The 72,089-nt window shown below is 36.7% G+C and overlaps 2 protein-coding genes and 1 pseudogene across 3 annotated transcripts; all 3 read right to left on the bottom strand.

The window, feature by feature from the left end:
* Positions 1 to 18,017: 18,017 nt before the first annotated feature.
* Positions 18,018 to 18,956, bottom strand: LOC140512858 (olfactory receptor 5p57-like; annotated as a pseudogene).
* A 10,387-nt stretch (positions 18,957 to 29,343) lies between these two features.
* On the bottom strand, positions 29,344 to 30,653 carry LOC140512857 (olfactory receptor 5p57-like). 2 transcript variants are annotated; one of them, XM_072622227.1, is made up of 2 exons: positions 29,657 to 30,653; positions 29,344 to 29,576 (listed from the first exon to the last, which is right to left on the bottom strand). In XM_072622227.1, exons 1-2 carry the CDS (start codon positions 30,578 to 30,580, stop codon positions 29,544 to 29,546), a joined length of 957 nt encoding a protein of 318 aa, XP_072478328.1. In that variant the 5' UTR covers positions 30,581 to 30,653; the 3' UTR covers positions 29,344 to 29,543. The 2 variants fall into 2 exon arrangements, with proteins under 2 accessions (XP_072478328.1, XP_072478329.1); XM_072622228.1 differs by lacking the exon at positions 29,344 to 29,576 and having other exon boundaries at positions 29,626 to 30,653.
* Positions 30,654 to 47,980: 17,327 nt separating this feature from the next.
* Positions 47,981 to 48,919, bottom strand: LOC140512036 (olfactory receptor 5p57-like). Its single transcript, XM_072621408.1, has one exon. The coding sequence runs from the start codon at positions 48,917 to 48,919 to the stop codon at positions 47,981 to 47,983; it is 939 nt and encodes a 312-aa protein (XP_072477509.1).
* Between the last annotated feature and the right edge of the window lie 23,170 nt (positions 48,920 to 72,089).

Genomic DNA, 72,089 nt, shown 5'->3' with positions numbered 1-72,089 from the left:
TATCTCACATAATGAACGAAGAAGGACCTATTACAGTGGAGGAGAAGATGGGAAGTTAGACAAAGGGCATCACTTGCATCTTACTCTGATCAGTGCTGGCTCAAAGAGGGAATGATATACACAATCAGCTGACTAGAGTCATCTATCTTACCTGACAGAGAATTAGGAGGGGAAGGGAGGGCAGATGTGGGAAAGTTATAGACAGAAGCAAAACAATGGTAAGGTGGGAAAGGGTGAAAGGAGAGAGAGGATAAACAGGGGGAAGAAGAGGATGGAGGAAAATACACAGGTAGTAATCATGACTGGGAATGTGAATGGGATGAATTCTCTCAGAAAACCAAAGTGGATAGCAAAGTAGATCAAAAACCAGAATCCTACAATATGTTGTTTAGAAGAAAAACACTTGAAGCACAGAGACACCCCCAAAGATAAGGGGTTGGAGCATAATATATTATGCTTCAGCTGAAGTTTTTTGAAAAAAAGCTAGGGTAGTAATCCTAATCTCCATCTTCCTATAAGGTACCACAGACAATGAGGCAATCAAATTGGAAGAGCAAGAAATAGTCTGCCTGCTAGATCTATGAGGAGGGGAAGAATTCATGACCAAACAAGAAATAGAGAGCATTACAAAATGGAGAATAAATAATTTTGACCACATTAAATTGAAAAGCTTTTGTACAAACAAAACCAATGCAGCCAAGGTTAGAAGGAAGGCAGAAAGCTGGGAAACAATCTTTATAGCAAGTGTCTCTGATAACGGCTTCATTTCTCAAATATATAGAGAACTGAGTCAAATCTATGAGAATACAAGCCATTCCTCAATTGATAAATCATCCAAGGGTATGAAAAGGCAGCTTTCAGAGGAAGAAATCAAATCTATCTATAGGCATATGAAGAAGTGCTCTAAATCACTTTTGATTGGAGTAATGAAAATTAAAACAACTTTTAAATGCCACCTCACAACAATCATGTTAGTTAATATGACAAAAAAAGGAAAATGATAAATGTTGGAGATGACATGGGAAAACTGGGACACTAATGCATTGTTGATAGAGTTGGGAACTGATCCAATCACTCTGGAGAGCATTTTGAAACTATATCCAAAAGGCAACCAATCTGTGCATACCCTATGATCCATCAACACCACTACTAGGTCTGTGCCTCAAAAAGATCATAAAAAAGGAAAAGGACCTACATGTGCAAAATGCTTATAGCAGACATTTTCATGGTGCCAAAATATTGGAAACTGATGGGATGCCCATCAATTGAGAAAGGTTGAACAAGCTGTGGAAGATGAATGCAATGGAATACTATTGTGTAATAAGATATGAGGAACAGGCAGATTTCAGAAAAATATGGAAATACTGGTACAAACTGATGCAAAGTGAAATGAGAAGAATCAAGAAAACATTGTACAGAGTTTCAGCAATATCATGTGATGGTCAACAACGAATGACTCAGCTCTTCTCAGAAACACAGTGATCCAAGACAAGAACAAATGATTCATGAAAGAAGATGCTATCCTTATCCAGATAAAGACGTGATGGTCTCAGAATGAAGATTAAAGCATATTTTTTCACTGACTTTGTTCCTTCTCATGGTTTTATTTCCTTTGGATCTGTTTCTTCTTCCACAACTGTGACTAATACAGAAATAAGTTTCACTTGATAACCCATGTATAAAGCATATCAAACTGCCTAACATTTTCAGAAGAGGAGAAGGGAAGCAAGGAAATAGAAAAATTTGGAACTCAAAATCTTGTAAAAATGAATGCTAAAAAATTTTCTTAATGCATAATTGGGAAAAATAAAATACTATTTAAATTTAACCATAAAATAAAATGCACCCCATTTCTAATTCCATAGCCAATCAAAGAGGATCCTCTTTATCAGGACCATTTATAGAATATCTCTCCTTGTTCTAAATTTCTTCAGGGTATTTTCATTACGTGTCAGCATGCCATTCAGGAAGCAGTCTCTTCCATGTAGGGGACTTGCCCCACTACATATATTGCGATCTATAAACTCTACAAGTGTCTTGTAACCCTTCACTCCCTTTCATGTTCTCCTGCCATCATCACTGCAGAATCAGAAAACACCAAATAGAATTCAGACATATTTTTCATTTGCAGCAGCCACCTTACCAAAGGCTCCACTGATTAAAGAGGGAGTGGGCTTTAAAGAGACTAGGACTTCTTCTCTTTTTCCTTTCTTCTTCTCCTAGGAAAATTTTGTATGAAGAAAGATGTGCACAGGAGAGAGGATGAGCTTGGCCGCAGTGCACAAGAATTACTTTTTTTTTTTTTTATGGATTTGAATCATAGTATTTCTTTTTTATTTTATTTATTTTCAATGTTCTGCAATTACTTTCATATAACTTAGATTTTTCCCCTCCCCCTACCCTTCCTCCCTGAGACAGCATACAATTGTATATAGCTTCTATATATACATCCTATTAAATACATTTTGACCATAGTCGTGTTGCATAGACGAATTAAAATGAATGGGAGAAATCATAGTGCACAAGAATTTCAAGAGAGACTGAAATAGGTCTGGTAGTGGATGGGGCAGCAAATGATCCACAGGGATGAATTTATACCTACTTGTGATATAATTTTTCAGTAAATATCCCTTTGTAATGCTAACTGATGATATGTTAAATTACATTGAGTAACTAAAAACTATTTCAATTGATGATATTAGATAGATATTAATTGGCATAGGAGAATGACACTGGGAATAACATACTAAAATGGGGAGAGAGGTTCAAGCCAATACTGTTAAAGCATTAAAATCTCTTGAGGTTATCCCTTGAGGGCAGATATAACCAGCCTCATTCTATGGGTCCTGACTCAACAGTGCATGTGTGTGTGTGTGTGTGTGTGTGTTGGGAAAATAATACCCCAAGAGCCTGTATGAACTTCACAATAAAAAGGGAAATTATAAGGGAAAAAGAGAAAGAGGAACTAATACTTTCAGATTTCTAATTATTAAATGAATTGATTATGATCAGATTATACTATACAGTGCTTATTTCACAAATGATTTTGAGGAAAAGGTAGAACAATAGCACAGACGGGGAAATAACATAATTATAATCCAATATTAAAGTAGTGTTTGGGGGAAAGTGTTAAAGTAGTGCTTGGGGGGGAAATTACAAAACAATACAAAAGACAGGGGGCGGAGCCAAGATGGCGGAGTAGAAAGACGCACATACACATAGCTCTGAACCCACAACCCACAGAAAGGCTAGAGGGGAGTAACTCACGGCGAATTCTGCACCCAGAGGCCACAGAATATTGGAGGAAGGGAGATTTCTGTTCCGGAGAGACCTGCAAACCTCTCGTGGGGGGTCCTTCGTGCTGTGGACTGGGCGCCGGGACTGGGAGCTGAGTGCAGCCCTGCAGCGGCCGCGACACCGTGAGGAAAAGATCTGAACGGGCTACGGGGACTAGATATCCTGCAGCCACGAGGGTCCCTCCACCCATACAGGGACCTGCAAACCTCTGGCGGAGGGTCCTTCGTGCTGTGGACTGGGCGCCGGGACTGGGAGCTGAGTGTAGCCCTGCGGTGGCCGCGGCTCTGAGAGGTACAGATCTGAGCAGGCTTTAGGGATGGGATTTCCAGCGGCGGCACAAACCCCTCCACCCACAGGTGAGGGTCAGTGAGAGAGTCCCTTTGGCAGGTCGAGAGGGGAGTGGGGTGCCCCCATGGCTCAGCCCCCCCCCCCCGCCCCGGGAGATAGAAGCTGAGAGGCAGCTGCAGACAGGGGCTCCCCAAGCGGGGGGGAGCCTGGATCCATTGTGGAAGGTCTGTGCATAAACCCCCAGAGGGAACGGTGCCTGAGAGGCGGCCCTGCCCTGCCCTGACCTGACCATCTGAACTTAATTCTCACACTGAATAGCAGCCCTGCCCCCGCCAAAAGCCCTAAGGCAGGAAGCAGCATTTGAATCCCAGTCCCCAAACGCTGGCTGGGAGGATCAGGAGGTGAGGTGGGTGTGAGGAGAATATTCAGAGGTCAAGCCACTGGCTGGGGAGAATGCCCAGAAAAGGGAAAAGAAATAAAACTATTAAAGGGTACTTTCTCGGAGAAAACACACTTCCTCCCTTCCTTTCTGATGAGGAAGAACAATGCTTACCATCAGGCAAAGACACAGAAATCAAGGATTCTGTGTCCCAACCCACCCAATGGGCTCAGGCCATGGAAGAGCTCAAAAAGAATTTTGAAAATCAAGTTAGAGAGGTGGAGGAAAAACTGGGAAGAGAAATGAGAGGGATGAAAGAGAAGCATGAAAAGCAGATCAGCTCCCTGCTAAAGGAGAACCAAAAAAGTGGTGAAGAAATTAACACCTTGAAAACTAGCCTAACTCAATTGGCAAAAGAGGTTCAAAAAGCCAATGAGAAGAATGCTTTCAAAAGCAGAATTAGCCAAATGGAAAAGGGGATTCAAAAGCTCACTGAAGAAAACAGATCTTTCAAAACTGGAATGGTACAGATGGACGCTAAGGACTTTATGAGAAAGACAGATATCACAGAACATAGCGAGAAGATTCGAAAAATGGAAGATAGTGTGAAATATCTTATTGGAAAAACAACTGACCTGGAAAATAGAATCAGGAGAGACAATGTAAAAATTCTGGGACTACCTGAAAACCATGATCAAAAGAAGAGCCTAGACATCATCTTCCATGAAATTATCAAGGAAAACTGCCCTGAGATTCTAGAACCAGAGGGCAAAATAAATATTCAAGGAATCCGCAGAACACCGCATGAAAGAGATCCAAAAAGAGAAACTCCTAGGAACATTGTGGCCAAATTCCAGAATTCCCAGGTGAAAGAGAAAATATTGCAAGCAGCTAGAAAGAAACAATTCAAGCATTGTGGAAATACAATCAGGATAACACAAGATCTAGCACCCTCTACATTAAGGGACCGAAGGGAATGGAATAGGATATTCCAGAAGTCAAAGGAACTAGGACTAAAACCAAGAATCACCTACCCAGAAAAACTGAGTATAATACTTCAGGAGAAAAAATGGTCTTTCAATGAAATAGAGGATTTTCAAATTTTCTTGATGAAAAGACCAGAGCTGGAAAGAAAATTTGACTTTCTAACACAAGAATGAAGAGAACCATGAAAAGGTGAACAGCAAAGAGAAGTCATAAGGGACTTACTAAAGATGAACTGTTTACATTCCTACATGGAAAGACAATATTTGTAACTCTTGAAACATTTCAGTATCTGGGTACTGGGTGGGAGTACACACACACACATGCACACACGCACACATACATAGAGACAGAGTGCACAGAGTGATTTGAAGAGGATGGGATCATATCTTAAAAAAAAAAATGAAATCAAGCAGTGAAAGAGAAATATTGGGAGGAGAAAGGGAGAAGTTGAATGGGGCAAATTATCTCTCATGAAAGAGGCAAGCAAAAGACTTATTAGTGGAGGGATAAAGAGGGGAGGCAAGAGAAAAACATGAGGTCTACTCTCATCACATTCCACTAAAGGAAAGAATAAAATGCACACTCATTTTGATAGGAAAACCTATCTCATAATACAGGAGAGTGGGGGACAGGGGCACAAGCAGGGTGGGGGGGAGGATGGAGGGGAGGGCATGGGGAGGAGAATGCAATCCGAGGCTGACACTCATGGGGAGGGAAAGGATCTTAAGAGAATAGAAGTAATGGGGGACAGGATAGGATGGAGGGAAATATAGTTAGTCCCATACAACACAACTAGTATGGAAATCATTTGCAAAACTACACAGATTTGGCCTATATTGAATTGCTTGTCTTCCAAGGGGATGGGGTGGAGAGGGAGGGAGCTAAAGAAGTTGGAACTCAAAGTGTTAGGATCAAATGTAATGTTCTTACCACTGGGAAATAAGAAATACAGGTTAAGGGGTTAAGAAAGCTATCTGGCCCTACAGGACAAAAGAGAAGATGGAGACAAGGGCAGGGAGGGAGGATAGAGGAGAGAGCAGATTGGTCACAGGGGCAACTAGAATGCTTGGGTATGGGGGGGGAGGGGATAAAAGGGGAGAAAATTTGTAACCCAAAATTTTGTGAAAATAAAATGTTAAAAGTTAAATAAAAAAATTTTTAAAAAATTTAAAAATAAAAAAAATAAAAAATAAAAACAATACAAAAGACAGTCATTTTTGAATGATGGATGATGTCAGCCATAAAGACTAAGAGAAGCATAGGAACAAAAATTGGGAAGTTGATAGCTTAACTGGATAACTGCCTTGATAATACTGGTCTCCTCAGTTTAAGAAAATATTAAAAATGTAGTAACATCTAAAAAAGAATAACCAAGATGATGCCGAGTCAAGAAGGACTAATTACATCTACTATATGCCAGGTTCTATGTTATTACTTGCAATATGAAGGGGAAAAAAACCAGTCCCTGCCTTCCAGAAGTTCATGTTATTGGTAGAGACACCATGTAAATAGCCAGTTGCATACAAGTTATAGGCAGAGTAGATGAAAACTCATCATTGAAGAATCTACAATTAGCTTGAGAGGCCAGAAAAGGTTTGTTTCTTTCTTTCTTTATGTCCTTTCTTTTTTCAGGTGATCGGGTTTACATGACTTGCCCAGGGTTACACAACTAATAAGAACCTGAGACAGGATTTGAACTCAGATTCTCCTTATTCCAGGCCTGGCACTTTAACCACTGCATAGAAAAGGCTCCTTTAAGGACAGCTAGGTGGTGCAGTGGATAGAGCACCAGTGTAGGAATCAGGAGGACCTGAGTTCAAATCTCACTTCAGACACTTGACACTCACTAGCTTTGTGAGAATGTGGGATTTGAATTGCCTCAACGAAAACATAGGAAAATAAGCAGGAAAAATGTGGGAGCAAAGTACTTCAAACCTCAGACAGTCAGTGTAAAGATGAAGAAAAAGGAGCCACATGTGTGGAGAACAGCAAATAATTCAATGTAGTTCGATGGTAAGGATGGGAATAAAATATAAAACTGAAAACGTTGGAAGTCAGCAGGTTGTAAAGATTTTTATTTTTAAATGATTCTTTATTGATATCTTTCATTGTTACGTAATGTAAGTTTCTTCTAGTATATCTTCTTCACTCTCACAAAGAGCTGTCATGTACAAAACAGGATATTGTTACAAATATATTATGCCACATAGGCAGTTCTTAATAAAAGGGGAATAAATTCCCCACATGTACCTATTTCTATACCATTTTTTGGTAGCAAAGAAAAACTGGAAACCAAGCAGGGAGATGAATGATTACTTTTATCTTATATTAATAACCAAGGTATTAATAATCTATTAAGATGAAGATTTTCCCTTTTTACTTCTTCATTCAGAAACCAACCCCTGTAGTCTCTTAAGGATATTTCTGATAGATGAGATTGCCCAGATCCATGGGGTACATGTTTTTCCATCGAGTGGAACCTCACTCAACTAAGAGAGAGTTTGCAAACAGAAGCCAGTGTAGGTGAGAATTTGCCCTTGTGAAATTAACCCATTTCCAACTTTCCATTGTCATTTAGAGTGAGCCAACTCATGAAGGGTAAAACCAGTCCAAGTAGTCTGGGTAGAGATGAATTATTTTATCCCGATTCCTGGAGATAGTTGAGTCTCACTATGAAGTCACATTCTCAGTCGAATGAACTGAAGACTTTTTGCCCAGCTCATTAATATGTCCACCCTCTCACTGAATGTTAACCAATGAGAGTTGATGTCCACCCTCAGGTACATCCCCCTTTCCAAATGTTTTTTAAGCACTCAATGTTTTCCAAAGGGCACCTTTGGTTTCTAAGAGTGTCACTGACCTCATTTTGCTAATTATTTGTTATTCATAATTAAAATATTGACTATTAAATATCCAGGAACTGTGTCTGTAATACTTTTCATTTATCACAGGAGATATCCAGTGACTGAGAAATGGCAAAACAAATAGTGACACCTGAACATAATAGAATATGATTGTGCTGTAAGAAACAACTGTGATAAATACAGAAATAGGAAAGGTTTACTTCATTTGTTAGAGTCATGATAGTAAGGCAATAAAGCATAATACACACCAAACGAACATAATAATGTAAATGGAAAGAACAGTCCCTCTCCCAAATCAATAGAAAATGAGTGTTACAAGATTCCAAAAAACAAAAAATCATGTACCTAAAGAAGAACAATAAGACACTTCTCCATAGACTTTTGCAGAGTTGTTGTGGAATGTATTTTCAGACCTTGGCAACCAACCTTTAAATTCACAAATTTAACCTATCAAAATGAAAATATATCTTTTCTAAAGCTGAGTTGTTAATATCACTTAATCCTAACCATTATATAAGTAGAATATTAGGCCCTTAAGGAAAGGGAATATTTCACTCTAACCTTGCAACCCTGAAACATATCACAGTGACTGGGACATAGTATATGCTGAATAAATACTTGTTGTATTGAGTTAAATTCATGAAAAAGGCTGTTTCCTGCTCAAAAGTTTTCTCAGTGCCCCTTTTACTTCATTATTCCTTAGACTGTAGATCAAGGGGTTCAACATGGGGATCATTACAATGTAGAAAACAGATGCTACTTTATTCTCTTCTGTCGAGTAGATGAACATAGGCATCACATGAATGAATGTAATGGTGCCATAGAAGAGAATGACTGCTATGAGGTGGGAGATGCAAGTTGAGAAAGCTTTGGATCTCCCTTCAGTGGAGCTTATCTTCAGGACACAGAAGAGGATGTATACATAAGAGATCGCAATAATCTACATAATTATTAATTATTTATCATAATTATTGATCCAGCAGAGGCAGAAGCAAGAATTTCAGCAAGATCACCTCTCGAGTAGAATAGCTTTAAAACTGGAGAATAATCACAGAAAAAATGATTGATCTCATTGGGTCCACAGAAGGACCTATTCAATAAGCAACCAGTGAAAATCCAAGCATTTACACAACTACCCAGGTAGGATGTGATGAGAAACACAGAGTGCAGACCCTAGGGGACATGTTGGTTGAATAGAGTAGGGCATTACAGATGGCCACATACCTATCATAAGCCATCACAGCCAGAAGGAAACCCTCAGTTGTCCCAAAAATGACTCCAAAGAACACCTGAGCCACACATCCTCCAAGAGGGATAATTGTTTTGTCCACAAGGAAGTTCTGGAGCATAACAGGTGTGACAGAGGAGGAATATCCAATATCCACAAATGCCAACTGGCTGAGGAAAAGATACATTGGAGTGTGAAGTTGGGAGCTATTTCTGATCAATGCCATTATGATAAGGTTACCAAGTAAGGTGATTCCATAGACACCCAGATATATCACAAAGAAGATGACATGAAGGGTTGGATCATCTGTTAACCCCCAGAATAATGAATTCTGTCACAGCTGTACAGTTACTGCCAGACATCTGTCTTGGAAAGAGTGCTTACTAGACAGAAGAAAAAGAGATTAAAATAGAACCCCAACTAGGATTTGGATATGTCTACTGGTGTATTCAGGAAACATTCACTAACCACCTTCTTTATGCCCATCCTACTATCATACTCTCATACTTTGTTAATATGCATCATGGCAGTGTCATAATAAGCAAAGCAGAGGTGAATATACTTTTTTGTTGCCTCTAATTTTTTTTTCCTAGACCAACTACATTGTATTATTTGCTAATACTGCCATTGTGAGAAGACTGCAACAATGAAGAGTGTTATTTAATAATATCATTGTAACTTTTCTTAACTGCGTGGAAGGACAATATCCAAATGTGTAAATGTTGTTCTGCCAACAGCCATTATCTGCCAACAACTAACCATTACTAGTTCCTTTCAAAGAAACGGAGTCTTCTCTGTGTTCCTTTACCTCTCACAGGACCACTTTCCACATCTGAAGATGTTATCGACATCAGGCTACTTGACTATGAGGAAAATCCTGGTTGCCAATATGAGCTTTGTGTTCTAAAATCACAAGAGAAGAAGAATTTCAATTCTAAGTCTTCTCATATATATACTTTTTACAAAACTCAATTGTGGGTTAATTACTTGCCCAGCATCACACAGTTGGTAAGTGTCAAGTGTCCAAGGATGGCTTTGAACTCAGGTCTTCCTGACTCCAGGACCCATGCTCTATCCACAGTGCCACCTTGCTGCCTCTCTTCTGTATTTTTCTCCTAGAACTTCGCATTGTTGCAAAGAGGAATCATTAAGCTAGATACTGTTAGTCTGAAAGACAATGGGAAATGTCACATGGAAATGCTGCTTTTTCTAGGTAAAACAATGGAAAGAAACTTGCTCAACTGACTGTCACCATATCTTGTTTACCTGTCAAGTCCTTCAATTGCAGAATAGCTGAGAAAGTTCTGATATAGAAAAGTGGTGGCAACTTTATGTGCCGTACAAAATGATAAATAGCACTGCTTTGAAGTAATAGGGAAACTCTTTCACTAACTGATGCATAGTGAACTTCGCTATAACTAGAACAGCAATGTATACGAAGACCGCAATAATCACTACAAGGAAAACACTTTGAAAGGTCTTAGAACTTGGAACAAAATAGTGACAAATCATGTCATCATCAGAACAATGAGGAAACATCATCTATCACTTCTTGGCAGGAAAGTGATGCACTAGAATGAAGCTGAATTCTCAGACACGATGAATTGGTTCATTTGGTTTCCTTGACTGCACAGATCTCTTACAAGGGAGTGCTTTCACTGTAAGTGGCAAGAGAACTAGCAAACTAGGTAGTGATAGACAGAAGTGGATGAAAGGAACAAGAACAAAACATTTTCAAAATGCACTAAAAAAAGGAAGTACAACATTACATCTATCTGTATATGTATATATGTGTGTATATATTTATAGTTACATTTCTTTTAAAGATTCAGATATCTTGAAAAGTTTGTATTTGTGAATGCTTGCTAAATTCCAAATGCAAGAAATTGTCATATATATTATTTTTCCTGAAATGGTTCTTATTACTCCCAACTCTAAACATATATTCTTTTCTTCTCAGTTCAGTAAAATGACATAAAATATTGAAATACTGTTTGTCTCAGAGAAGACTCTGACTATAACACTCTTTTGCAGCTTTATGGTTCCATTCTTTCTTTGTGACCACAAGAAAAAAGAATTTCTTAGCTAAGTAAAATTTTGTAGGGTGATGAGACAATTTTTCAACACCTTCTACTTCCCACTTTCTTCTCAAAAGAGATCTTTGCAATTTATTTTTATGTCAAAAGAAAGACTGTCCCTGGGGGATCCCTTCTACAATTCAATATTCCTCAATACCATTCCCTAGTGTCTTTGTAACAATCTATGAGAGTCCGTCTTTTCTCTAGTGCCTTTTTCTCTAGTCTAGTCCTCTACATGTTCCCTTGACACCATCCCTCTTATTTCAACTTTTAGCTTCTCCTTTTGAAAAACTACCCAATAATCTTTCATTTTTTTATGTATAGGATTGTGTATTTCTTCCAACAATTGTGCTCAGATATGTTCGGTCCTTTACAATCTTTCATTTGACCATGACATTTTTCAATTTATCATATTGCTTCTCTTCTCTTTCTCTATCAGCTCTCAGGGAGAAAAATCTAATTTTCTTGAGTCCACTTCCCCTTCTATTCACTTGGTAAAGCATTCTAACCTGGTTTCTAAACCCACCACACCACTTCAACTGTTTTCTGTAAAATTACCAATAATTTCAGGTTTGCATCTCCTCTCACTTGGATTGTTGCAAAAACCAGTTAATTATAAGTCCACTCTCTCCTTCCTCCAAACTATCTTCTAAAAACCTACAAAAACAGTCTTCCTAAAGCATATGGCTAATCATGTTACTGGCTTACTCAAGCCTTGAACAGATCCCTAATTGCCTTGAAGACAAAATAACAATTCTTAACCTACATATTTAGTCATTCACAGTCAGAATATAGCCTAATTGTTCAGATTTATTTTATTTTGTTCTCAGACATGTATTCTATATACGAACCCAAATGGCCTAATGTTTGTTCCTTAGACTCAGAATTCTATCCACATCTCTTCCTCTCTGCGTAGGACATTTCCATGCTTCTGTCTCATTGCTTCTTCTTAGAACCTCAAACTTCCTTTGTGGTGCAGCTTGTGCATCACCACTTACGAGAAGTCTAGTTTCTAAAACTATCCCTCCTCAACTTATCTTGTATTTAGTTGTTTGTTAAATACTTTATCCCTTTGTCTCCAATATAATGTAAGTTTCCTAAGTTGAAGGTTTTGTTTTGCTTTTCTATTCCCAGTGCCTTGGACAAAGCTCTGTACATAGGTGACAGAGAAAAATATTCATTGAATGTAAGACACCAACTCACTTTTGAAAGCCTTAAGTATCATTTATATTGGTAGCATAATCATGATAAGAAAATAACAGGAATTCTAATAACTCAATGCCACTATTTAAATTTTATAAATTACTTTCCTCCCATAAATTTTAGGGGAAAATATTGTTGTTCTCATTTTACATATGAGGTAATTGAGGATAAGAGAGGTGCAATCACTTACACACAATCAGGGGCGATCAGTAAGACTCAGATGTGGAATTCAAACCCAACTCTCCTAACTTCAAGTTCAATTCTCTCTCCACTACCTCAACGAACAAATACATCAGTGAAATTTCTACAGCTAACTCTAAAGACTGAAAATCAGGAGGAAAGAAGTATATGTAATAAATGTACCTATATATAAAGAGATCTTTACCTGAGGTATTTTTATCTAACCATGTTCAATCATGTACTTACTGTTTGTAGTGATGTTTCAGGATGTATGGTATGACCTACAATAGATGAGATTTTACTTACCAACTTGCTGTAATAGTGTTCCACGCATGCATCTCACTTGTAAATCTTTGACTTTATACGGCCCTACAAGGGATCAGATACATGAAAACTCAAATCAGGAATGAATCCTACTCATTAAAACAAGGTTAGAGAGGGGAGATGAAAGCCCTATGCAAAACTGAAATGAATATAAAGTTGGGCATATCAAGAAGAATAGATAGGGTCCCTTAAATGAGCTACAAATAAAAAATCAGATTGAAGTATTTTTATAACAATGCCAAGAACAGCAGAAGTATGTATTTATACAAGAAGATGACAACTTTATAGACTCCAAGGAAATATATTCATACAGTAAGGAAATATTTAAGTTTGGTTCTGTAGCATTTGGGATTTAGACCCTTGAGCATCTTGCCACCAAATATAGCCAGCATTATCAAAATGCCATTTGAAGTCCACTGGGATTGAGAAAATTACCAAAATGGAGATGGGTTGTTCAAAAAGTTCTCCAAATTCTCAGGGAGATTCTTTTATTTTCCTTTGTCCATATTTATCTAGTATTGCTATCAAATGGAAAAACAAGATTGTATAACAATACAGCCAAATCAGTAAGTGTGACCTGCTATGGAAACTCTCAAAAATTATTCGGGAATCAATATGTGGCAATTGTTATTGTGACATTGTTTACTAGATCAAAATTGGTGCTCATCACATAGCCTGACTCATTTTGGCTCTATTATCATTTAACTTGCTACACTGAAGTTAGCAATTATGTTGTTGACATACTCAAGAAGTTCCAAGAACAACTGAGAAATTCAAAACTAAAATTTTTGAAGTATTACAGAAGGCAGAACTCTGAAAACCTTTTCAGTTACATACTTATCTAATCTTGGAACTTTTTCACATTTGTGTACTCCAATTAATTTTCCACATTCATTTTAATAATCTTTCCAGTTCAATTATTTCTAGCTGATTAATGCCCTTTGAAAATGCACCCCATGTACTCAAGAAACAGTAGGCAATAAATGTAGGAATCTACTGTTTGATAAACCCAAGGACCCCAGCTTCTGGCATAAGAACTCACTGTCCAATAAAAATTGCTGGGAAAACTAGGTAGCAGTATGGCGGAAACTAGACATAGATCAATGTCTGACACCATACATAAGAATAAAGTCCAAATGGGTACATGATCCAGGTGTAAAGAATTATACTATGGACAAATTGGTGGAGAAAGGACTAGTATATTTATCAGATTCATGGAGAAGAAAAGAATTTTTGACTAAAGAAGAGATAGAAATCACTATGAAGTGCAAGACAGATAATTTTGATTACATTAAACTTAACAGTTTTTGCACAACAAAATCCAATGAAGCTAAGATTTGGAGGAATGCAGAAAGCTGGGAAAGAATTTTTGCAGCTAGTGTCTGTGTTAAAGGTCTCATTTGTAAAATATATAGAGAACTGAGTCAAATGTACAAGAGTACAAGTCATTCCCCAATTGATAAGTGGTCAAAGGATATGAACAGGCAGTTTTCAGAGGAAGAAATTAAAAATATCCATAGTCATATGAAAAAATGTTCTAAATCACTATTGATTAGAGAGATGCAAATTGAAACAACTCTCAGGTACCACATCACATCTATCAGATTGGCTAACATGACAGAACATGAAGATCTTAAATGCTGGAGAGGATATTGGAAAGTTGGAACACTAATTCATTATTGGTAGAGATGTGAGCTGATCCAGTCATTCTGGAGATCAATTTGGAACTCTGCCCAAAGAGCTACAAAAATATGCATACCCTTTGACCCAGTAATATTACTTCTAGGACTGTATCCCCAAGAGATCAGAAAAATGGTAAAGGGTCCCACCTGTACAAGAATATTTATAGCAGCACTCTTTGTAGTGGCCAAAAACTGGAAATCAAGGGGATGTATGTCAAGCGAGGAATGGCTTCATAAATTATGGTATATGAATGTAAGGGAATACTGTTGTGCTACCAGAAGACTTCAGAGAGGCCTGGAAAAACATAGGATCTGATGCTGAGTGAAAGGAGCAGAACCAGGAGAACACTGTGCACAGCAACAACCATAGTGTGTGAGAGTTTTTTCTGGTAGACTTGGAATTTCATTGCAAAGCAAGGACTTAAAAAAATTCCCAATGGTCTTTTAAGGCAAAATGCCTTCCACACCCAGAGAAAGAACTATGGAATTCAATCACAGAATGTAGCAAATCATTTTCTTTTGTATTATGCTTTGGTTTGTTATATGATTTCTTCCATTTCATTTTAATTTATCTACACAGCATGACTATAGTGCAAATGTATTTAATAGGAATGTATGTGTAGAATCTATATAAAATTGTATGTGGTCTTGGGGAGGGAAGGGAAAAAATCTGAATTATATGGTAGTGATTGTAGAACACTGAAATTAAATAAAATTAGTAATATTAAAAAAAGAAAGTGCACCCCAGTTCTAATTTCAGAGAAAATTAAAGAGGATTCTATGTATCAGGTGGATATCAGAATGATTTATAGAATATTTCTTCTTGCTCTAAATTTCTTCAAAGTATTTTCATTACATGTCACCACACTATTCAGGAAGCAGTCTCTTCAGTACGGGGGATTGTATCCTCACTCCACTAAATATATTACAATCCAGAAACTCCATGCATCTTTTAACTCTTACTCCCTTTCATGGTCCCCTGCCATTATCACTCCCAAATCTGAAAGGAGCAAATAGAAGTCAGACATACTTTGCATTTGCAGCAGCCACTCTACCTAAGGTTAATCACTTCGGCTTTATCCACCTACTAAAGAGGGACTGTGATTTAAGGACTGGATACTCTTCTCTTTTCCCTTTCTTCTTCCCCTAGGAGAATTTTGTGAGAAGCAGGATGTGCATAGGTGAGAGGAGGAACTTGGACACAGTGGATAAGAGCTTCAAGAGAGACTGGAGCAGGTCTTGTAGTTATTGGGGCAGCATTTGAAGAGCATTTAGTGTTCCATCCATTTTGGTCAAGGGAGCACGTGAGAATCCTGGCTGCAAACACCACTTCCCTTCCACACAGCACAATTGATGTCAGGGATTAATTAGTCAGTTCTTCATTTGTCCTTCCCAGTTTAAGAAAGACTACGAAGAAGTTTCTTTGTGCTATCTAGTTTATTTATATTTCTGTTGAATTAGCATTGCAACATGGCATCAGCTAAAAGTATGGTGATCACAGCAATTTCTGATTCATTGATATCTCATTATTGAGAATGGGATGCAATAGAGAGGAGCAGTTAATGTTAAAGAAAATATAAACTGTTGGAAAATGGCAGAATCTTCCTGCCTGGGAACTCTGAGCTTAATTAAAAGGCTCATGTTGATTCTTATTCTGTAAGTTGCCAAAGTGGGGTAAAAGTTTTATCCCTAGACAAACATTTACTCAACAATAATTTCTGTCTGGTGAAGGATTTGAGAAGCCTACACAGTCCGGCACATGGCCTTCTCCATTCTGCTCGTGCTTAAAAAGAGCCTTCTAAACTCATGGAGTCAAGAATGGGATCTAAAGAGAAAATCCCTTTTGGTTGTAGGAGGAAGAAAGTAGCTGAAAAAGACTGGCAGTGTCCACATTAGAAAAGTGAGGGCCAAATAGTGACAGATTAAGAATCAGAACATGGAGTGTCATGTGAGGATAAAGGCAAAAAGTCCAGTGCAACTTAATTGTACACTGCATGAATGGAAGGAAAGTGTAAGACTGAAAGAGAGGAAATAGCCAGGTTGTGGAGATTTCTATATGTTTAATGATTCTTTATTGATATCTTCTATTTTCACATGATCTAAGTTTCTTCTGGCATCTCTCCTCCATCCCTCACCAAGATTTAATCATGTATTAAAAAAAGAATATATTTTTACAGGTATATTATGCCACATAGGCAGTACTTGATAAAAGGAAATTTTCCAAATATACCTAAATATTTCTAGCACCATTTTTGTGGTAGTAAAGAACTGGAAACAAAGTAGGGAAAGGCATCATTATTTTTCTCTTATACTAATAATCAATTATTAAGTTAAGATGACGGTTTTCTCTTTTCATTTCCTCTTTCAGAAACCAACACCCTCAGGTCATTCAGCCGTATCTGAAGAACTTTGCTGAAAGGTGAGATTGCCAGAATGCTCAGGGTACATGCTTTTTGATCTTGTGTGGACTCCCACCCAAATAGAAAACCTCAAAAACACAAGCCAGTTTTGGTGAGAACTTGCCCTTAGGAAATATGCCTCTGTCCTGGAAATCTTTCATTAGAATTTAGAGTGAGAGAGCTTAAGGAGGGGAAAACCAGTCAGAGTTGTCTGGGTAGAGATGGATACTTTTATCCAGATTCCTGGAGGTGGCTGAGTCTATCAGGTCACATTCTCAACAGGAGGAGGTGAAGACTTTTTCCCTAACTTTTCATTAATATGTCTACTTTCTAATTGAATGTTAGCCAATCAGAGTTAATGTCCACCCTCAGGTACATACCCCTTTTTGAAGGTTTTTTTTAAGCATTCAGGGTTTTCCAGGGTCCACTTTTAGTTTCCAAGAGTGTCACTGACCTCATTTTCTTAATTATTTACTAGCCACAATAAATTAAGTTATTATCAAATTCCAAAAAACTATGTCTCTTGGACTTTTTCTTTATCACAGCAGATGATCAGTGACTGAGGAATGGAAAATAAATTGTTGCACATGAACATAATGGAATATGACTATGCTGTAAAAAACAACAAATATAATGAATACAGTAACAGAGAAATTATTTACCTGATCTGTTAGAGAGTCATGATGGCAGAACTAAGAACACAACACACACAATGAAAAAAAAAAACAATGTAAGTGGAAAGACCAAACCCCATCAATCATAGAAAATGAGTGCTGGAAGATTCAAAAAAAAATCATCATGGACCCAAAGAAGAACAATAATACACATAACCTTGGCAGAGGTGGAAGTTCCATGTTTATGGAACATTGCGTGTATTTTCAGATCTTTGTAATCAACATTTAAATGCACAAATTTAACCCATCAAAATAAAAATATATTTTTTCTAAAGCTGAGTTCTTGGTGTCACTTAATCCTAACCATTATATTAGTAGAATATTAAGTCCTTAAAGGAAGGGAATGTTTCACTCTAGCCTTGCAACCCTGAAACATATCACAGTGGCTGGGGCATAGTATATGTTGAATAAATACTTGTTGTATTGAGTTAAATTCATGAAAAAGGCTGTTTCCTGCTCAAAAGTTTTCTCAGTGCCCCTTTTACTTCATTATTCCTTAGACTGTAGATCAAGGGGTTCAACATGGGGACCACTACAATGTAGAAAACAGACACCACTTTATTCTGTTATGTTGAGTAGCTGGACTTAGGCATTACATAAATGAATGTAATGGTGCCATAGAAGAGAGTGACTGCTGTGAGGTGGGAGGTACAAGTTGAGAAAGCTTTGGATCTTCCCTCAGGGGACCTTATCTTCAGGACAGAGAAGAGGATATAGACATAAGAGATTGTAATTATTAACACTGTGATTATAATTATTGATCCAGAAGAGGCAGCAGGAAGAATTTCAGCAAGATCATCTTGGTAATTAGAAAGTTTCAAAAGTGGTGAATAATCACAGAAAAAGTGATTGATCTTATTGGGTCCACAGAAGGATCTATTCAATAAGCAACCAGTAACAATCCAAGCATTTAAACAACCACCCAGGTAGGATGTAAAGAGTAATGGAGTGCAGACCCTAGGAGACATGTTGGTGGAGTAGAGTAGGGGGTTACAGATGGCCACATACCGATCATAGGCCATCACAGCCAGTAGGAAGCACTCAGTGGTCCCAAAGATAGCTCCAAAAAGCAACTGGGACACACAGCCTCCAAGAGGGATTATGGTTTTGTCCACAAGGAAGTTCTGGAGCATAACAGGTGTGACAGAGGAGGAATAGCCAATATCCACAAATGCCAAGTGGCTGAGGAAAAGATACATTGGGGTGTGAAGTTGGGAGCTACTTCTGATCAATGTGATTATGCTAAGGTTACCAACTACAGTGACAGCATAGACACCTAGAAATATCACAAAAAGGATGACACGAAGGTTTGGATCATCTGTTAACCCCAAAATTATGAATTCTTTCACAACAGTACAGTTCTTGTCAGACATCTGTGTTGGAAGGGGAATCTATTAGACAGAAGAAAAGGAAATTAAAATAGGATACAAGATAAAGTTTTGGATATGCCTGTTGATGTACTCAAGAAATATTCACTGGCCACTTCTCACATGCTCATCCTTTGATCATACTCATATAGTTTGCTCATATGTATCATGGCAGTTTGCCCATAAGCAAACAGAGATAAATATATATGGTGCCTCCAATATTTTCCCGAGACTATCCATACCGTATGATTGGGCAATTATGCCATTCTTGAATGTGGAAAAGACTGTAAGAATCAAGAGGACTGTTTAATCCCATCATTAGATCCGTTCTTAACTATATGCAGAGACTATATCCAAATGTCTAAATGCTGTTATGCCATCTAAACACCTGCTGCTAATCTCTTCCAAAGAAAAAGAGTCTGCTCTATGTTACTTTACTTCTCACAGAACCATTTTCTACATCTGAAGATGTTATCTACCTCTTTCTAATTGACTATGAGGAGATTCCTCATTTCCAAGATCACTCTAGTTTTCCCAAATCACAAGAGAAGGGTAGTGGAGAATCTCATTTCTGAGTCTTCTCATTGTATTTTGCTCCTAAAACTTGGTGTTTCTGCACAGAGGAATCATTAAGATAGATATTGCTAGTCTGAAAAACTGTGAGAAATTTCCGATGGAAATGCTGCTGCTTCTAGGTAAAAACAATGGAAAACACTTGCTAAACCAGCTATTTATCTATTACATCATTCAATTGCAAAATAGTTGAGCAAATTGTGATATAGGATAGTACTGGCAATTTCATGTGCTATAAGAAGTGATGAATAACACTACTTTAGAGTAATGTGGAAACACCATCATTAACTGATGCAGAATAAACTCAACAGATATAGAATAACAATTTTTTTGATGACCATAATATTCATCAAAGGAAAACTACTTTGAAAGATCTTAGAGCTTGAGTAACAAATCATGCCATCATAAGACAGATGAGGAAATTATCTACCACTTTTTGGCAGAAAAGTGGTAGGCTAGGTGCACAGAATGAGGCATGATTTCTTAGACATGATGAATTTGTCGATTTGGTTTCTTTGACCATATATAACTCTTACAAGGAGCACTTCCACTGTGAGTGGCAAGACAAGTAACTGACTAGGTAAAGAGAGACATGACTGGATAAAAGGAACAAGAAAACCATTTTCAAAATGCACAAGAGAAAAAAGGAATTACAACTTAACATCTACACACAGCCAAGTATGTATGTTACATTTCTTTTAAAGACCAAACTATCTTCAAAAGTTTGCATTTGCGAATGCTTGTTAAATTCCAAATGCAAGAAATTGTCTTAAATATTACTTTGCCCTGAAATGTTCTTATTATTCCCAATTCTAAACTCATTTTTCTTCTCTTCTCAGTCCAGCAAAAATGAAATAAAATATTGAAATAATATTTCTCTCAGAGGAGACTCTGACTATAATATTCAATTATGGCTCTATGCTTCCACTTTCTTTGTGACCACAGGAAAAAAGAATGCCTTAAGCAAGTAAAAATTTGTCGAGTGATGAGGCAATTTTTCAACACCTTCTGCTTCAAACTTCCCTCTCAAGAGAAGAATTTGCAATCTACTTTCATGACAAAAGAAAGGCTGTCCCTGTGGGATCCTTTCCTATCCTCTTCTGTAATTCAATATTCCTCAATATCATCCCGTAGTGTCTTTGCAACAATCTCTGAAAGAGAAGTATTTTCTCCAGCATCAATTCCTCTACTTGTTTTATTGATCCCATCCTTCCTACTTCTACCTTAAACTTTCCCCATTGAAAACTCCCCAGTAATCTTTAGTTTTTTCTCTATAGGCTTCTTCCTTTCTTCCTATAAATGTACTCAGACTTGTCCAGTCCTTTAGAATCTTTCATTCAGCCATGACATTCTTTTCATTTATCATACTACATCTCCTCTCTTTCCTTATCAACACTCAGGGGGAAAATATCTACCTTTAGGAGTTGACTTCTTCTCCTCCTACTTATTTGTTAAAACATTTTAGTCTAGTTTCTGACCTCATCACTTCACTACAACTATTCTCTGCAAAGTTACCAATAATTTCTAAATTGTAATGTTTTTGGAATAATTTAAATTCATAGTTGGTAGAGATTGTTACAGACTTTGTATTTGTATCATTAGCACTTAGAAATGTGACCGAAGAATAGTAGGTGCTTATTAAATATATGCTGATAGATTGATTCTTAGCCTCTTTCCAGCATGTGACACTGTGGACCACTTACTCTTATTGGATAATTTTTCCTCATGAGTTTTTTGACACTGTCCCTCCTGGTACTAGTATTCCTCCTACCTGTCTGAACTTTCCTTGTCAGTCTCCTTTGGCAGATTATTGTCCTTGTCCTGTCTCCCAAGCATAAATGTGCCCCCAACTTATGTCCTAGAGTCCAAGGGGAACTTGCGGCCTCAAGGACACATGTAACCCTCAAGATCCTTAGGTATGGCCCTTTGACTGAATTCAAACTTCATAGTAAAAATCACCTTAATAAAAGGATTTATTTTGTAAAACCTTGACTCAGTCAAAAGGCTGCACCCAAGGACCTAGAAGCCTACAGGTGGCCTCAAGGTTACAAGTTCCTCACCCCCTGTCCTGGAACCTCACTTCTTTTTCTGTACTTTCTCCATGAACTCATTAGTTTCCACTGTCATTAACCTCTCCATTCAAATGAAACCTAAGTCAGTAAATCCAGTGCTGAACTCCAATCCACCCATCTCCAATAGTTGAACATGTATTCCTAGATGTCCCTAAAGCATTTCAAACTCATCAAGTTCAGAAGAGAAAACATCTTATCTCCAACCTTAAAACTAAAACCACTTACCTCCATAATTTCTTATTTCTGTTGAAGGTCATATCTTCCCTCCAAGAAGTCTAGTTTGCAGTCCCAAAATCAATCTCTATTTTTCTCTTTATCTTCTATTTCCTAACCAGTCAGCTGCCAAGTCTTACCACTTCTTCATCTACAATATATGTCTCGTAACCTCTCATATCCACTTAAATAGCCATCATCTAACTCACGTGTGCATCTCCTCTTACTTGGATTATTACTAAGTCTCTTAATTAGAAGTCCAGTCTCTCCTTTCTCTAAACTGTCCTCTAAAAACCTACAAAAAAGCATCTCCCTAAAGCACATGCCTAACCATGTCACTTGCTCACTCAAGCCTCGAACAGATCCCTTAATGCCTTGAAGACAAAATAACAATTCTTCACCCAGATATTTAAAGTCATGCACAATCTAAATTATTTTTCTCTCAGACATGTAGTATATATTCCAACCCCACTGGCCTTATTCTTGTTCCCTAGTCTCAGAATTTTATCCCCATCTCTGCCTCTCTGCACAGGTCATTCTCCACGCTCCAAATGCCCTACCTCATCTCTGCTTCTTAGAATTTCAACTTTCGGGGGGTGGAGCCAAGATGGCGGAGTAGAAAGACGCACATACACATAGCTCCGAACCCACAACCCAGAGAACGGCTAGACGGGACCAACTCACGGTGAATTCTGCACCCAGAGGCCACCGAATATTGGAGAGAGGGAGATTTCTGTTCCGGAGAAACCTGCAAACCTCTCGTGGGGGGTCCTTCGTGCTGCAGACTGGGCTCCGGAACCGGGAGCAGAGGGCAGCCCTGCAGCAGCCATGACACCGTGAGGAAAAGATCCGAGCGGGCTACGGGGACAGGATCTCCAGTGGCCACGCGGGTCCCTCCACGCACAGAGGGACCTGCAAACCTCTCGCAAAAGGTCCGTCGCGCGGCAGACGCGGAGCCCAGCCCAGACCTGCGGTGGCCGCGGCTCCGAGAGGTACAGATCTGAGAAGCCTTCAGGGACGAGATCTCCAGCGGTGGCACAAGCCCCTCCACCCACAGGTGACGGGGGTTGGTGAGAGAGTCTCTTTGGTGGGTCGAGAGGGGAGTGGGGTGCCCCCATGGCTCGGGCCCCCCCCCCGGGAGATAGAAGCTGAGAGGCAGCTGCAGACAGGGGCTCGCCAAGCGGGCGGGAGACTGGATCCATTGTGGAAGGTCTGTACATAAACCCCCTGAGGGAACTGAGCCTGAGAGGCGGCCCTGCCCTGACCTGACCATCTGAACTTAATTCTCACACTGAATAGCAGCCCTGCCCCTGCCAAAGCCCTAAGGCGGGGAGCAGCATTTGAATCTCAGTCCCCAAATGCTGGCTGGGAGGACCAGGAGGCGAGGTGAGTGTGAGGAGAATATTCAGAGGTCAAGTCACTGGCTGGGGAGAATGCCCAGAAAAGGGAAAAGAAATAAAACTATTGAAGGCTACTTTCTTGGAGGACAGACATTTCCTCCCTTCCTTTCTGATGAGGAAGAACAATGCTTACCATCAGGCAAAGACACAGAAATCAAGGCTTCTGTGTCCCAGCCCACCCAATGGGCTCAGGCCATGGAAGAGCTCAAAAAGAATTTTGAAAATCAAGTTAGAGAGGTGGAGGAAAAACTGGGAAGAGAAATGAGAGGGATGAAAGAAAAGCATGAAAAGCAGATCAGCTCCCTGCTAAAGGAGAACCAAAAAAATGTTGAAGAAATTAACACCTTGAAAACTAGCCTAACTCAATTGGCAAAAGAGGTTCAAAAAGCCAATGAGGAGAAGAATGCCTTCAAAAGCAGAATTAGCCAAATGGAAAAGGAGATTCAAAAGCTCGCTGAAGAAAATAGTTCTTTCAAAACTAGAATGGCACAGATGGACGCTAAGGACTTTGTGAGAAAGACAGATATCACAGAACATAGCGAGAAGATTGTAAAAATGGAAGATAATGTGAAATATCTTATTGGAAAAACAACTGACCTGGAAAATAGATTCAGGAGAGACAATGTAAAAATTTTGGGACTACCTGAAAACCATGATCAAAAGAAGAGCCTAGACATCATCTTCCATGAAATTATCAAGGAAAACTGCCCTGAGATTCTAGAACCAGAGGGCAAAATAAATATTCAAGTAATCCACAGAACACCGCATGAAAGAGACCCAAAAAGAGAAACTCCTAGGAACATTGTGGCCAAATTCCAGAATTCCCAGGTGAAAGAGAAAATATTGCAAGCAGCTAGAAAGAAACAATTCAAGCATTGTGGAAATACAATCAGGATAACACAAGATCTAGCACCCTCTACATTAAGGGACCGAAGGGAATGGAATAGGATATTCCAGAAGTCAAAGGAACTAGGACTAAAACCAAGAATCACCTACCCAGAAAAACTGAGTATAATACTTCAGGAGAAAAAATGGTCTTTCAATGAAATAGAGGATTTTTAAATTTTCTTGATGAAAAGACCAGAGCTGGAAAGAAAATTTGACTTTCTAACACAAGAATGAAGAGAACCATGAAAAGGTGAACAGCAAAGAGAAGTCATAAGGGACTTACTAAAGTTGAACTGTTTACATTCCTACATGGAAAGACAATATTTGTAACTCTTGAAACATTTCAGTATCTGGGTACTGGGTGGGAGTACACACACACACATGCTCACACGCACACATACATAGAGACAGAGTGCACAGAGTGAATTGAAGAGGATAGGATCATATCTTTAAAAAACTGAAATCAAGCAGTGAGAGAGAAATATTGGGAGGAGAAAGGGAGATATTGAATGGGGCAAATTATCTCTCATAAAAGAGGCAAGCAAAAGACTTATTAGTGGAGGGATAAAGAGGGGAGGCAAGAGAAAAACATGAGGTCTACTCTCATCACATTCCACTAAAGGAAAGAATAAAATGCACACTCATTTTGATAGGAAAACCTATCTCACAATACAGCAGAGTGGGGAACAAGGGCACAAGCAGGGTGGGGGGGAGGATACAGGGGAGGGCATGGGGCGGAGAATGCAATCCGAGGTCGACACTCATGGGGAGGGAAAGGGTCATAAAAGAATAGAAGTAATGGGGGACAGGATAGGATGGAGGGAAATATAGTTAGTCCTATAGAACACAACTAGTATGGAAATCATTTGCAAAACTACACAGATTTGGCCTATATTGAATTGCTTGTCTTTCAAAGGGAAGGGGTGGAGAGGGAGGGAGCTAAAGAAGTTGGAACTCAAAGTGTTAGGATCAACTGTAATGTTCTTACCACTAGGAAATAAGAAATACAGGTTAAGGGGTAAAGAAAGCTATCTGGCCCTACAGGACAAAAGAGAAGACGGAGACAAGGACAGAGAGGGAGGATAGAAGAGAGAGCAGAGTGGTCACAGGGGCAATTAGAATGCTTGGGTTTGGGGGGGAGAGGGGATAAAAGGGGAGAAAATTTGTAACCCAAAATTTTGTGAAAATAAATGTTAAAAGTTAAATAAAAAAAAAAAGAATTTCAACTTTCCTTTGTGGTTGGAACCACATTTTGCAAATGGGTCACTACTTACAGAAAGTTTAGTTTCTAAAACTCGTTCCTCACCACATCTTAGATTTACTCATTTTGGTGAATATTTTAGCCTTTTTTCTCCAATAGAATATAAGCTCCCTGAGTTTAAGGATTGTTTTGCATTTTTTCCCTTTCTATTCCCAGTGCCTTGCACGAAGCTCTGTGCAGAGAAAAATATTCACTGAACAGAAGACCTCCACTCACTTTTGAAAACATTAAGTCTCCTCCATATTGGTAACATAGTCATAATAAGCAGATAACAGGAATTCTAAAAACTCAATAGCAAAATTTAAATTTCACAAATTACTTTTCTCCCACAATTTTTTGGGGGAAAATTTTGTTATTCTCATTTTATAGATAAGGTAACTGAAGATCACAGAGTTGCAATCACTTACCCACAATCAGAGGCAGAGCCAATAAGACTCAAACATGAGTTTCAAACCCAGTTCTCCTCACTTCAAATTCAATTCTCTTTCCATTACATCAACCAACAAATACATCTGTGAAATTCCTACAGCTACCTCAGTCAGAGAAGCAGGGGGAAAGTAATACATGAAACAAATGTACCTAGATATACACAGAAATCTTTCCCTAAGGTGTTCTTACCTAACCATGTTTGATCATATACTTACTATTTGTAGTGATGTTTCAGGATATATGATATGACCTGTGGTAGATCAGAATTTACTTACTAACATGTTGTAATAATGTTCCATGCACACTTCACTTGAAAATTTTTGACATTATATAGTTCTGCAAGGGACCAGATATATTCCAAATCAGAAATGAAGTTTACTCATTAGTTTAGGGAGATAGGAAAGATTGAAGCACTATGCAAAATTGAAATCAATACAAAATTTGGCATATCAAGAGAAATAGACACACACACTCACACACACACAGAACTCAACTACAAATCAAAAATCAGACCTATGTATTTTTACAGCAAGGCCAAGAACAACAGTGGCACCTTTAGATACATGAAGATGATAAATTTAGACTCTAAGGAACTATCTTGGCACAGTGAGGAGATATTTATGTTCTGTTTTGTAGCATTTGGGACTTAAACCCTTGAGCAACCTGCCACAAAATATAGTTAATATCATCAAAATTCCATTTGAATTCCAATGGGATTAAGAAAATTACTACCACAGAGCTGGGTTGTTTCAGAAGCTCTCTAAATTCCCAGGGGCCTTCATAAAGTTTTTCTTTATCTCTGTTTATCTAAGATTTTTTAAAAATGGAAAAAGAAGATCAGAGAGCAATACTGCCAAACTACTAAGTATGATCTGCTATGGAAACTCTCAAAAATTCCTCTGGGATCACTGTGTGGCAACTGTCATTGTGACAATGTTCACTAGATGAAAATTGTTCCTCATCACACCACCTGACTCATCTTGGTTCAATTATCACTTAACTTTGTGCAATATAGGCTATACTTAAGAAATTTTAAGAGCATCTGAGAAACCCAAAACTATGTTTTAAAAAGTATTACAGAACTCTGAAAATGCTTTCAATTATAAAAATGATCATCTGAGCTTGTTGCTTTCTCAAAATTTTTTACCCTACTTTTTGCTCTAACTTTCCACTTTAATAACTTTTCCAGTTCAATTTTTTCTAGCCCTTCAACGTCCTTTGAAAATTCAGCCCAGTTCTAATTCCATGACTAATCAAAGCGGCTTCTCTTTACCATGTGGATATCAGAACTATTTATAGAACATCTCTGCTTGCTCTAAATTTCTTCAAGGTATTTTCATTACATATCAGCATGGCATTCAGAAAGTAGCCTTATCAATATGACTGATTGTATCCTCACAATCTTTTTGCAATCTATAAACATATTTTGCAATCTATAAACTCAAGATGTCTTGTGACCCTTTGCTCCCTTTCATATTCCTCTGCCATCATCACTGAAGAATCAGAAAGAATCAAATAGAACTCAGACATATTTTGTATTTGCAGCACACAGCATGCCAAAGGAACATCATAAGCAGAATATGCACAGGTGGCCACAGTGTATAAGGGTTTCAAGAGAGACTGGAACAGGTCTGGTGGTCAATGGGGCAGTATTTGAACATCAGCTAGTGTTTCATCCATTTTGGTCAAGGGAGCAGCCTGAGAATCCTGGCTGGGAACACCAGTCGTTGTTTCCCTTCCACACAGAACAATTGATATCAGGGATTAGTCAGTTCTTCACTTGTCTCTCTCAGTTTAAGAAAGCCTAGAGTTGCTGAAAAGTTTCTTTCTTTAATCTGGTTTATATTTCTGTTGAATTGGTATTACAATATGGCATCAGATAAAAGTATGGTTGATCACAGCAATTTCTGGTTCATAGATATCTCATTACTGGGAATGGAATGCAGTAGAGAGGGGCAGCAGCAAGACACATGCAAAAAAAAAATTAATGAAAATATAGACTGTTGGAAAATAGCAGGTTCTTCCTACCTGGGAACTCTGAGCTGAATTAAAAGGTTTATGTTGATTTTTATTCTATAACTTGCCAATGTAGATTAAAGCATGAATCCAGTTTTATTCTTAGACAAACATGAGCCCAACAATAATTTCTGTCTGATGAAGGATTTGACAAGGTTACACAGTAGGACACATGGCCTTCTTCATTCTGCTCATGCTTAATAAGAGCCTTCTAAATCATGGATCCAAGTAAGGGGACTAATGGGAAAGTCTTTGGTGGTAGGGGAGAGAAATATCTGGAAGGACTGTCAAGGTCCACATTAGAAAGGGATAGATTAAAAATTAGAAAATGGAGTGTCATCTGTGGGAAAGGCAAGTAGTCCAGTGTAGCAACACTGCCTGGATGGAAGTAAAGTATAAGACTGAAAAAATTCCCCAAAAAACAGGCTGATTGTGGAGATTTTATTTTTTTAAATGATTTTTTATTGATACTTTTTGTTTTTACATGATTTAAATTTCTTCTAGTATCTCTCTTTTCACTCCTCACAAAGAGCTATCATGTGGAATAAAGAATACATTTTTACAGGTATATTATGCCACAAAGGTAATCATTGATAAAAGGAAATACCAGCATATACCTAAATATTTCTAGCACCACTTTTGTGATAGTAAAGAACTGGAAACAACACAGGGAAAGAAATAATTATATTTTTCTTATATTAATAGCCAAGTGTTACTTAAAATTGAGGTTTTCCCTTTATATTACCTCATTCAGAAACCAAACCTTGTAGTTTATTCAGCCAGTCTCTAAAGAACATTGATAGCAGATGACATTGTCCAAATGCTCAGGGTGCATGATTTTTGATAGATAGAACCCTACCCAAGTAGGACACTTTATAAAAAGAATCCAGTTTAGGTGAGAACTTGTCCTTAGTAAATAAGTGCCTATTTGTAACCTTCTATTAGAATTTAGGGTGAGCCAGCTTATGGATGGGAAAACCAGCCAGAGTAGTCTGAGTAGAGATGAAGTCTTTTCTCCACATAGCTGGAGGTGGCTGAGTCTCATGGTCACATCATATTCTCAGAAGGAGGAGGTGAAGACATTTTGTTCACCTTCTCATTAATATGTCCACTCTCTCATTGAATTTTAGCCTATCAGAGTAAATGTCCACCCTCAGGGACATCCCCTTTTCTGAAGATTTTTTTAAGCATTCAATGTTTTCTAAGGGGCACTCTCAGTTTCCAAGAGTGATACTGACCTCATTTTCTTAACTTTTTGCTAATGATAATCAATTGGTTATTAAATATCCATCTATTGAACATTTATCACAACAGATGTCCAGTGACTGAGGAATGGTTAAACAAATTGTGACACATGAATATAATGGAATGTAACTGTGCTGTTAGGAACAATATAAATGATTGATACAAAACATAAAAATGATTTAAATTATCTATTACAGAGTGATGATATAAGACCCAACAACACAATATATGCAAAGAAAATAACAATGGAAATGTAAAGAACCCCACAAATCACCAGAAAATGAATGTTGGAAGATTTCATACAATTATGGACCCAAAGAAGAGGAATAAGGCACTTCTTATGTACCTGTGCAGAGGTGGGAGATTTTATTATGGAATGTTAAATGTATTTTCAGATCTTTGCAATCAACATTTAAATACACAAATTTGACCCAGTAAAATGAAAGTATACCCCTTCTAAAATCCATTTAATGGTATCATTTAGCCAGCCATTATATCAGTAAAATATTAGATCGTTTTGGGAAAAGACAGTATTATTTTTATTTTTACATTCTCCAAACCTTATGAAGTGCCTCAAACACAGAGTGTGCTAACTCATGAAGAAAGTTGTTTTTTACTTATCAGTTTCTTCAATGCCCCTTTTACTTCATTATTCCTTAGACTGTAGATCAAGGGGTTCATCATGGGGATCATTACAATGTAGAAAACGGACATAACTTTATTCACATCTGTGGAGTAGCTGGACTTTGGCATCACATAAATGAATGTGAGAGTACCATAGAACAGTGTCACTGCTGTGAGGTGGGAGGTGCAAGTTGAGAAAGCTTTGGATCTCCCTTCAGTGGACTTTATCTTCAGGACAGAGAAGAGGATGTAGACATAAGAGATTAGGATAATTAGCACTGTGATCATAATTATGGTCCCAGTAGATGCAGAAGGAAGAACTTCAGCAAGATCATCTTCAGGGTAGGAAAGCTTCAAAAGTGGTGAATAATCACAGAAGAAGTGATTGATCTCATTGGGTCCACAGAAGGACCAATTCAATAAACAATCAGTGAAGATCCAAGCATTTAAACAACTACCCAGGTAAGATGTGATGAGTAACAGACTGCAGACCCTACTAGACATGTTAGTGGAGTAGAGTAGGGGGCTACAGATGGCCACATACCTATCATAGGCCATCACAGCCAACAGGAAGCACTCAGCTGTCCCAAAGGTGGCTCCAGAGAACATCTGAGCCACACAGCCTCCAAGAGGGATGATAGTTTTTTCCACAAGAAAGTTCTTGAGCATTAGAGGTGTAACAGATGAGGAATATGCAGTGTCTACAAAAGCTAAGTGACTAAGGAAAAAGTACATTGGAGTGTGAAGTTGGGAGCTATTTTTGATCAATGTGATTATGCTGAGGTTACCAACTAAGGTGACAGCATAGACACTCAGAAATACCATAAAGAGGATGACACGAAGTGTTGGATCATCTGTTAGCCCCAAAAGAATGAATTTAGTCACAGCAGTGCAGTTATTGCCAGACATCTATCTTGGAAAGAATACCTATTAGACAGAAGAAAGGGAGATAAGAATGGAACACAGAAGTAAGATTTGGATATGTCCATTGATGTATTCAGGATACATTCAGTGACACCTCCTACATGCCATTTCTTCCTGTCTCCCATTCTTGGATCCTATGTATTATGGCAATGTACCAAAATCAAAGCATAGATGAACAAATTTCTTTCCTCCAAATTTTCGCCATGGACAAACCATACTGTATGATTTGGGAATTTATCATTGTTACAAGGTGAAAAATTCTTTAAGATTGAAGAAGACAATTGAATTCCCAGATCTGGAACCTTTCTTAACCACATGTAGAGACTATATCCAAATGTGTAAATGCTATTCTGCCAACTAACCATCATTGTCAATCCATTTCAAAGAAATAGAGACTTCTTTGTGATTTCTTAACTCTCATAGGACCACTTTCCACATACAACAATGTAATCTACCTCATGCTAATTAACTGCAAGGAAAGTCTTTGTTTTCAATATGACCTTTGTGCTCCAAAATTACAATAGAGAAGGAATGGAGAATCTTGTTTCTAAGTATTCCTATTTTTTTTTTTTTGCTTCTAGAACTTGAATAACTATGAAGGGCTAACATTAGGTTAAATATTACCAGCCTGAAGGACTACAGGAAATTTCCCATGGGAACTTCCACAATTTCTAGATAAAATTATGGGAATCACTTTTTCCACTTGCTGTAACCATATCTTTATCTACTTATTGCTTCCTTCAACTGCAGAATGTTGAACAAATTCTTGTCTGTGAAAGTAGGGGCAAATTATTATACTATAAGAAATGATGAATGACGCTGCTTTGCAGTAGTCCAAAACAAAACACTTTCATTAATTAATGCAGAGTGAACTCAGTAGAACCAAAAGTACAATTTATGTGATGATCACAATAATCAGGAGAAGGGAAACACCTTTGAAAGACCTGTGAACTTGGGCCAAAATCATGACAAATCATGACTTCAAAAGACTGATGAAGAAATACTACCTATCACTTCGTGACTGAGGGTTGATGGACTTGAGAAGATTAAGATTCATCCTCTATCATTTATGTATTGATCCTATTTACAATTAATTGATTTTGCCTTGTAACTGTTTTTGTCCTATAATTACTTCAGTCATGGTTCTTTGTCTCTGAAATTATTTCAGAATTCACCTAGCCTGTAATGAGTTAATTTTAGAAAGCCAGCTCTCCTACTAATCACCTATATATTTTTGTCTCAAGGAATTTTAACTGCCCTTTGGGAATGTGTGGGAAAGCAAAAGAGCCTGGTCTAATGTCTCTACACCACCAAGCTATACTTCAAGGATACCTGGTTCTGGTCCAAAAGTTTGGGCCACTATTTTGCACCCATACCCAAATAATGAGCATTTCTTATTCTCATAAGAGGAGAGTCATTGCTAGTCCCTTATTACCAAATTTCTAACCAATCATGTTGCTTCCTGTACCTCAGCTCTGTAACCAGCCAGGCCGTCCTTAATCCCATGATGTCATCTACTCTGTCCTGTTCTTTGTTCTGTACTCCCAAAAATCTACAAAAGGAGAACTATCCTCTTGCTCAGGGTCCTTGACATTAGTGAAGGCAATCATGTGCCTTAAATAGTTGTTATCTTGCTCAGAGAGTTTCATCAGTTTGTCTTTTTGTTCAATTTCAAATTCAACAGGCTACAGATATGCAAGAAGACAAGCACTTTCAAATATAGCTGATCTGTTGATTTGTGTTCTTAGACTACACATAATGTATTGCTGTTAAAAACCAAAGAACCTTGATAATATTTACATTTGTTGACCGATTCTTAAGTTTTAAATAAAAGAAAATATCTTAAATATTACTTTTTCCTGAAATTATCTTATTACTCTCAACAGTAAGCACAAATTTTTTCTCTCCTAGGTCCAATAAGAAAAATGTGAAATATTGAGATACTGCTCAGTTGAGAAAATACTTAACTATAAAGATCATTTACAAGTCTATAGTCCAGCTCTTTGTGACAACAAGAAAAAGCAAGAATGTCAAAGCCAAAAAAAAGAAATTGTGGAGTGCTGAGTCAATTTTTTGATACTTTCCATTTCACCATTCCCTCTCAAGGGAAGACTTTGCATCCTGCTTTTGTGACAAAAGAAAGGCTTTCTCTGTGGAATCTCCTTTCTTTCCTGTTTTCCAATTCAATATTCCTCAATATCCCTCTCTTGTCTTTGCAACAATCTCAGGAAAAGTGATAGTCCTTCTTTTCTCCATTGATTCCATCCCGTTGAAAAACATCACTTTAGCCTTATCTATGGGCTTCTTCCCTTTTTCCTACAAATGGGCTCAGATATATCCAATGCTCTGCTTCTACTCACTTTTTAATCCATTATACAATGGTTTCTGACCCTATCACTCCACTGGACCTATTATGTGCAAAGTTACTAATAATTTCTTAATTCCAAAATCATAATATTTTCATTATCTTGATTTAAATTTCAAGAATATAGGGAATTAGGGCTGGGTCTACCTCAAGCAAGTTGAAAGTTCGCCCAGGCAGAATGGTTAAATGAGAATAATTTGTTCCAATGGCTATGTAGGCAGCTGTAGCAAGTGTCATGAGGTGCTTATACCTTGATCAGGCTTGGAAGATGCCAAGGTTATCCACTTAATCCAGTTGTCCTGGATCAACAGTTGCCCTGACTTTTTTCATGCTACTGGCCTTTGATGACTCTGGCTGACAATTTTATGCAGCTCTGTCTCAATTAAATGAAATTCACAAACAAGTCATGATATCATCCTGTGACTTCACTGGTCCTCTGTGAAAATGAATAATGAGCAACATTAGTACCTAGTAAAGTGGCTGAAAAATAACAGATGCTTAATATATATTTGTTCATTGATTGATTCTTGCACGCTACCTAACACAAGTGGAAGACCTACTCTTCATAAATATTTTCTCTTCATGAGTTTTTATGACCCTGGTTCTCTTGGTACTAGTATTCTTCTACCTGTCTAACTTTTCACTTTCAACCTCCTTTGTCAATTCATGAGATCCTCGTTAAGTCTGGTAAATGTAACCTAATCTCTGTCCTAGTCCTTCTCTTTTTCTATACATTCTCAATGAACTCTTTACCTTCCACTGCCATTTTCACATGAATCTCGAATTTATATATCTAGCCCTGAACTCCAATCCACACATCACCAATAGTTGAATATTTTTGTGTAGATGTCCCAAATTCATTTCAAACTCCACAAGTCCAAAAGAGAACTCATCCTCAATTCTTCAACCTAAAACCATTTATTTCCATAATTTCCTATTTCTGTTCAGGCCCCTCCTTCCAGATATCCGGGGTTGCAATCCTGAAATTCTCTCTATTTTCCCTTCCCAAATCAGTTAACTGTCAAATATGGCCACTTCTATATCCACAACATATATTACCTCTCCTCATATTCTGTCACATAGTCAACACCTTAATTCATCTGCTCTCATTTGAATTATTATGAAAGCCTCTTAATTACAAGTCCAGTCCCTTCTTCCTCTAAATAACACTCTTAAAACCTACAGATATGATCTTCCCAAAGTACATAGATAACCATATCAGTTGTCTGCTCAAACCTCAAAAGATCTCTTATTGTCTTGAGGACAAAATAATAATTTTCACCTTGATATTTCAAGTCATGCTCAATCTGAGTACAGCTTCCCTCTTTAGATATATTTCAGTTTACTATCAGGTATATACTCTATATGCCAGCCAGGTTACTGTGTGTCACCTAAAGTCAGAATTCTATCCTTACTTCTGCTCTTCTGCACAGATCATCCTCCATGCTCTGAATGCCCTACCTTATCTCTGCTTCTTAGAACCTCAGACTTCCTTTATGGCTCAGCTAGTGCATCACCACTTGCAGAAAATCTACTTCTAGAACTCTGTCTCTTCTCAACTTATCTTGAATTTACTTATCTGTGTAAATACTTTATGCCTTTTTCTCCAAAATAATGTAAGTTCTCTGAGATTAAGAACTGTTTTGCATTTTTTATTTATATCCCCAATGCCTTGGACAAGTTTCCATATATAGTGGGGAGAGAAAAATATTAGTTGAATGGAGGACACCAACTCATTTTTAAAACGCTGAATATTATTTATATTGGTAATATAACAATATAACAAGAATATCAATAACTACAGCAATTTAAATCTCATAAATTACATTTCTCCAACAATTTTAGAGGAAAATATTGGTTTCTCATTTTACAGATGAGGGAACTGAGGTTCAGGGAAGCTCAGTCACTTACCCACAATCACAAATAGAGCTAGTAAAGTCAGATCTGGGATTCAAATACAGTTCTCCTGACTTCAAGTTCACTTCTCTGTCCACTACATCAACCGACAAATATATCACCGAAATTCATCTCCTGAAAGTCTCAGTCTGAGACGTGGGAGAAAAAGTAATACTTGAAAGAAATGTACCAATATATACACATAGATATTTACCTAAGGTCTCCTTACCTAATCATGTTCTATTAGGTACTTACTGTTCGTAGTGTTGTCTTAGGATATTTGATATGACCTGTGGTAGACTTCACTAACATGGTGTAATAATGCCCGACAAATATAGCTCACTTCCAAAATTTTGACTTTATATGGCATTACAAGGGACCAGAAACATGAAGATCCAAATTACTAATGAATCTTACAGAGAGAGCAAGAGAGGGATAGACAGGTAAAATTGAAATTGACACATAAGGTCTGTCATAGAAAGAGGAATGGACGTAGTTCTCTGAAATGAATGACCTCAAATTTTAGATCTAAGTATTTTTATATCAAAATCAAGAATAGCAATGGTATTTGTTGTTGCAAGAAGATGATAAATGTAGACTAAAAGTTATTATCTTTGTATGGCAGCACCATATTTATGTTGGCTTTCTTAGCATTTGGGATATAACCCCTTGAGCACCTTGACAACAAATATAACCTACATCGTTAAAATGTCATTTGAAATCCACTGAGATGGAGAACATTACTAATATAGAGGTATGTTGTCTGAGATGTTCTCAAAACAATTAGGGGCTTGTATTTATTTTTTTTGTTGTTTATGCAGGATTTTTAAAAACAAGATTGCATAGCAGCATAGCCAAACTAATAAGTATGATCTCTCTTGGAAGCTATTAACTATTGTTCTGGGATCAACACATGGTAATTGTGATTGTGATATTCACTAAGGATGAAATTGGTCCTCATCATCTCACCAGATCCATTTTGGTCAGGCCACAACTCATACTGATTATACATGCACACAACTGAGGTTGAAAAGACTGCATGAAATTCAACTTAGTAGAAATTGCACATTTTGGCACAGAGATACTTTTATAGTAAAGAGAATTGTGTATAGGTGAAGGCAGAAGTGACAATCTTTTCAAGTCTCCTGACAAAAAAATTTCCCTGGAATATAAAAGCATTTATAATATATGACACAGAGATTTTCCACAGGACTGTTGACAGATGCTGTGAGAAAGCTGAGAACCAGGAGATAAGCATCATTCACTCCTGGTCATTCCAGGAGAATAAAAGTTCTGGAGCTTGGTTAAATGATTTGATCTTTTCCTCTCTGTCTTTGAAACAGAGAAACTTAAAAGGACTTCCTTGAAAAAGAATTTTAGGGGTGTTAACTTATGTCACAGAACACCATAGGACCAATCAGAACTTGTGTAATCAACTACTTTAGACTTCACTGTCATATTAATATTTTTCCTTTGGTATATTAAGTAGAATGTGATTAAATGGGTTGTTTTTGAAGGCAGGATCAAGTTAAGGAGGAAATCAAGAAAGAGAATCCAATGGATAAAAATTCATGAGCCAGGCACTTTATAGGAAATATCGAAACCAGATGTGAACCCAAGAAGACACTAGGCAAACATAAAGGTTAGAAGGGTCGAGGAGACGGGAGGATAATCTGCTCATTTTCAGAGAAAATAAGGTAAATTCTCAGTGGTATAGATGTCCAGAAACTTTTGCTCTTGCTCAGTTTGTTGATGCAATGCATCTGAGGCTTAGATTGCCATCTAGTGGCTTACATAGATATAATAACCTAAGGTGCTACTCCAGGGTGGCAACTTTTCTGTTATATGGAACACTATTTTATTAACCGAGCCTTTGGAATTTTTCATTTCTTGCACCTGAAGGACATTTCAGAACATATTTTTCACTCTTTTCACCTATGCTCATCTTCACACTGAAATAACCTAATTTTAAATCAGATGGTCTTTTTGTTACTTATATTTTTTCAACTACCTCACTCTTTGTAAAATATGTTTTTTACGTTTAATTTTTTCTCATTTTCATGTAAACAACAATTTTAACACTTAATTTGCTATTCTAAGTTCCATATTTTCTCACTCCCTCCTTTCCCTCCACCTCACTGAGAATATTAGCATTTTGTTGTAGATTATACATTTACAATCCTGCAAAACATTTCCATATTAGCCATGTTGCAAAAGAAAATGCAAACCAAAAAAAAAAATCAAAAATAATTAAAAGAAAAAATTATGTTTTAATTTGCATTCACACTTTATCAGTTATTTCTCTGGAAGTGGATAGCATTTATTTTTTAATCATAAATCCTTCAGAATTTTCTTGGATCGTTATATTGCTGAGAATAACAAGTCATTCAAAATTGATCATTGTAGAATATTGCTCTTACTATGTACAATGTTCTCCTGGTTCTGCACATTTCACTTTGGATCACTTCATGTAAGTCTTCCCAGGTTTTCCTGAAAACATTCTGCTCTTTATTTCTTAGAGCACAGTAGCATAGCATCACGATCTTATACCACAATTTGTTTAGTCATTCCCCAATTGATCGGCATCCCTTCAATTTCCAATCTTGGCTACTACAAAAAGACCTGCTAGAAATACTTTTGTACATATACGCCCTTTTCCTTTTTCTTTTACCTCTTTGGAATACAGAGTTGGTAGCTGTATTGCGCGAAAAAAGGATATGCACAGTTTGATAGTCCGTTGTGTATAGTTCCAAATTGCTCTCTGGAATAATGCATTATTGAACCTATTTTTTCACATTCCCTCCAACATTTGTTCTTTTTCTCTTCTATCACATTGGCTAATCTAATAGCTGTGAGGTGGTACCTCAGAGTTCATTTAATTTGCTTTTCTCTAATCAATAATAATTTAAAGCATTCTTTCATATGACTATAGGCAACTTTGATTTTTTTCTGAAAACTGCCTGTTCATATCTTTGACCATCAACTGGGGAATGATTGATTCATAGCCTTACAAATGTCCCCTAGTTCTATATGTATTGGAGAATAAAGATCTTTACAGAGAAACTTGCCATAAAAATTTTCCCCTGGTTTTCTATTTTCTTTCTAATCTTGCCTGCACTGGTTTAATTTGTGCAAAACTTTTTTTTTAATTTATTGTAACCAAAATTGTCAACTTTATATTCTGTATTGCTTTTTATCTCTTGTTTTGTCATAAATTTTTCCCTTATCTATAAATCTGAGAGGTAAATTATTCCATGCTCCTCTAATTCGCTTATAATATCATTCTTTATGTCTAAATCATGTACCCATTTTGACCTTATCTCAGTACACCATGTGAGATGCTGACCTATAACTAATTTCTACCAAATTGCTTTGCAGTTTTCCAAGTAATTTTTGTCAAATAATTTTATCCCAAAATCTTGGATCTTTGGACTTGTCATAAGACTAAATTACTAGGGTTATTTACTACTGTTCATAGTGTACCTAATCTGTTCCACTGATGCACCACTCTATTTCTTAATAGAGTTTGGATGATTACCCTTAGTAATACAGTTTGAGATCTGGTATTGTTAAGCCACTTTCTTTCACATTTTTTTTTTCATTGATTCCCTTTATGTTCTTGACCTTTGATTCTTCTAGATGAATTTCATTATTTTTTCTACCTCTATACATTTTTTGGTGATTTTATTGGTAAGCCACTGAATGAGTTAATTAATTTAGGCAAAATCATCATTTTTTGCTATATTGACTTAACCTATTCATGAGTAATTAATATTTCTTCAGTTGTTTAGATCTAAAGTAATTTGTGTGAAAAGTGTTTTGTAATTGTGTAGTTTCTAGGTTTATCTTGGCAGGTAGAATTCCAATGATTTTACATTGTCAGAAGGGGCTACAAGGGGCATCAAATTATGCATATCCTTTGATTTTGCAATACCATTACTAGGTCTGTAGCCCAAAGAGATCAAAGGAAAAGGACCTAAACATACAAAAATATTTTAGTGGTTCTTTCTGTAGTGGCAAAGACTTGAAATGCCCATCAATTGGGGGATGACTGAAGAAAATATGGTACATGATATGTGATGGAATATGATTGTGCTCCAATAAATGACGAAAGGGGATGGATTCAGAAAAACCTGAAAGAAATGATTGAGCTAAACGCAAAGTGAAGTGAGCAAAACCAGAACTTTGTACACAGCGAAAACAATATTTTGTGATGATCAACTGTGGATGACTTAGTTATTCTCAAAAATGCTATAACCCAAGGCAATTCAGAAGGACTTCCAATGAAAAATGCTACCCACATCCAGAAAAAGAACAGATGGAGTCTGAATGCAGATCAAGACATACTATTTTCACTTTATCTTTTGTGTTTTTTTCCTTCTGTTTCTCCTTTCACAACATGACTAATATGGAAATATGTTTTACCTGATTGTACATATATAACCTATATGCAATTGCTTACTGTCTTAGGTAGGGGTTATGAAAGGGAGAGAGGGAACTCAAAAGTGTAAATGAAGGTTAAAAATTGTCTGTTCATGTGACTGGAAAAAATAAAATACTATTAAAAAAACAAAGGACTTATAATGAAAAATACTATTCCCCTCCAGAGAAAGAAGCAATGAAGTTTGAATGTGATAAAGGCAATTTTTTTACTATATTTTTCTTCCAGTTTTTTCTTTTTGGGGGAGGGGGGGCGGAGCTGGTGGTGGTTCCCGTGCTTTCTTTCCCAACATGACAAATTCAGAAATGTGTTTTGTGTGACTGCACATGTAAAAGCTATATCAAATTACTTGCATTCTCAATAAAGGGGAAAAAGAAAGAGACATGGAGAAATCATTTTTTTAATTTCATTTGGAACTTAAGAAGTAAAACATTTTCATAACAAAATGAGATAGAAAAACAAAGGATTGCACCTGAAATTTCAACTCCCTCATGTACAGCTTCTTTTTTTTTCTAATATATAACAAAACTATCATGGAACTTTTTTTCCCCTTTCTCATCCACCTCAGTGTTTGGGATAGCTACCATTAGACACAAATCTGTAGGTGTGTCTGTAGGTGCATATGTGTGTGTGTGTATGTATGTATAGAAATAAACATAAATATACTACGCATATACTGCTACATCTACATACATATACATAAGTCAGTTCTTTTTCTGGACTCAAAGATCATCTTCGTTAATAGGATCTTTGCAGTTAATTTGGGTATTTATAATAGAATGACTTGGTTACTCAAAGTTACTCTTAAAACAATACTGTCATTACTGTATACAATGAACTCTTGGTTCTACACTTTTAAATATTCATTATTTCCTAGAAGTCTCTCCATGCTTTTCTAAAAATTACTGATCTTGTCATTTGTTATGGCAAAGTCATATTTCATCATGAACATATAACACAATTTGTTTAGCCATTTCCCAAGTAATGGGCATCCCCACAATTTCAAGTTTCAGAGAGAGCTGCTATAAATATTTTGTAACGTGAAGGTTCTTTCCATTTTCCCTGATCATCTTGGTAAGCAGACCTAATAGTGGTATTGCTGGGTCAAAGGGTAAGGCAGTTTAATAACTGTTTGAGCAAAATTACAAATCTCTCTTGAAAATAGTTAGATCATCTCACAGATCCCTCAACAATGAATTAAGGTCCTAATTTTTGCATATGCCCTCCAACATTTGTCACTTTCCCCTTCTATCATTTTACCAATCTGATTGGTGTAAAATGATATTTCAAGATTGTTTTAATTTGCATTTCTCTAATCGATAATGACTAAGAGCACTTTTTCATATGACTATAAATTGTTTTGATTTCTTTATTGGAAATCTGCTTGATCATATCTTTTGGCCATTAATCAATTGGGGAATGACTTGCATTCTTATAGATTTCACAAAGTTGTTTATTTATTTAAGATATGAGACCTTTCTGAGGCACTATTTATAACAATTTTTTCACAGTTTTCTGCTTTCCTCCTGAACGTGGCTACATTTATTTTATTTGTGCAAGAACTTTTTAATTTGATGTAATCAAAATTATCCATTTTACATCTCACAACACTCTATCTCTTGTTTATTCATAAATTGTTCACCTATCCATAAGTCTGATAGGTAATATATTTTATGTTCTTAAAATTTTCTTGTAATATCTCCCTTTATATATCACATATCAATTTTGACATTGTCTTGGTAAATGGTGTAAGATATTGATCCAAGCCCAATTTCTGTCAGACCACTTCCTAGCTTTCCCAACAATGTCTACCAAATAATGAATTCTTGTCTCCAAAACTTGTCTTTATACTTGTCAGATCCTGAGTTACTATATTCATTTGCTGCTGTAGATTTTATGTCTTCTCTATTCCACTGATCTACTTTTCTATTTCTCAGACAGTACAAGATAGTTTTGATAATTACTGCCTTATAATAGAGTTTAAGATTCAGCACTACTAATCCTTTTTCCCCTACATTTTTTCCATTAGTTCCTTTAATATTCTTGACCTTTGGTTTTTCCAAATAAATTTTGTTATTTTTTTCTAGCTCTGAAAAAAATTTTGTAATTTAACTGGGATGGCATTGAACACATAGATTAATTTTGGTAAAACTGTTATTTTTATTATATTGGCCCTGCCTACCCATGAACAATTAGTATTTCCCCATTTATTTAAATCTGATTTTATTTGTGTACAAAGTTTTTTAAGGTTTTGTTCATAAAGAACCTTGGTTTGTTTTGGTAGATATATTCTCAAGTATTTTAGACACTCTAGAATTATTTTAAATGTGGTATTTCTAGCTATTTCTTCTTGCAGGATCCTGTTGATAATATATAGGAATACTGGTGATGTATGTGGGTTTATTTTATCTTCTGTTACTTTGCTAAAATTATTGATTATTTCAATTAACATTTTAGTTGAGTCTTTCGAATTTGCCAAGTATTTCATCATATCATCTACAAAAAACAGAGAGATTTATTACCTCATTTCTTCTTCTGATTCCTTCTACTTATTTTTCTTCTCTTACTGCTATTGTTAGGATTTCCAATACAATATTGAGTAATAATGGTGACAGCTGGCATTTTTATTTCACTCCAGATCTTACTGGGAAAGCTTCTACCTCATCCCTCTTACAAATAATGCATCTTATTGGTTTTAGTAAAATAATTTTTATCAACTTAAGGAAAATATCCACTTATGCCTATATTTTTAAGGGTTTTTAATAGAAATGAATGTTGCACTTCATCAAATGCTTTTTCTGCAGTTATTGATATTATCATAAGATTTTCATTACTTTTATTATTGATAGAATCAATTATGTAACTAGTTTTTCTTATGCTAATAATCCCTGATTTTCTGATATAAATCCGACTTGCATCAATATATAATCTCTGTAATATCTGATTGTCATCTTTTGGCTAACAATTTGTTTAGGAATTTTGCATCCATATTCATTAATGAAATTTGTTATATTTCCCCTTTACATTTTTGATAATAGTAATTTGGTTTTCTTCTCTTTTTTAATCATATTAATCAATGGTTTATCTATTCTATTGACTTTTGAGTAATGTTAACTCCTAGCTTTATTTATTAATACGATTGTTCTCTTACATTCAATTTTATTATTTCACCTTCAATTTTTAGGATTTCTGATTAATCTTTAATTGGGGTTTTTAATTTGTACTTTTACTAGCTTTTTAAATTTCATATTCAGTTCATTGATCTGCTCTTCTTTATTTTTACTGATGTAAGCACTTAGAGATATGAAATTTCTTCTGATTCCTCCTTTTGCTGTATCCCATAGGCTTTGATATGTTGTTTCATTATTGTCATTTTCTTAAATGCAGTTGCTTATTATTTCTTTTATTTGTTCTTCAGCCCATACGTTCTTTTAGATTAGATTGTTCAGTCTTCAAAGAGTTTTTTCCTATGTTTCCATGGTCCCTTATTAAATATACTTTTTATTGCATGGTAGTCTGTAAAGAAAGTGGTTTCATTTTTCTGCTGTTAGCGATAAAATTTTTGTGCCCTAATATGTGGTCAGTCTTTGTCAAGGTACAATGTACCACTGAGAAAAGACTTGGTTCCTTTTTATTTCCACTTAATTCTCTTCAGATATCTAACTTACCTAAAATTCAATTCATTTCCTTAACTGTTGTCTTATTTATTTTTTGTTACATTTATCTTCTTCTGAGAGTGAAAGATTAGAGACCCCCACTATTGTAGTACTACTGTCTATAACATGAAATTCATTTAACTTTTCTTTTAAAAATTTAGATGCTATAGTATTTGTTGAATATAAGTTTAGTATTGATATTGCTTCATTATCTATGATACCTTTTATCATGATGTACTTTCCCTATTTATATCTTACACTTACATCTATTTTAACTTTGGCTTTGTCTGGTATCATGATTGTTACCACTGCTTTTTTGCGTTGGCTGAGGCTAATACATTCTACTCTATCCCTTTATTTTAACTCTGTGTGTATCTCTTATTTTTAAATGTGTTTCTTGAAACTAGAATATTATCAGATTCTGGTTTTTAATCCATTCTGCTATCCATTTCTCTTTTATGGGTGAATTCAACCCATTCACATTCAAAGTTACAATTACTATTTGTGTATTTCCCTCCATCCTATTTTCTTCACTATTGTCCTTCTCAACCTCTCTTTTTTCTCTATCAAGCCTCTAATTTACTTCTAGCCACTACCTCCTTATTACACAGCCTTTTAAATAATCTCTCCCTTATCCTCTCCTCTAAACTCCCTTTTCCTTGTTCTATCCACTCTTCTAAGGGTCCCTCCCTTTTCTTCTCCCCTAACCCTCCTAGATTTTAATCTATACAACTTTCTGACACCCCTTATCCTGTTCCCTCACCCTCTTCTTTCTTCACAAATTTAGGAGACTTTTATATCTCTAGATGGATACTTTTTTCCATCTTTAAGCCAGCTCCGATGACAGTAGGGTCCAGTCCTACCTGATTACTTTGTATCAGAATTCTTCCTCTTGCACTTCATTTGTAGGAGATAATTGTTCTTTTTACATTTTTCTACACAATTTTACTTTACTTTACTTTGCTTTAAATCATACTTAACTCATCCCCAGCCTTTCTTTCAAACTACCCAATTACTAACGAGAGCCTTAAGAATATGATTTACACTTCCAAATATAAAAAGTAATTAGTTGGTCCTTATTGAATTCCTTGAAATTGATCTTTGATATTTACCTTATATTTCTCTGGATCTTATACAGCCCATGTTCTATTAAGTTCTGTTCTGGTCTTTTTGTGACAAAAACCTGAAAGTCTGTCAATTCATTGAATATAATTTTTTTTTTGTTCAGGATTATACTCAACTTTGCTAGGTAAGTTATTTTTGGCTGCAAACCCAGTTCATTTTCTCTTCAAAAGGTAGTGTTCCCAAACTTAAGGTCTTTTAGTGTAGCAGCTGCTAGGTGTTGTGTAATTCTAATTGTGACTCTGCAGTGCATAAATAGCTTTATCTTCTTGCTCATAATACAACCTCTTTTACCTGAAGGTTTTGAAATTTGGCTATGCTGTTCCTTTAGGTTTTCATCATGAGATCTGTTTCAGGTGGTGATTGGTGGATTTTTTTCTATTTCTACTTTCCTCCCTTGTTCTAAAACTTCAAGACAATTTTCTTTAATTGTTTCTTCCATTAATGTATCAAGATTCTTTTTATTGTGAGTTTCAGGAATTCTTATGTTTTCTCTTCTTGATCTGTTCTCTAGATGAGCAGTTTTTCTTAAGAGATGTTTCACATCCTCTTCTATTTTTCATTTTTTGTTTTATTTTATTATTTCTTGATATCTTATAACATCAATCACACCTCTTTGTCCAATTCTAATTTTTAAGGATTAATTGATTAATTTTTAAGGATTAATTCCTTAAGATGATAGATCTCTTCTTCCAATGGTTAACTTTTTTTCATAATTTTCTTGGGTTTCTTAGACAGTGCTTATTTTTTTCCTCAACCTCTATTTTATTTTTAAAGTCTTTTTTAAGTTCTTCCAAGAACTCTTTTTTTGGGCAGGTGACCATTTAACATTACTTTTTGGGATACAAGAGGCTTTTTTTTACTACAGTATCCTCTGAAAACAAACCCAGAACCTCCCTATCCCTGACTTTTATGTCTTTCCCTGATGGTAAATATTGTTCCTCCTCATCCAAAAGGATGAGAGGAGACATCTGTTCACCAAGAAAGTAACCTTCTATGGTCTTATTTTTTTTCCCTTTTGGGGGCATTTTCCCAACCAGTTACTTGACTTTTGGGTCCTTTGTCAAGAGTAGGGTATACTCTGGGAATCTGTAAGATCTCAGTTCCTCCAAGGTGGCACAATCAAGGGTGTACTGGTCTGGGCGCAGGAAGAGATATTTTGTGCCCAGAATCTTAGCAGAGTTTCATCTCCACAGCCACCTGGCCTCCAGTTCCACCAAGCCTGCACTGGGGGGGTGGGATTCAGTCAAGCTGTGGGGGCAGGGCCACCATTCAGCGGGAGACAAAGACCAGCTCCCCCAGGGCCTCCACACAGGGCCAAGGCAAGACTCAGCTCCTCAGTGACCCCAGAGGTTTTTACAATCCAACAATGGTCGCAGGCTGCTGTAGGGGCTGCAGTGAGAACTGCTGTTGCCTGCCCAATGTGGCCTCTGCAGCTACTGCCTGAGGCTGGAGCTATGGGAAGGCCCTTCTCCCTTCTTGGCCAGCTGAAAAAAACCCTGTCACTGACCTTTGGCTCCTGTGGGTTGAGGGATCTGAGAACCTGCTGCTACTGGGATTGGGGATTCCATGACTGGAGATTCTGCCCCCGAGGGCTGTTCATGAGCCACACTATGCGGCCAAGGCTGGGCTTCACTCCACGTGTGGTGCAACAGACAACAGATGTTTCCCATGGGCCTTTCAGGTCACCCTGGGCTGGAAATCTCCTCCACTCTGTTGTTCTCCACTTCTGCTGCTCCAAAATTTGTTGAAAGTCCCTCTCTAAAGGTATTTTATAGGCTGTGTGAGGAGAGCCTGCATTTTTGTGACTTTCTACTCTGCCATCTCTGCTCTGATCCTCCCTATCCCAAAGATACATGTCCTGGGACCAACCACAAGACTCCTTTCCACCTCCAAGTCACAGAAAGGACCCCTAGCCTCACTATCCTGGAAAGGTTATTTTTCTCTGAAGACCCTCTTGTAGCTATAATTTTCTGTTCTCCCCTCTGGCCTGGAACCAAAACCAAGAACTCAGCTCTCCTGTAAGTCCCCACAGCCAGCAGCATCTCTGTCCCAATGTTTTCCCACTCACTGGGCACACGCTGGTTCCTTCTCACTTTCAGTCGCAGCCAGAGGACTGTATCTAGGAAGCACAGCTGGGCCTGGCATATCTCTGCAACAGAGGGTGCATCACTCTTCTCCTATTAAGATGTCTGACCCCACCCACAACTCTTTGTGAGGTGACAATTCTTATGGATGAGGCTGAGGTTACCTCCCAACCCAGCCGCCACAAGGGCATGTTGTTTGTTGTTTCAGAGGAGATAGCTGGAAATGCTTGCACTTTACTCTGGACAAACTTCCATCCCTGAGGTCTTTCCTTGTGTCTTCTCCAGTTGTCCCAGGAGATCTACTTCTCTGCCCCAAATTGTGTTTATTTTTGTCACTCTGTGTTCACTGTGAGGTGTTATTTTGTATTGTGAAAGAAATCTGGAGAGGTTGTAATTTTCTGACCTACTCCATCATCTTCCCAGAATCATCTCCCCCTTGCCCCATGGAAATCAATTTTTAATACAAAAAATTGCTTTACATATAATTGAAAAAATAAAATATTATTTTTTAAAATTAGGAAAGTGATTACTCTGCTGGATTCTGCTTAATAAGACCAGATATGGAATCACATGTTCAGTCCTGGCCTCATTTTACATTGAAAATCTGGAGAACATCTAAAGAAGGATAACAAAGCTGGTGGTCAGTTAACAAAGATTTTAAGTGCTTACTATGCATCAGGTACTACTTGTTATACAAAGAAAAGCAAAAAAAAAAAAAAACAGCCCTTGTCATCCAAGAGATCACATTCTATTGAGGGAGACACTATGTAAATGACTAGGCACATACAAATTACAGACAAAGTGGATAGAAGGTCGTCTTAGAGAGGAAGCTACTATTAGCTAGAAAGGAAAGGCTCCTTGCAAAAGGTGAGATTTGAGTTATCTTGAGGAAAGCACAGAAAACTAAGTGTCAGAAGAGAAGTAGCAAATCATTTTAGGCTTGGGAAACAGAAACTGTAAAGACACAGATCAAGTGTCATGTGTGGGGAAAAACAAACATGAGACTGGGAAGATAGGAAAAGGAGAGATTGTAGAGATTTCTATCTTTTTAATGATTCTTTATTTATATCTTTTGTTTTTCATGAATTAAATTTCTTCTAGTATGTGACCCTCCTCACTTCCCATGCAGATCTATCCCATAAAGGAAAAAGAGTACAGTTTTCAGGTGTATTAAGCCACAAAGGTGGTCACTGACAAAAGCAAAGTCCCCACAAACATCAAAATATTTATAGCACCAATTTTGTGGTACCCAAAACTGGAGACAAAGCAGATGCCCACTAAATGAGTAGTTTAACAAACTGTGGCATGTGAAACTAATAGAATAGTACTGTGCTGCCAAAAAACCAAAATATGATGAATACAGAAAAAGATGTACCTGATCTGAAACAGAGTGATGATAGCAGAACCAATAAAATAACAATGAGCACAAAAATGTAAATGTGAAGAACAACCCCCAAATATCAATAGAAAATGTGTGTTGCCAGATTTCAAAAAACAGTCACGGACCCAAAGAAAAGCAATGAGAACACATATATCCCCCTTCCTTTACAGAGGTGGAAGGTCCACATTTATGGCATTGAATGTATGTTCAGAATTTCCAATCAACATTTAAATCGACATCTTTAACCCATCAAAATAACAATATATCTTTTCTAAAGCACTTTTATTGTTATCATTTTACTCTAATAATTATATCAGTAGAATACTAATTCCTAATGGGCAAAGACAGTTTTATTTTTGCTCTTGCATCCCCAAAACTTATTGTGGTACCTAAGACATAGTGTGTATTTAATAAATACTTGTGATATTGAGTTGAATTCAATAAAAAGAATGTTTCCTACTCATCAGTTTTCTCAGGGCACCTTTTACTTCATTGTTCCTAAGACTGTAGATCAAGGGATTCAACATGGGGATCACTACAATGTAAAAAACAGACATCACTTTATTCTCATCTGTTGAGTAGCTGGACTTAGGTATCACATAAATGAATGTAGTGGTCCCATAGAACAGAGTGACTGCTGTGAGGTGGGAGGTGCAAGTTGAGAAAGCTTTGGATCTCCCCTCACTGGAGCTCATCTTCAGGACAGAGAAGAGAATGTATACATAAGAGATCATTATAATTAGCACTGTGATCATAATTATTGACCCAGCAGAAGCAGCAGGAAGAATTTCAACAAGATTGTTTTCAGAATAGGAAAGCTTCAAAAGTGGTGAATAATCACACAAAAAGTGATTGATCTCATTGGGTCCACAGAAGGATCTATTCAATAAACAACCAGTGAAGATCCAAGCAGTTACACAACTACCCAGGTAGGATGTGGAGAGTAACAGAGTACAGACCCTAGTAGACATGTTGGTAGAATAGAGAAGGGGGTTACAGATGGCCACATACCTATCATAGGCCATCACAACCAGAAGGAAGTACTCAGCTGCCCCAAACATGGCTCCACAGAACATCTGGGCCACACAGCCTCCAAGAGGGATAATAGTTTTATCCACAAGGAAGTTCTTGAGCATTACAGGTGTGACAGATGAGGAATACACAGAGACCACAAAAGCCAAGTGGCTAAGAAAAAGGTACATTGGAGTGTGAAGTTGGGAGCTATTTCTGATCAATGTGATTATGCTAAGGTTACTAACTAAGGTGATCACATAGACCCCCAGAAATATCACAAAGAGGATGACACGAAGGGTTGGATCATCTGTTAGCCCCAAAATAATGAATTCAGTCACAGCAGTGCAGTTATCATCAGACATGGCTTGGAAAGAGAGCCTATTAGAAGAAAAGGACATTAAAAAAGAACACGCAACTAAGATTTGCATATGTCTATTGATGTATTCAGGAAACATTCACCAGCCATCCCCTACATAACCGTCCTACTATCCTACTCTAATACTTTGCTCCTTTGCACAATGGCAGGATGCCAATAAGCAAAGGAAACAAATTGCTTTCCTCCTGATTCTTCCCCACAAACCAACAGTGTTCTGTGACTTGCCAATTTTGCCATTGTGACAGTATAAAAAGAATTATGTAAGAGTGAAGAAAATAGTTGAATTTCCACCATAGAATCCTTTCTTAAACATATACAGAGACAAAAATCAAAGAGTGTAAATTCTATTTTAGCAAGTAACCACGACTGTTAATCCTTTTCAAAGAAATTGAGTCTGCTCTGTGATTCCTGAGTTCTCACGGGACCATTCAACATATTTATGGATGCTATCTACCTCAGGCTAATTGACCATAACCAAAGTTCTAGTTTCTAAGATAAACCTTGTGCTCTAGAATCACTAAAGAAGACAAATGAGGAGTCTGCATTCTAAGACTTCTTATTTTACGTTGTTCCTAGAACTTGGTATTACTACAAATTGCTATCATTAGGCTAAATATCGCCAGCCTGAAGGACTGTGGGAAATTTCCCATTGGAACTTCACAGTTTCTAGAGAAAACAATGGAAAGCACTTTGTCAACCTGCTGTTACCATATACTATTTACCTATCGCTTCTTTCAAATGCAGAACAAACTCTGGTAGAAGAAAGTAGTGACAAATTATTGTACTGCAAAAAATAATGAATATGACTGCTATAGAGTAATATGGGAACACTTTGATTAACTGATGCAGAGCAAACCCAAGAGAACAATTAATATGATGACCTCAATAATCATGATAGGGGAGAGAACTTTGAAAAGCTTCAGAACTTGGACCAAAATAGTGACAAACCATGTCTTCAAAAGACAAATGAGGAAATATTACCTACTACTTGTTGGCAGAGTGGCAATGGACTTGAGAAGATTAAGATTTATCCCATATTATTTATTTACTAATTCATTCAAAATTAATTGCTTTTCTCCTGGAATTACTTAAGTCATGATTCTTTGCCTCTGAAATGATTTCAGAATACAGATGGCCTATAATGGGTTAATTTTAGAAATTAAGATCCCTGATATATTCTTGCCTTGGAGATATCAGCTGCCCTGGGGAATATGTTGGAAAGCAAAGGAGTGGGGCCTGAGTTCTCTATATCACAAAAGTATCTCTCAAGGATGTCCAAAAGTCTGAGCCACTATCTTGCACCTTCACCCAAATAACCTATTATTTTCATCAGAATTGCTAGCCCTAATTACCAACCTACCAACCAATCATGTGATTCCCTGCACCTCAGTACTGTCACCAATCACGTTGACCTTAAGCCCATGACATCATGTACGTTAGTCTGTTTTTTGTTTTATATGCCTCAAAATCTGTAAAAGATCACTATTTTGTTGCTCAGGGACTCTGATATTAGTAGGGGTAATTCACTGATCAATTTATTTAAAGGCACCATGCCCTGATAATAAATGTCATCTTGCTCACAGAGTTGCATCAGTTTATCTTTTTGTTCACTTTCAGATATGACAGACTAGAAGTACAGAATAACACAACATTCTCAGACATAGCTGAACTGCTCATTTCTGTTCCTGGAATACACATATCACTTACAAGGTGGGGCTCCTCTGTAAATGAGGAGAGGTAGCTAAGTGGATGGTGATAGACATGGGGAAGGAAAGAGTAACAGCAAAATAGTTTCAGGATGCAAAAAAGACAAAGAAGAATTATAAGTTTACTTGTATGTATGTTGCATGTCTTTTAAAGACTAAACTGCCTTGAAATGTTTACATTTTTTGATGCCTGTTGAGTTTGAAACAAAAGAAATTATATTAGATATTATTTTTTCTGAAATATTCTTATTACTCCCATCTCCAAACTTGTTTTTCTTCTCTTCTCAATCCGATAAGGAAGATAGAACATATTAAGATACTGTTCAGCTGAAGAAGAAACTAATTATAACACTCATCTATGGGTCTATTATCCATGACTTTCTTTATCACTAACCACAAGAAAAAGCAATGGCTTAACTAAAGAAAAATTTGTAGAATGCTGAGTGAATTTTTCAATGCCTCCTACTTTAACTCAAGAGATGATTTATTTGGCTTCCAACTTTTCTAACTAAAGAAAGGCTGTCCCTGAGGGCTCCCTTTTCTTTTCTCTTCTACAATTTAGAACCCCTCAATATCTCCCCCCATTGTCATTTCAATCTGAGAAAGATAGTCCTTCTTTTCCCTAGGGCTAGTTCTTCCAATTGTTCCATTAATTCCATCTCTTCTATTTCAACTCTAAGTTTTCCCCAGTGAAAAATCCCCTTTTAACTTTTAATCTTTTTAATCTATGGACTTTCTCCTTTCTCCTAAAATTTGGCTCAGATCTGTCCAATCTTATGCAATTTTCCATTTGACCCTGACATCTTTTCACGTTATCATACTGTATCTCCTCCCCTTTCCAATAATCTCTCAGGAAAAAATTTCATACTGTTTAGTCCATATCCTCTCCTCCTACTCACATGCTAACCCTTTATAGTCTTGTTTCTGGCCCCATTACTCCATAGGAAATATTCTCTACAAAAATACCAATATTTTGCTAATTTGTAAATTATAATATTTTGATAATCTTCCTTTAAATTCCAAGGCCATAGGGATTGTAACAGACTTTGTATTTGTATCATTAGCACCTAGGAAAGTAGCTGAAAAAAAGTTAATGCTAAATAAATACTGATTGATTTGATTGATTGATTCTTGGTCTCCACCAAGCATATGACACAGTGGACTACTAACTCCTTGTGAGTTTTCATGACCCTCTGATACTAGTACTATTCTACTTATCTGACCTTTTCTCCTCAGCCAAATCATAAACCTTGTGTAGTCTCCTAATTTTACATGTGCCTCTTCCTCTCACCTAGGCCCTCTCCTCTTTTATATATCTTTTAAGTGAGTTCATTAGGTTCCATTATTGTTACATTCTCTATTCAGATGAATCCCAATTCTATATATCCACTTCTGATCTCCAATCCACAGATCACTAATAGTTGGACATTTCTACAGACATCTCAAAAGGCATTCCAAACTCAACAAGTTCAAAAAAGATCTCATATTACCTTCAACTTTCAATTTAAAAAAAATATTTGCTTAATTTCTTATTTCTGTTTAGGGCCCCACTATTCATTTACATGCCCTTATTGAGATCCTGGAATTAATCTCTATTCTCTCTATCTTCACTTGACCAACCAGTCAATTGCTGAATCTTACCACTTTTATATCCACAACAAATATCACATATACTCTTAGGTCTACCTCCCTATCTCAGGTTTGATCTTGATACATTTGGGCTATTGCAAAAGACTCCTAATTTAAAGTCCAGTTTCTATGTCCTTGAAATTATCCTCTAAAAACCTACAGAGATGATCTTCCTAAGGCACAAACTGACCACTTCCCTTGCTTACTCAGGTCTTGAAATGATATCTTATTGACTTGAGGGCAAAATAACATTTCCTCAATTGGATATTTATACCCCTATGCCACATAAATCCTGTCTCTGTCTTCAGATCTATTTCACTTTACTCTTAGGCATATCTAGATTCCAGCCCAACTAGACTTCTGCCTGTATCCCACCAGCAGAATTCTATCCCAATCTCTGTCCCTCTGCACATGCCATCCTCCATGATCCAAATGACATATCTCATCTCTGCTTCTGAGAGTATCAGCTTCCTTTCTTTCTTAGCTAGTGGGTCACTACTTAGAGGAAGCCCAGTTTCCAAAATTCTATCCTTCTTTAATTTATCCTGCATTTATATATCTTTGTAAATATTTCATTCCTTCCTCTCCAATAGAATGCAAACTCCCTGAGATTAAGGGCTGTTTTACATTTCATTCTTTTTATCCCAGGTGCTAGAACAGGACACCCTGAATAGTATGCACATAAAAATACTACTTCAATGGACCGCATTTTGAAAATCTCAAGTCTCATTCATGTTAGTGACATAATCAAAATAAATATATAATAGGAAGGTTAATAAATCAATATGAAAATTTTAATTTCTTAAATTACTCTCCCCACAATTTTCAGAAGATATTATTATGCTAATTTTTCAGATAAGGTAACTACAGATCACAGAGGTTCAGTCAATTATGCAGAATCAAATTCAGAGTCATTAAGACTCAGATATGGGAATCAAACCTCCTTCAAATCCAATTCTCTTTCGATTGAAATTCCTCACCGAAAGTGTCAATTTGAGAAGTGGAGGAAAAGTTATCAATGAAACAAATGTATTTATGTATATACAAACACTTTTCCCTAAGTTTTCCTTACCTTACAATGTATGATCACATATGTATTGCTTGTAGTGATGTCCCGTGGTATATGATATGACCTATGAAAGATCAGAATTTTGCTTACTACCATGCTGTAGTAATGTTCAATGGATATACCTCACTTCCAAATCTTTAACATTTATATGGCCCTATAAGAGAACAGAAACAACAAGACCAAAATAATGAATGAATCCTATTCATTAAGAGAGAGAGAGAGAAATGCACTAAAGCCCTATATGAAACTGAAATCAATATAATGCTTGGCATGTCAAGAGGAATAAACAGGCTTCCCTGAAATGAGATACAAATCAATAATTAGGTCTAAAAAATTTTAGACTAAAACAAAGAACACCAGTGGTACCCATTAATGCAAGCAGATAATTACATTAGGTTCCAATTAATATATTTGCAGAGTAGCACCATATTTATATTGACTTTCATAATATTTGGGATGTAAACCCTTGAGCACCTTAGCACCAAATGTAATCAACATTGTTAAAATGTCTTTTGAAATCCATGGGGATTGAGAAAATTACAAACCCACCAGTGAGTTCTCTAAAGTCTCAGGAGACTTCACTATTTTTTCTTTATCTATGTTTCTCGAGAATTTTTTTCAACAGTAAAAAAAAAGAAAGAAAAGCAAGATTGGATAGCACCATAGCTAAGCTAGTCTGATCTGCCATGGAAACTCTCAAAAATTGTTCTGGAATCAACATGTGGCAATTGGGTTTATGACAACATTCACTGACTGTGAAAACTGGTCCTTATCATGTCACCAGATTCATTTTGAATAGGTCATAACACATACTGATTACACATATACAAAACTGAAACTAAAAGACCAAGTATGAAATTCATCTTAGTAGAAACTGAGGATCCTCAAACAAAGGTACTATTCATAGCGAGGACAAATATCCATGTGTAAAAGTGATATTGACAATCCTTTCAAGAATTCTGATAAAATTTTGCTGGAATATAAGAGCACAATAATAAATGACACAAAAATTTTCCAAAGGATGGTTAACACATGCTGTGAGTCAGCTGAGGTCCAGGAAATCCCATAATGCTCTCTGTATCTTTTTGGTTACAAATTCTTCCCTTATCCATATATCTGAGAAGAAAAGTATATGATGACTCACTTATTTTGCTCATAATATGACTACTTATGTCCTAAAGGGATCTCTTTGCTAGCACTGAAGACAGGACTCTGTTGCTTTCCCCATACTTTGATCTGGGTCACAGTCCAGGGTAGCAGTGCCAGGACAAGGAGAAACAGTAGCACACCAGGGTATATGGCCAACTGGAGGAGGGACCCTTGTCACAGGTACAAGGCAGAAAAGAGTGCTTGTGGTCACTAACAAACCAAAGCACAGAACAAGAGAGCAGTAAACACCTCTACTTAGATCATACTACCTTGGAAGAAAAGAAAACATACAGATGCCTAGAAGTATATCTGAAAAGAGCAGCACAAAATCCCTGAAGTTTGGCAAGCTGCATCCTCCACCCTGCGAGGCAGACCCTCATTTTAGCAAAGAGTTAAAAGTCAAAAATGAGCACACAACAGAAAAATTCTGACCGTAGAATTTTACTTAGTGACAAGGAAGATCAAAACACACACTCAGAAGACAAAAATTCAAAATTCTTACATTCAAAGACTCGTAGAAAAATAAGAATTGGTTTCAGGCCATGGGCCAAGGGCTCAAAGAGGATTTTCGGAATCAAGAAAGGGAGGCAGGGGAAAAATTTGGAAGAGAAATGAGAGTGATGCAAGAAAATCATGAAAAAAGAATCAATAGCTTGGGAAGGCAGAGCCAAGAAGGTGAAGTAGAAGGATGAACCTGCTCTAGTTCTCCCCCCAAAGCCCATAAAATACAAGTAAAAATGACTCTAAATAAATTCTAGAGCAGCAGAAATCACAAAGTGACAGAGTGAAAGAGATTTCCAGCCCAAACCAGTCTGGAAGTCTGATAGGATGATCACACAGAGCTCAGAGTGGAGCACAGCACAGCCTTGGCCATGTGCCTCAGCACACACAGGACTGGAGGAGGCTTCAGGGCATGGAATCAGGGTACCAGCTGTGGTTCCCAGATTTCTCAGCCCACAAACACCGACTGCTTCAAAGGTCAGTGAGAAAGTTCTTTCACTTGGGTGAGAAGGGAGCAGGCTCTGGCAGTAGCCTTGGCACCAGGGCAGTGGAATTCACGGCAGCAGCATCCCCTTTTGGAGCACTCAACCTAAAGACCCTGGGGGAATCAAGCATTTGATCTGAATCTCAGCCCTGAGTGGCAGCTCTGGGTGAGGAGAAGCACTGGCATGGTGGGGCTGGAGGTAGTTGTGGAGAGGAAACCCTACTCACAGATCCTGGGTAGAAAAGCTTGAGGTTGCTCCCAGACCAGATCTCAGGAAAGGAGAGGAGTGAACTCCTCTCCTTTGATTGTGCCACCTTGGAAGAACTGAGAACTTACAAGTCCCTAGAGTATAACTTCCACTTGACAAACAACTCAAAATTCAAGTAACTGGCTGGGAAAATGCCCAGAAGGGGGAAAAGAATAAGACTATAGAGGATTATTTTCTTGGTGAACAGGTATTTTACTATATCCTTTCAGATGAAGAAGAACAAAGCATACCATCAGAGGAAGGCATAAAAGTCAAGACTTCTACATCCAAAAGCTCCAAAAGAAATATGCAATGGTCTCAGGCCATGGAAGAGCTCAAAAGGATTTTGAAAATCAAGTAAGAGAAGTGGAGGAAAAATTGGGAAAGGAAATGAGAGAGATGCAAGAAAATCAAGAAATGCAAGTCAACAGCTTGCTAAAGGAGACGCAAAAAATTGCTGAAGAAAATAATACCTTTAAAATTTACTAACACAAATGGCAAAAGGGGTCCAAAAAGTCAATTATGAGGAAAAAATGCTTTAAAAAGTAAAATTAGCCAAATGTAAAAGAAGGTTCAAAAACTCACTGAAGAAAATAACTCTTTAAAAATTAGAATGGAGTAGATGAAAGCTAATTTACTTTATGAGAAACCAAGAAATTATAGAACAAAACCAAAGCAATAAAAAAAATAGAAGAAAATGTGAAATATATCATTGGAAAAACAACTGACCTGGAAAATAGATCCAGGAGAGACAATTTAAAAATTATAGGGCTACCTGAAAGACATGATGAAGAAAAGACCCTAGACATCATCTTTCATAAAATTATCAAAGAAAACTGCGATGATATTCTAGAACCAGAGGGGAAAATAAATATTGAAAGAATCCATTGATCACCTCATGAAAGAGATCTGAAAAGAAGAACTCCTACTAATATTGTAGCAACATTCCAGAGTTCCCAGGTCAAGGAGAAAATATTGCAAACAGCAAGAAAGAAACAATTCCAGTATTGTGGAAATACAATCAGGACAACACAAGTTCGAACAGTTTCTACACTAAGGGATTGAATGGCTTGGAATATGATATTCCAGAAGTCAAAGGAACTAGGATAAAAACCAAGAATCACCTACCCAGCAAAACTGAGTATAATACTTCAGTGGAAAAAATGGTCATTCAATGAAATAAGGACTTTCAAGTATTTTTGATTAAAAGACCAGAGCTGAATAGAAAATTTGACTTTCAAACACAAGAATCAAGAGAAGCATGAAAAGGTAACCAGAAAAGAAAAATCATAAGGGACTTACTAAAGTTGAAATGTTTACATTCCTACATGGAAAGATAATATTTGTAACTCTTGAGACTTTTCTCAGTATTTGGGTAGTTAGAGGGATTATTGGGTAGTTAGAGACATTATATGCATATAGACAGATGACACAGGGTGAGTTGAATAGGAAGGGATGATATCTAAAAAAAATCAGGTTAAGGGGTGAGAGAGGAATATATTGGGAGGAGAAAGGGAGAAATGTAATGGTGCAAATTATCTTCCATAAAAGAGGCAAGAAAAAGCTTTTTCAATGGAGGGGAAAACAGGGAAGGTAAGAGGAACAAATTGAACCTTACTCTTATCACATTTGGCTTAATGAGGGAGTAATAAGCACACTCAATTTAGTATGAAAATCTATCTTACACTACAGGAGAATAGGGGAAAAGGGGTTTAGTGGGATGTGGGGCTGGATGGTGGAAGGAGGACAAATGGGAAGAGGGAGTAATTAAAAGTAAACACTTTTGTGGAGGGACAAGGAGAAAAAGAGAGAATAGAATAAATGAGGGACAGGACAGGAAGAAGAGAGATGTAGTTAGTCTTTCACAACTTGGATATTATAGAAATCTTTTGCATAACTACACACGTATAGCTTATATTGAATTGATTGTCTTCACAGTGTGGATGTGTGGGGAGGGAGGGAGGAAGAAAAGTTGGAACTCAAAGTTTTAGGAACGATTGTTGAGAAAAGATTTTTCATGCAACTGGGAAATGGGAAATACAGACAATGGAGTATAGAGATCTATCTTGCCCTACAAAAAAAAGAAGAAAAGATGGGGATAAGGGAAGGGAGGGGTGTGATAGAAGGGAGGCCTGATTGGGGGAGGTGGCAATCAGAATGTATGGTGTCTTGGGGTAGGGGAAGAAGAGAGATGGGAAGAAAATTTGGAACTCAAAGTCTTGTGGAAATCAGTGTTGAAAACTAAATATGTGTGTGTGTGTGTGTGTGTGTGTGTGTGTGTGTGTATACCTATTTTTAAAGGAGTCAACAACTTGGTAAAGGAGGCACAAAAGAAAACAGAAGAAAACAGCACCTTAAAAAAACAGAATGGGCCAAATGGTAAAAGAAGTACAAAAACCCAATAAGGAGAAGAATGCCTTGAAAAGCAGAATTAGCCAAATGGAAAAAAGATACTGAAAAAGTCACGAAGGAGAATGGAATGGGAGGTACAAAATTCACTGAAGAAAATACCTGACTAAAAATTAGAATGGAGCACGTAGAAGTCAATGACTTTATGAGACATCAAAAAATAATAAACACAAAAAATGAAAAAAATAGAAGACTGTGAAAAATCTCATTGGAAAAACAATTATCATAGAAAATAGAAAAGGAGAGATCATTTAAGAATTATTGGACTACCTGAAAAAAAAAGTATTATTGGAAAACTTGAAAGCCATGATAACAAAATGGCTGTGGACAATGTCTCTCAAGAAATTATCAAATATGCCCTGATATTCTAAACCAGATAGAAAAATAAAGATTAAAAGAATCCACCAATCATCTCCAGAATCTAATCCCCAAAACTCCTAGAAATATTATTGCCAATTATTGCTCCCAGGTAAAGGAGAAAGTATTGCAAGCACCCAGAAAAATTCAGTTCAGGCCAGTTTAACTTAAATAATTTAAACACTTTAAAGCCAGTCCAGATAACACAAGATCTAGCGGCTTCCATAATAAAGGATGAGTGGGCTTAAAATACGATATTCTGGAAAACAAAGAAGCAAGCCAAAATTACAAACAAGAATCACATACCCAGAAAAAATGAGTATTATTCTTAAGGGCAAAAAAAGGATACACAGTGAAATAGAGGGTTTTCAAGCATTCTTCATGAAAACACCAGAAGTAAATAGAACATTTGACTTTCAAATGCAAGACTCAAGAGAAGCATGAAAAGGCAAACAGTAAAGGAAAATCATCAGGGACTTAAGCTTAAACTGTTTACATTCCTGACAGTTATTTTCCCTGAATTTCCTGAAGACAATTCCCATTCTACTTTCTGCAAGAAGTAGTTCCTAACTAAGAACAGCTTCCTCTCTAAGATTACAATTCATCTACTCCATCTATAATTTGTATTAACTTAGTTCATTAAATGGTGTCTTTCTAAATGCAATGTGAGCTACTGGAAGGTATTTTTTGCTTTTTCTTTGTGTTCCAAGTCATAGCATAGAGCTGCCATATTGCAAGCCCTTAAAATCCTTGTTGACTACTTATTCACTTGGTTGCCCTTTTCCGAATGCTCTTCATAATTTCAATATTTTCTAAAAATGAGGATGCCAGAACTCAAAATATTATTCCACAACTGGTCTTATTAAGGGAGAATCAAGTGGATCTGTTACCTTACTAATATTTAAATAATCTTTTATTTTTTCCAGTTGTAGACAAAAATTTTAATATTTGCATAATTTTTTCCCCAAATTAACAGACAGAGGTAGGCAAGAAAACCATTTCAGGCACGTGAAGAAGCCACTGTAAAGACACAGCATATGGAGTATTACATATGGGGAAAGGCAAATAGCCCACTGCAGCTACATTGAACACTGGATGGATGGAAGATGTTAAAACTGACAAGGGAAGAAGGAGCAAGATTATGCAGATCGTATTTTTAATGTTTCTTTATTGATATCTTTTGTTTTAACCATTATATCAATAGAATATTAGATCCTTAAAGGAAGAATGCTTCATTTTTGAACTTGCATCCATGAAACCAAACATAAAGCTAGAGGCTAGAGTATTACTTAATGAGTACATGTTGCATTGAGTGGAATTCATGAAAAAGCATATTTTTTAATCACCAGTTTCTTCAGTGCCCCTTTTACTTCATTATTTCTTAGACTGTAGATCAAAGGGTTCAACATGGGGATCATTGCAGTATAGAAAATAGACACCACTTTATTCTCATCTGTAGAGTAGCTAGATTTAGGCATCATATAAATGAATGTAAGGGTCCCATAGAACAGAATAACTGCTGTGAGATGGGAGGTACAAGTTGAGAAAGCTTTAGATCTGCCTTCAGTGGATTTCATTTTCAGAACAGAGAAGAGGATGTACACATAAGAGCTTATGATAATTAGCCCTCTGATTATAAGTAATGACCCAGAAGAAACAGAAGGAAGAATTTCTGCAAGATCATTTTGGTTTTTGGAAAGTTTCCAAAGTGGTGAATAATCACAGAAAAAGTGATTGATCTCATTGGATCCACAAAAGGATAGATTCAATAAACAACCAGTGAAGGACCAAGCATTTAAAAAAACCACCCAGGTAGGATGCAATGAATAACAGTGTGCAGATCTTAGGAGACATGTTAGTGGAGTAGAGTGGGGGCTACAGATGGCCACATACCAATCATAAGCCATCACAGCCAGAAGGAAGCACTCAGTTGTTCCAAAGATGGCTGCAAAAAAAATTGAGCCACACAACCTCCCAGAAGGATTGGGGTCTTGTCCACAAGGAAGGCAGTGAGCATAAGAGGTGTGACAGATGAAGAATAACCAATACCCACAAAAGCCAAGTGGCTGAGGAAAAAGTACATTGGAATATGATGTTGGGAGCTATTTCTGATCAATATGATTATGCTAAGGTTACCAACTAAAGTGACAGCATAGACACCCAGAAATATCATAAAGAAGATGACACCAAGTGTTGGGTCATCTGTTAATCCCAATATAATGAATTCAGTCACAGCAATGCAGTTATGGACAGACATTTGTCTTAGAAAGATTGCCTGTTAGATAGAAGAAAAGAAGATTAAAATAGAATACCTAACTAAGATTTGGATATGTCTATTAATGTATTCAAGAAACATTCACCACTCACCTCCTACATGCCCATCTTTCACTCCTGCTCCAATACTTTGCTCCTATGCACCATGCCAGAGTGCCAATAAGCAAAGCAGAGATAAATAAATTAGTTCCCTCCTGATTCTTCCCCATGAGCCAACAACATTATGTGATTTGCCAATTTCCATTGTGACAGTATTTTAAAAATTATATAAGAGAGAAGAGGATATCTCCTTTGTGATTCTCTTTTTTCTAGTCTCATGCCAGGCTCTTCTAGAGACCAACCCCACTTCCATTTGCTGAAGAAAAAAACTCTTGGAAGACTCTGTTAGTCGCCATCTTGTCCCTGCTTCTAGCTTGTTACAGGAGAGACTTCAGGAAATTTCCTCTTTGAATTTCTCTTATTGGCCCTCAGTATGGGTTTTGAGTAGGAGACTCTGAACACGTACTTATTGATTTCACCAAGGAACTTTGCAAAGAGCTGCCCTTAAGTCTGGAGTCCCTTTCAGGCTCATTTCAATTCTTCCAGGCCAAGTTATTCAAGATCTGTGAGACTTCTGGTGCTAAGATAGAGGACTAAGGCAGGAACTTGTCTAAGTTCTCTCAAATTCCTTTCCAAATAACCTTGCAATTTTTATGCCCCGGAATAAATTTTAGGGTGATAAGCAATTTTCCGGACTATGACAGTTCGAAAGTTCAGCAGGAAAGGTGTATTGCATTGGGATGAAAGAGGAGTGTGATTGGACAGCAGCAGGAGCAAGCACATGCCACAGAGTCAGCACAAAACCCTGTCCTCAGTGTTATTCAGTAGCAAGGCCCTGAGCCCACCCTTCCTTAGGACATTTCCCTTGTTGCTCCAGGAGTAGGGCCCAATTTTTAAGAAAAGTAAAAAGTCATGAAATAGGCAGAAAAATGAGTAAAAACCAAAACACAGACTTGACCATAGAAAGTGACTATGATGACAGAAGGATCAACGCAGAAACTTAGAAGAGGAAAAGAATGTCAACATCTCTATAAGTGAAGCCTCAAATTAAAATGTAAATGCATCACTGGTCCAAAAAAGACTCCTGGAAGAGCTCAGCAAGGATTTATAAAAGGAAATAAGAGGGTTAGGAAAATTGTTGAGAGAACAAATGAAAATAATGAAAGATTAATATAAAAAGAAGCAACAGATTGACAAAGGAAGTAGAAAGTATGGGAAAATGGTGTACAAAAATTTATCAAAGAAGACAACTCCACAAAAAGTAAAAACAGTCAAATGGAAAGGAAGATACAAAATTCACCGAAAAAATAATTGCTTGAAAATTAGAATTGGATTAGTGGAAGCTAATGACTCCATGAGACATCAAGAAATAATAAAATTACATTAAAAAATCAAAAAATTGAAAAACAATTAAATTTCCCATCAGAAAATTGACTGAACCGGAAAATGGATGCAGGAGAGATAATTCAAGAATTACTGGGCTACTTGAAAGCCCCAGTCGAAACAAGAGCCTGAACATTATATTTCAAGAAATTATAAAAAAGAAAAAAAAACCAACCCAAAACCAAACCAAATCTGTCCTATCACCTCCTGAAAGAGATTCCAAAATGAAATCTAATTAGGAGTATTATAGCTAAATCCTAGAATTTCCAGGCCAAAAAGAAAATACTGCAAACTGCCAGAAAGGAAAAATTCAAATACTGTGGAGCCAGTCAGGATTGCACAAGATTTAGCAGCTTCTACATTAAAGGATCAGAGGATTTGAAATATCATATCCCAGAAGGCAAAGGAGCTGGAATTACTACCAAAAATCACCTCCCCAGCAAAAATGATTATGATCCTTTAGGGGAAAATGAATATTTACTAAAACAAAGTGGATTAATTAAATGAAAAACTAAAGTCTATTTTAAAATGGGTGCATGATATAGATATAAAGATAGGCATTATAATAAAAATAGAAGGACATACAAGATATTATCTGACATGCATAGGTGAACAATTTATGAATAAAGAGATAGAGCAAAGTTATTTGTCAAGTGAAAAATTTTGATTATATGACAATAAAAAGATTTTGAACAAGTAAAACAAATGTAGCCAAAATCAGAAAGAAAGCAGAATATTAGGGAAATTTGTTTTTATAAAGTTTACCAGATAAAGCTCTCGTCTAAAACATAAAAAGAACTTTGTCAAAACTATGAAATACAAGTTATTCCCCAGTTGATAAATGGACAAAGGATACGAACAGGCAATTTTTCAATGAAGAAATCATAACTGTTTATAGTAATACAAAAATGCTCTAAGAGAAATGATGTTTAAAACAACCTTATTATATCACTTTACATTCACCAGCTTGGCAAAAATGATAGAAGGGGACAGTGACAAATGCTGGAGAGGACTTGGAGAAATTGGGATATTAATTTGTTGTTGGTGGAGTTGTGAACTATTCCAACAGTTTTGGAGGGCAATCTGGAATTATGTTCAAAGAGTATTAAATTGCCTATACCTTTTGACCCAGCAGTACCACTGCTTTTTCTATTTCCATAGACAATTAATGGGAAAGGGAAAGAACCTATATGTTCTAAAATGTTTATAGCAGCTCTCTTTCTGGTAACAAAGAACTAGAAATCTCAGGAATGCATGCCTATCAATTAGATAATGGCTGAAGAAGTTGTGGCACATGATTGTGATGGAATACTACTGTGCTATAAGAAATTATGATCTCAGTAATTTTATTTTATATAAATTTATTTTTTAAAATAATTGTGTTTTGGTGTTCTGCAATCACTTCCATATATTTTAGATGCTTTCCCCCTCACTCCCCACTCCTTCTCTGGGATGGTTTGCAGTTTGTATGGGTTGCACACATATGTTCCTATTAAATACATTTTCACCTTGGTCATGTTGCATGAAACAATTTGAATGAATGGGAAAAATCATAAAATAAAACAGAATATAACACAAAAATAAATGGTCTGCTTCATTCTCCAATTCAATTTCATGATTCTTTCTCTGGATGGAGAGGGCATTTTGCCTCAGGAGTCCATTGGGAATTTTTTGGGTCCTTGCTTTACTGTGAAGGACAGAGTCTACCAGAAGAATTCCTTGCACACTGTGGTTGTTGCTGCGTGCAGAGTTCTCCTGGTTCTGCTCTTTTTGCTCACATTGGTTCATATAAGTCTTTCCAGGATATGTACATTTTTGGAGTCCTTTGGGCATGGTTCTAAATTGCTCTCCACAGTGGTTGGATCAGCTCACAGCTCTACTGGTAATGAATTAGTGTTCCAACGCTCCCACATTTTCTCCACCATTTATCATCCTGTTTTGTCTTGTCAGCCAATCTGACAGATGTGATGTGGTAGAGCTCAGAGCTCTTATATTTTAGAAAAACATGGAAAAATACATTAAATAATAAAGAGTGGAATGAGCAGAACAATGAGAACATTGTATGTGTACATATATATTTATATATATGTAAATATATATAATAACAACAGTATTATTTTAACAGCTACTTTGGGTGAAGAAGTTACTTTGTCTATTACAAATATCCAAATTAACTATAAAGGACCTATGAAAAAGGCACAATCAACATCCAGAGAAAAAACTAACAGAAATATATATGGAATAATTTTATATATATATATATATATGCACACATGTTTATTTATGTCTAATGTCAGCCATCGCTAGGGTGGGGGGGAGGGAAGAAAAAAGAAATGTACATGATAATTTCATATATTTGAGAGGAATAATTGCAAGTTGTGCCTAGTAGAATTACAACTCCATGTACAATCATCTCTTTTTTTGCTTTGCTATGTCATGGAAATGATTGTTTTATGAAATAAAGTAAATTTTTTACAAAGAGTGAGGATAGTTGAATTCCCACCATAGCATCCTTTCTCAAATATATGTAGAGACAATATCCAAGTATGTAGATTGTGTTCTAGTAGGTTAATTCCTTCCAAAGAAACTGAGTCTGTTTTGTCATTCTTGAGTTCTTACAGGACCATTCTCCACATATGAGGATGTTATCCACTTCATGCTAATTGACTATAAGGAAAGTACTGGTTTCCAAGATAACCCTTGTGGTTTAGAACCACAAAAGACATTTAAGGGAATCTGGCTTCTAAGACTGCTCATTTTACTTGGTTCCTAGAACTGGTTATTGCTACAAAGGGCTATCATTAGGCTAGATATTGCCAACCTGAGGGACTATGGGAAATTTCCCATGGAACCTTTGCTGTTTCTAGGCAAAACAATGAAAAGCACTTGGTCAACCTGTGGTAATTACATGCTATTTACCTATGACTTCCTTCCATTGCAGAGCAAACTCTGGTATAGGAAAGTAGTGACAAATTATTGCACCAAAAGAAGTAATGAATATAACTGCTTTGGAAAAATATAGGAACACTTTGATTAACTGATGCAGAGCAAACTCAGTAGAACAGTTAATATGATGATCTCAATAATCATGATAGGGGAAACAGCTTTGAAAGACCTCGGGACCTGAACCAAAATAGTGATAAATCATGTCTTCAAAAGATCAATGAGGAAATATTACCTACTACTTGTTAAAAGAGTGGTGATGTGTTGGGATTGGAAGCTCAATTCCGTGTGGACAGTCTCGGGCGGGTAAAGGTGGGAGCTTCTAAATCTTAGAGCTCTCACGAGACCCCCCCAGGAAACGGCAGGGAATCGAGGTGAACCGAGCTATCTCGAGTAATTCCGCCTCTTCCCGTGAGAAACGTGATGGGAGAGAGATCTCCCCACCCTCGAGATTGTCCCGGATCTGGGCACACCTAGTTACCTAACAGCACAGTATTCAGATGCAAACTATGCAGCTGAAGGTTAAGTAGGATTGAGGAAGCCTGAAAGCACTCTTAGCACGTGAGGAGCCAAGAGGACAGTAGGCTCCGCTTCTCTTCTTTCCTCTCTCCCCTCCCCCTCTCTCCCCGCTTGTACTTCTACTTCCAATCCCTAAGATCTTAGCCTCCTTAGGAAATCTCCCCCTCTTCCTCCTAAGGAAGACCTCCCTGCACTTGTAACCGAGACCCTGAAATAAAGCTCAACCCTTGTTCGACTCTGGAACGTCCTTTCTCTCATATGAGCATCCGGTTTTGGCCAACCGAAGACCTCGGAGGTGAGGTAAGAAGACTCGGGTAGCCCACACAGGCCTCTAGGCCTGGCAGTGATGGACTTGAAAAGATTAATATTCATTCTGTATTATTTATTGATCTATTTAAAATTATTTGGTTTCGTCCTGTAACTGCTTTTGTCCTATAATAACTTACGTCATTGTGCTTTGCCTCTGAAGTGATTTCAAAATTCAGTTGGCCTGTAATGGATTGATTTTAGAAATTTAGGTCCCCAGCTAATCATTGATATATTCTTGCCTTGGAAATATTGCTGCCTTGGGGAATACGTGGGAAAGCAAGGGAACGGGGTATGAGTTCTCTACATCATGAAATTCTCTACCAAGGATGTTCGAAAGTCTGGGCCACTAACTTGCACTTGCACTCAAATAATGAGTATTTCTTATTCTCATGAGAAAACAGGAGTAGTCATTGTTAGCCCTAATTACTAACCTTCCAATCAATCATGTTCCCTGTGCCTCAGCTCTGTAACCAATCATGTTGTCCTGAAGTCCATGACATCATTTACCCTATTTCGGGTTTTTTTTTTTTATTATATATGCCTCAATATCTATAAAAACCTAACTGTTCTCTTGCTCAGGGACTTTAACACTAATAGGAGTAATCCACTGATCAATTTAGTGACAGGAAGCATGCCCTGCTATTAAATGTCATCTTGCTCAGAGAGCTATCTCAGCTTACCTTTTTGTTCAGTTTCAGACATGACAGACTAGAAGTACAGAATGACACGGCATTCTCTACGTTGGCTGAACTGTTCATTTCTGTTCCTTGAGTCCATATATAACTTACAAGGATTGGCTCTTCCGTGAATGAGGAGAGGTAGCTAAGTGGGTGGTGATAGACATGGGAGAAGGAAAGAGAAACAAAAAAACAGTTTTAGAATGCAAAAAAGACAGAGAGGAAGTATAAGTTTACTTTTATGTATGTTACATGTCTTTTCAGGACTAAACTGCCTTGAAATGTTTGCATTTTTTGATGCTTGTTGAGTATGAAACAAAAGAAATTATATTAAATAATACTTTTTTCCTGATATGTTCTTACTACTCCTCTTCTCAATCTAATAAGAAAGACAGAACTTATTGAGATGCTGTTCAGCTGAAGAAGAAACTAATTATAACACTCATTTATGAGTCTATTATCTACCACTTTCTTTATGACTGACCACAAGAAAAAGTAGTGGCTTCAACAAAAATTTGTAGAGTACTGAGTGAACTTGTCAGTGCCTCCTACTTTATCTTTCCCTCCCTAGAGAGGACTTGGCATCCAACTTTTTTAACAAAAGAAAGGCTGTCCCTGTGGGATCCTTTTTTTTCCTACAATTCAGAACCCCTCAATATCACCCTCCATTGTCATTTCAATCTGAGAAAGATAGTCCTTCTTTTCCCTAGGGCCAATTCTTATAATTGTTCCATTAATTCCATCTCTCCTATTTCAACCCTAAGCTTTCCCCCAGAGAAAAACTCCCTTTTAACTTTTAATCTTTTTAATCTGTGGACTTTCTCCTTTCTCCTAAAAATTGGCTCAGGTCTGTTCAATCCAATAAAATGTTCCATTTGACCCTGACATCTTTTCAAGTTGTCATGCTATGTCTCCTCCCCTTTCCAATAACCTCCCAGGAAAAAATCTAATATTATTTAGTCCATATCCTCTCCTCCTACTCACATGTTAACCCTTTATAGTCCTGTTTCTGACCTCATCACTCCATAAAAAATATTCTCTGCAAAGTTATCAATAATTTGTTAATTTGCAAATGATAAAATTTTGATAATCTTCATTTAAATTCCTAGGGCATAGGAATTGTAACAGACTTTGTATTTCTTTCATTAGCACCTAGGAAAGTAGTTGAAAAAAATCAATGCTAAATAAATAGTGATTGATTGATTCTTGGCCTCTACCAAGCACATGACAAGGTGGTCCACTAACTCCTTGTGAATTTACATGACACTCTGAAACTAGTACTATTCACCTGCCTGACCTTTCCTCCTCGGTCAGATCATGATCTCTGTAATCTCTTAACCTTACAAGTGCCTCTTTCTCTGTTCTAGGCCCTTTCTTCCTTTCTATCTTTTTAAGTGAATTCATTAGGTTCCATTGCCATTACCTCCTCTATTCAGATGAATCCCAAGTCTATACATCCACTTCTGAACACCAATCCATAGATTACCAATTGCTAGACATTTATACATAGACATTTCAAAGGCATTTCAAACTCAACAAGTTCTAAAAAGAACTCATATTATCTTCAACCTTCAATTTAAAAAATAATTCCATATTTTCTTGTTTCTGTTCATAGCCCCGCTATTCTTTTATGTACTCTGATTTGCAGTCTTGGAACTAATCTCTACTCTTCTCTCTATCTTCCCTTTCACAATTAGTCAGTTGCCAAATCTTGCCACTTCTATATCCACAGCATATAGCACATAGAATCTTATGTCCAACTTCCTATCTACAATGTGTATCACATATACTCTATGTCCTCTTCCCTAACTCAGGTTTGCATTTCTATACACTTGAGCCATTGCAAAAGACTCCTAATTTAAAGTCCAGTTTCTATATCTTCTAAATTATCCTCTAAAATACCTACAGAAATAATCTTCCTCAGGCACAAACTGACCGTATCCCTTGCTTATTCAAGTCTTCAATGGGTATTCTATTGATTTTAGGACAAAATAACAATTCCTCAGCTAAAAACTTATACCCCTATGCCGCATAAATCCAGTCTTACTCTTCAGATTTATATCACCTTACTCTCAGACATGTCTATATTCCAGCCAAACTGGCCTTCTCCACAAGCAGAATTCTACCCAGATCTCTGTCCCTCTGCACATGCCATCCTCCACATTCCCAATGACCTACCTCATCTCTGCTTCTTAGAGTTTCAAACTTCCTTTGTTTCTTTGTCTTTAAATAATTATTTTAATTGCTTTCAGTAGTCTATCATCAGCTCCATATTTCTTAGATTTTTTTCCCTTACCTCCCCTCTCCCTCCCTGAGATAGTTTGCAATCTAAGTTCTAAATATACATTCCTATTCAATAGAATTTCACCATAATCATGTTGAATAGAATAATTAAAATGATTTAGAGAAAGTATAAAGCAAAACAAAACATAACACAAAAAAAAGTGGTCTACTTCATTCTGAAATCCAATTCCATAGTTCTTTCTCTGGATGTGAAAAGCGTATTGCCTCAAATGTCCATGGGAATTTTTTAGTTCCTTGCATTGCTATGAAAGACTAAGTCTACCAGAAAAAACTCCTGGCACATTATGGTTGTTGCTGTGTACAAAGTTCTGGTTCTGCTTCTTTCATTCAGTGTCAGTTCAAAAAAGTCTTTCCAGGTCTCTCTGAAGTCTTCCTGTTCATCATTTCTTATAACACAATAGTATTCCATTATATTCATATACAACAATTTGTTCAGCCATTTCCCCAATTGCTGAGCATCCCTTTGATTTTCAGTTTTTGGCCACCATAAAGAGAATTGCTATAAATATTTTTGGACATGTGGGACCCTTTCCCATTTTTATGATCTCTTTGGGATACAGTACTAGAAGTGATATTGCTGGGTCAAAGGTGGGTACATTTTGTAGCCTTTTGGGCATAACTCCAAATTGCTCTCCAGAACGGTTGGATCAGCTCACAGCTCCACCAAAAATGTATTAGTGTTCCAATTCTCCCACATCTTCTCCAACATTTATCATCTTCCTGTTTCATCATGTTAGCTAGTCTGATAGGTGTGATGTGGTACCTCAGAGTTGTTTTGATTTACATCTCTGTAATCAATAGTGATTTAAAACACTTTTTCATATGACTATAGATAGCTTTAATTTATTCCTCTGAAAACTGTCTGTTCATATCCTTTGACCATTTATCAATCGGGGAATGACTTGTATTCTTGTAAATCTGACTCAGTTCTCTATATATTTTAGAAATCAGGCCTTTATCACAGACACTAGTTGAAAAATGCTTTCCCAGCTTTCTGCTTCCCTCTTAATCTTGGTTGCATTGGGCTTGTTTGTGCAAAAACTGTTCACTTTAATGTAATTGAAATTATCCATTTTGCACTTCATAATGTTTTCTGTCTCTTGTTTAGTCAAAAATTTCTCCATTCTCCCTAAATATGACAAATACACTATACCTTGCTCCACTAATTTGTTTATAGTATCAATCTTTATCCCAAAATCATATACTCATTTGGACTTTATTATTGTGTACAATGGCAGGCATTGTTCTATGCTCAGTTTTTGCCACACTGTTATCAAGTTTTCCCAGTAATTTTTGTCAAACAGTGGGTTCTTATCCTAGAAGCTGGAGTCCTTGGGTTTATCAAACAACAGATTGCTATATTCTTTGGCTACTGTATCTTGAGTACCTAACCTATTTCACTGGTCTACTCCTCTGTTTCTTAGCCAGTACCAAGTGGTTTTGATAATTGCTGCTTTATATTAAATTTTGAAATCTGGTAAGGCTAGGCCATCTTCCATAGTATTTCCTTTCATTAGTTTACTTGATAATGTAAACCTTTTGTTCTTCGAGATAAATTTTCATATTATTTTTTTTCTAGCTCTAGGAAGTAATTGTCTGATAGTTTGATTGGTATGGTACTGAATAAGTAACTTCTTTTGTCTCTTAGTTAGTGGGTCACTACTTAGAGGAAGTCCTGTTTCCAAAACTCTGTCCCTCTTTAATTTATCTTCATTTATATATCCCTGTAAATATTTCATCCCTTCCTCTCCAATACAATGTAAATTCCCTGAGACTAAGGACCATTCTACATTTTATTCTTTTTATCCCAGGTGATAGAACAGGACACCTTGCATAAGTATTCACATAAAAATTGAATGGAACACACTTTTGAAAATCTCAAGTCTCATTCATGTTGGTGTCATAATCAAAATAATCATGTAAGAGGAATATTAATATCTCAATATGAAAATTTTAATTTCTTAAATTATTTTTGCTCCACAATTTTCAGAAGATATTATTATGTTAATTTTACAGATAAGGTAACTAAAGTTCAATCTGTTCAGACTGAACAGAGGTTCAGTTACTTAACCACAATCACATTCAGAGCCATTAAGACTCAGATGTGAGACTCAAATCCATTTCTCCTGACTTCAAATCTAATTCTCCTTCCATTACATCAGCCAACAAATATACATGTGAAATTCCTCACCCAAAGCCTCAATTTGAAGAGTGGAGGAAAAGTAATAAATGAAACAAATGTGTTTATATATATACACAAATCCTTTTCCCTAAGTTTTCATTACCTCACAATGTATGATCACGTATGTATTGCTTGAAGTGATGTTCCATGGTATATGATATGACCTATGAGAGATCAGAATTTTTCTGACAACCATGATGTAATAATGCTCAATGCATATACCTCAATTCCAAATCTTTAACATTATATGGCCCTGTAAGGGAGCAGAAAAAAGAATATCAAAATGAGGAATGAATCCTATTCATTAAGAGACAGAGAGAGACAGAGAGACAGAAATGCACCAAAACCCTAGATGAAACTGAAATCAATACAATGTTTGGCATGAAAAGACTAATAAACAGGCTTCCCTGAAATGAGATACAAATCAGTAATTAGGTCTAAGAGATTTTAGACTAAAACCAAGAGCACCAGTGGTACCCATTAATGCAAGCAGATGATTACATTAGGCTCCAATTAATATATTTGAAGAGTAATATCACATTTATGTTGAGTTTCATAATATTTAGGGTGGAAACCCTTAAGCATCTTAGTACCAAATGAAGCCAACATCATTAAAATACCTTTTTAAATTCATTGAGATTGAGAAAATTACAAACCGACCAATGAGTTTTATGAGAAATTCTCTAAATTCCCATGGGTCCTTTTTATTTTTTCTTTATCTATGTTTGTCTAGAATTTAAAAAAAAAAGAAAGTAAAGCAAGATTGGATAGCATCATAGCTAAACCAGTCTAATCTGTCATGAAACTTCTCAAGAATTATTCTGGGATCAATATGTGGCAATTGTGTTTGTGACAATATTCACTAACTATGAAAATTAGTCCTCATCATGTCATCAGATTCATTTTGGGTAGATTATAACCCATATTGATTACACATATATATTGTGTTCGTCCTTTGTTGCCGAAGAAGACCAT

The sequence above is a fragment of the Notamacropus eugenii genome, chromosome 6 (genome assembly GCF_028372415.1).
Source record: "Notamacropus eugenii isolate mMacEug1 chromosome 6, mMacEug1.pri_v2, whole genome shotgun sequence".
NCBI lineage: Eukaryota > Metazoa > Chordata > Mammalia > Diprotodontia > Macropodidae > Notamacropus > Notamacropus eugenii.
Note: the sequence above shows the minus strand (reverse complement) of the source record. Positions and strands in the feature narration are given on the sequence as shown.

What these genes read in the sequence shown, in the direction of transcription:
- LOC140512036 (XM_072621408.1), bottom strand. Translation starts at nt 48,919, where the DNA reads ATGTCTGATGATAACTGCACTGCTGTGACTGAATTCATTATTTTGGGG.
- LOC140512857 (XM_072622227.1), bottom strand. Translation starts at nt 30,580, where the DNA reads ATGTCTGGCAATAACTGCACTGCTGTGACTAAATTCATTCTTTTGGGG. An exon ending in AGAAACTGATAAGTAAAAAA is followed by an intron (nt 29,577 to 29,656) that starts CAACTTTCTTCA and finishes AAAAATAATACT; the next exon opens with GTCTTTTCCCAAAACGATCT.